A 72,089-nucleotide genomic window follows, 5' to 3' on the forward strand; every position below is an offset into this window, starting at 1 on the left:
ATGCTTAAATTCTGGAAAATTTGGTTCATAGTAGTAAAGACTCACTTCTGAGGGGCTGCCATGCTCCAGACTTGGACCCGTTTGCAACCAGATGATAGATTTCATTTCTCTTCTCTTGGGCTTTCTGATTTTTGTGTTCAACTCAAACATAGAACTTGACATGTATCTCCAGAACATTTCAACATCTGATTTCTCTTCACTATGCTAAGCTATGCAAGCCTTTTTGAATATTGCTTTTCCTATCCAATGTATATTAATTTCTTTGGGGGCATTTGAATACTCTGAGTTCATCTAGGTTACTGATAAAAACGTTGACCAGAACAGAGCCCTATAGCACTCCACTACAGACTTTTTTCCAGGAGTTAATGCAATGGTGCTGCAGTTGGCAGAGAGTGAGGAAAGAGATTACTAACTGCACCAGACCCAGGTTAGGAAGTTACTGTACTGGGGCCCTGTATGTGTAGTAAGGTTCACAGCCTGGGTGATGTCGCAGAAGGAAATTCAACAGTGTATCACAAAGGTTGTGCTTGTTTCCTGAGTGTTGTAAGCTTATCACAGGCCAGCTTCTAGTTGTTCTCTAGAGATATGGTTTAATTACTAAATTTAGAAACAAAAAAACTCAGATATCTAGAAGACCTAGTGCAATTTCTTTATTAAGTTGTGAAAGGAAAATCAATCTCGGACCCTCACTAAGCTAAAAGGAAAAGTCAAGCTGGGAACTAAGTCAGGCAAATCTACTTCCCATTTTATTTCTAAATAAGACAGCTACAAAGCTTCAATTAAAAAAAAAAGCTACATACCTTTCTCATAATTTACCCACAAGGAAATTCTCTGTGGGCCTCAAGGTCTTTACCCTAAAACAGTTATGTTGAATTTCACCTTGGCTAGTAAATTGATGGCTTATCTTCACACGTGCAGTACAAAGGACAGACAGAACTCAAAGTTATGCTTTGTTCACCCCAGATAAATGCACATCTGATTGCTTCTTCTGCCCTATTGTTTATGTAAAAGTGCAGATTCACTGAGCCAGACTAAGGGATAAGTGACTATTCCTCTACTCTCCTCTCACATGTAAACTGTGTATTCGGGGAAAGGCTAATCAGACACTCTAAAGAATGCAACCATTTGTCTCTTATCTACCTATGACCGAGAAGCCCCCACTTTGGCTTGTCCCACCACACCAGACAGAACCAATGTACTTCTTACACATATTGACTGATGTCTCATCTCTCCCTAAAATGTATAAAACCAAGCTGTGCCCCGACCACCTTGGGCACATGTCGTCAGCACCTCCTCAGGCTGTATCATGGGTGTGCCCTTAACCCGGGCAAGATAAACTTTCTAAATTGATTGAAACCTGTCTCCAATATTTTTGGGTTCGCAAAGTAGTATCAATGGCTGGGACAGATAAGAGTTTTGACTTGGGACTATTTTTCTCTCTTTGACAAGGAATGAAACCAACCTATATTCTGATCCTGCTCCTTCCCTGTTCTCTAACAGGTTTCCTTCCCCTCTGCTAGTAGAAGAAAGACAATCTTTTTAGCTGGGCATTCAGCAACCTTTGTAATCTAGCCCCAACTAATCTTTCCAGACTATTCTGTGGATAAGCCCACAGGAGAGCTGGGACTAACCTCTCAGGCCTATGCACCTCCCCTGTCTTCACTGATTCATTCACATCACAGTATTTACAAAGTACCTATGTACCAAGAGGATAAATACTCTTGGGACACACCTTGTTTCTTCTTCCCAGGGAGGAAAAGATCCTGGCTTCAGCACAGTATTCACCCTAGGGAGAGTTTTAGTGTTTTGCAATTTCACACAGATCACAAAGGAAGAGATTACTGCATCAGAAAGCTGACTGTGACCAATTACCATGAGGGGGCCTGGGAACAGGCAGGAGCAGAAGATCAGATTCTGCAAAGGCCATTTCTAGAGCACCAGGAGTGGGACCCATTTAAACTGAAGGCCAACCATGTATAAGAAAGAGCTCTGGGCTGACATACCCAGAAACTTGGGTGCTTGCCCCAGCTCTGCCCTGAAGAGCTGTGTGACCTTGAGTGACTCCTTTCCTACTCTGTGCTGCAGGATGGAAAGTGAATATGGCCCCCAAAGACCCCTTTTTACCTTACTCAGTGCAGGTGTCATCTCTGAAGCTTTCCATGACCTCCCTCACCAACCTATTGCTTCAGGCATACCTCTGAACATTCACTGACTTTTGTATACATTTCTGTTCTCTCCACCTGATAGACGGCTCCTTATTCCAGCACTGTGGCTTGTAATTATTAGGAAATACACATTGAATTCAGAAATAAGGAACATCATCATTTCTAGATCTGTAATTCCAGCATTACCCACAAGGTGGCAATTTCCTATACGTGGTCCCAGCACAAACCTTACATTTGGATAGAAGCCCCAGGAAGGGCCAGGTGCAGTGGCTCATGCCTGTAATCCCAACACTTTGGGAGGCCAAGGCGGGAGGATTGCTTGAGTCCAGAAGTTCAAGGCTCCAGTGAGCTATGATTGCATCACTGCACTCCAGCCTGTGAGACAGAGGAAAGGGGAACCAGAAGGACTTTCCAAAAGGCTCATCCTCTGGCCCCTGGTGGGTACGTGCTGTCCCCTTCCCCTCCACTTGTGAAGTGTCCGTCTGTCAGAAAGCAATACAGGCCTGCTCTACTGTGGCCAAGCCTAGGTTGCACTATTTCCAAGCTTCTCAGCTGGCCAGGAAAGACTGGTGGTCTGGCTCTTACTGACCTCTCAGGCTTCCCCTCCTGTGTCTCCACACCCCACACAGCACTGCAGCTGTGCTGAGCTTGTTCCTGCTCTTGACTGCGCTGTCCTCTCTCTGGTCCTCATGCCTTCCCATACACTGTTCCCTCCATGTGGATTCCCCTTCTCTATCATCCTTCCAGGCCAACACCTACTGGCTCTCTGAGATTTAATTTAGGAAGTGGTCTGTCCAGGAGCTTTCCTTGACTCTCTTTTCCCCGACTACTCTTCAATAGTAACATTCATTGCACTGAAATTGCTTCCCTATCCACCCTACCTGGGCCACCTTCTTGAGCACACAGAGCATGGCTTCTTCAGCTACTCCCCAGTGTCCAGCACAGGCCAGGTGTACAGAGAGCCTTCTGAGAGCTTGCTGGATGGAAGAACAAATGAGCCAATGCATCACTGAATCTACAGATTATGGACGTGACGTGGCAAGATGAACTGAGACCTGTACCCCTCCCCAGTACGGGAGAAATTTGAGAATAAGTGGAGGAAAAAGCTACAGCAGGTCCTTGAATAAAGTTGTCACATTCAATGTGATTTTTTTACAACATTGATGAGAAAAAAGGAAAACACCTCCAGCCAGGACCACTGTCTGTGTGGAGTTCGCACATTATCCTGATGTCTGTGTGGGTTTTCTCCAGCAGATGCCTGGAGATGTGCACCAGTGAGGGGAACTGGCGTGTCTGCATGGTCCCAGTGTGAGTGACTGTGTGTGTGTGTGTGTGAGCGCACCCTGCGATGGTCAGGGTCAGTTCCTGCCTTGTGATCTGAGCCGCTCAGATAGGGTTCAGCTCCCGCAACCCTGAGTAACAATTATCTTGTTCTTATTAATTTTTCTTAAATGTACCTATAGTTCACATTCATTTTAATGTTTATGATTAGAAGTATTTGGGGTTTTTATTTAGAAGTTCGGTAATGTTTTTATAACCAGAAATATGCCATAGGAACTTAACCTCTTGCCTGTATCAATTAGCCTATGTAAAATTGGTTGTTATATGTTGTCTCACTTAAAGTCAGTTTCCAAGAACCTATCCACGGTGTTAAGTAAGGACTTGCCGTGTAATTTTTTGTTGATCTGGATCAGAAAGCAATCAAATGCTCTTAGCACAATAATGGTACATTACTATTTTGAAAGGAAAAAGGCCAAAGGCATGAAAAAGGGGGGCAAGTGCTTTCCTCCTATGAGACTAGGCTGTGCTGCCTTCTAAGAAAGTGAATTCTCCCATTGGCAAGATGAATTCTCTTTCAATTATTTGTGAGGAAACTGGCAGCAGATATTTTACCCTCCTGGTCAGAAAGGAAGTTCCAGGGGCTTCCACTTTGTGTCACAGAGTTGATGCTGGGATTTTGCTGGTTGCCAAGTGCATCTATTCTATTTAGGAAGTGGGGAGGTAACCACAGGATGTGTGCTCGGTGATCTGAACTTGGGCCCTGAGTGCTGTATTCCCCGACTTTGACTGTGGGCTATGGTGGTTCACTCTCGTAAACGGTCAGAGGTCCCTCTGGGGAGGGCTTACGGGATGGTTTATAGGATACATTTGTAAAGAGTCCTTCTTTAAGGGGACCCAGCCGTCCTTTCAAAGAAGAGGCTCTGGGTTAATACTAGGTCTGAAAATGGACAAGAAATTCTGGCTGTCCACTGTGGTGATTGAAATCAGCTTCTAGACACCAGATATGGAGTTTTCCCTGTTACATAGAGCACACAGCATTTTAGTAAGATGCCCATCTCTTTCAGTCCTAGGGACACTGTGACAATTAGCCAATGACAAGATTCCTGTGAGTCAAAACACAGTGATGTCCACCATTTTACTGCCCATTACAGTGTATGTGCCCTGCTCTGCCCTTGGCAGTTGGAGGCTACCACTTGGCCTCTGCTATTCTGGGATCCCATGATTCCCAGTGGATTAAGGAGCCCATCACAGTGGTGTCATCTCTTATTTTCATATGTGGCCAATAGAGGAGAGCCACCACCAAGTCTTCATCGATAGTAGTGGTCCCCTCGCTAATGAATTTCCCAATGTCATAGTGAAGGGAATGTCCTCTGGGCCCCCCTGGAGAATGTAGTGGTTGGTTGGGTGGGTGGATGTGCGAATTGTCTACAACAAATCTATTCCAACATCTCCCTAAGCCTTTTTATCCCATCCCCTACAACACACCAAGGATGTTCTGGCACCTCAGTGTCTTTAAATATAGGTCACCATTGAGTCCCAGTTCCACTCAAACAGCTAAGTAAACTATAGAGCCCCTTCCCCCTGCACAAATCAACACACTGAATCCAGAATCTCTGATCAGTGCACCTGTATCAATAAATTTGACTTGATGCTAAGTTCTATTCTGCCTTCCTTGGTCTAACACCCTAAGAATCTATTCATGCACATATACTCCAGGTTTCTACAATGTAATGTATCAAAATCTTGCCATTTTTTTGGTGTAGAAGCTAAATCTTCCCAGGGTAAACTTTGTATGTGCCCTACTCAAGTACATAGAGTTCTGATGTCAGTTGAGAGTCTAGTGGCCACAAGCCCTAAGTTTTGAGGAGAAAAGGTATCCCTTGCAAGGCAACTGCCTTGGGTGATCTTAACACAGGGTCCTTAAGCAAGGAAAAGAGAGTCTTCTCTTCTCAGACATGACAGGCAAGCTGCTTCCATTGGCAAAGGAAGCTCAGAATGACTCAAGGGTTCAGGATTCTCAGGTTCATCTGAGTCCACCCAGATTTCTCCATTCCAAGTCTCAGGTTCTCATTCCCTAACTTTCACATAAGAGACTGGAAAGCCTGTGAATTCAACTTATAATTATGCAACACACACAATTACATTTTTTGTGTCATTTTCAGCAATATTGACCCTGTAGCTCCAAGAAATGTATTCTTATTTATCATTTAAATAAATAATTTGTATGATTATTGAAGCATATTTATAGTTAAGCTTTCTAGTTCTCTGATTGTGACCCATCTTTGACAGTTGTTTCCTGGGACCACTCCTGGTTCTATTACCTAGATCACTCAGGCCTAGTCAGATGACAAATAGAATTCATTTCTCTTTTTTTCTTTTTCAGGCATGCAACAGCTCTGTTCCCCAGGCTGGAGTGCAGTGGCCTGATCACAGCTCACTGCAGTCTTGAACTTCAAGGCTCAAGTGATCCCCCTACCTCAGCCTCCTGAGTAGCTGGAGGCGTGTACCACCATGCCCAGCAAACTTTACATGTTTTTGCTAGTAGAAAAGAGGTCTCACTCTGTTGCCCAGGCTGTTGAACTCCTGGCACAATCCTTCCCACAAACCTTGGGAGGTACAGGGATTACAGGCATGAGCCACTGTGCCAAGCCTACAAATGGAATGTAATGTAAAGAATTATTGGGCCAGGTATGGTGGCTCACGCCTTAATACCAGCACTTTGGGAGGCCGAGGCACGTGGATCACCTGAGGTCAGGAGTTCGAGACCAGCCTGACCAACATGGCGAAACCCTGTCTCTACTAAAAATACAAAAAATTAGCTGGGCGTGTTGGCGGGCGCCTGTAGTCCCAGCTCCTCGGGAGGCTGAGGCAGGAGAATGGCCTGAACCCGGGAGGCGGAGCTTGCAGTGAGCCGAGATCGCGCCACTGCACTCCAGCCTGGGTGACACAGCAAGACTCCGTCTCAAAAAAAAAAAAAAAAAAAAAAAAAAGACGGAGGCTGCAGAGCCCTCGCTCTCTTTCTTCTTCCGCTTCGGTTCTCCCTCGGACTCCTCCAATAAAGATCTCTTGACTGCAACCGGTGTGGCGTGGTCTGAGTCTGAGCCTACAGAGTCACCCTTTCATTGGTGCCGTGACTCGGATTGGGACTCCCCACCTTTGGTGGGACCCCAATCCCTCTCAGGCTCAGACCAGGCCCCGGTCAGTCTTCGCCCATTTTCCTGTTCGCCACGCTCTTCGCCCACCACCGGCCTCATCTCGGTAAGTTTTCCCCTCCTGGGCCTACCTCTCGGGCAAATCGCCAGGCGGTAGCCACTCCCGTGACAAACACATTTCGCCCGACACCCCTACGGCAGTGGTAGGCCCCTATCATTCGCTTCCCCTCCTCGACCCGCAGGGACCGGAGTTTTCTCCCTCTCCTCCTCGCCCCTCCGGCCTGAGCCTCCGCCCCGCGCCATACTGTTGGCTACATACAAAATCCTGGTACCAGGTGGCTCACGGTCCCTCGGCCATCCTGTTGGCCCTTCAGTCCCTTCGCCTTGGTGATGACCAACCGAAGGCTGTGAACCTGGTTACAGTGTTCAGCTAATTAGGGGACGCCCTCTTAGCCATCACTGCCCCTTCTCCCACTATGGGAGGCTCCGCATCCCTGCCGGCCGACTCCCCCCTAAAATGCCTTCTAGACAATCTGGCTACCCTAGGCTTTGCCGCCGACCTCAAACCTAAACGCTTAATCAAATTCACAACCCCTTAAACAACCAAAATAAATGACCCATTTATGGGCCTCTAAATATTGTGAACGAACAGGAGAATGGGAAGAGATCCCCTATGCCCACAGCCCCGTATAACCCTCAACATCGTATCGCTGCCCTCACCTTCCCCCAATCTTAACTCCATATCACCACCCTCAGCCCCACCCTCCGGCCGCTCCCTGGCCAGCAGCAGCCCCGCCCTTTACCACTTCCCCCAACCTCTCTCTCCTTTCCCCTTCCTCCACAACCCCTCCAGCTCCCTCCCCTCCGCCGCTCAGCCCTCCCACCTCTCATTCCACATCACACCTTTCCGTCCTCGCCCCTCTTACAGAAGTTACACGAACAAAATATATTATTGTTCCTGTCCATGTTCCCTTCTCTGTGACTGTCTTGTCAACACTTAGGCTCATACACTTCTAACTCCACCTCTTACATCAGAATTTCTCTAACCCCCTCCTTCTCAGGAAGCGCAGACCGGTCTAGGAGCAGGCCCGTACTTATGCAGATCAGGTTCACCAAACAACCCCAGCCCTACCCATTGGGGCGCAGGCAGTCCCCGAGCACAACCCTGGCTGGGACTATAACTCCCAGAACGGTGTCTTGGCCCGAGACCACTTTGCCACCTGTTTAATAACAGGTCTCTGCAAGGCAGCCCAAAAGGCAGTCAATTTTGAAAAACTTCACGAAATCATTCAGGAAAAACATGAAAACCCATCCGCCTTCCTCGCCCGCCTTACACAGGCACTCCAACAATACACCAACATAGACCCCTGAAGCCCCCAACGGCAGGCAACTTCTCATGTCCCATTTCTTTGCACAAAGCTTCCCAGACATTCGGGCCAAACTAAAAAAGCTAGACAGAGGTCCCTTTACCCTGCAGACTGAGATCCTCGCCACCGCATTCAAAGTCTACCACAACCGTTGACGAGCAGGCAAGGAGGCAAAAGTGCCAGATGTTAGCTCAGGCCTTCAAGGCCTCAACCCAGCCTATCAGACGCCATGCCTCTATGTCCACCACTCACCGCCAACCCCCTGGACCCTGCTTTAAATGTGGGAATGAAGGTCATTGGGCTCGTGAGTGTCCTAATCCCAGGCCACCCAAAAGACCGTGCCCCAAGTGCCAACAATCCGGCCACTGGGCGACCGACTGCCCCAGCTCCCTCTGGGGAGCTGGGCCAGACCCCCGTCCTGAAGCCGATCTCACTGGGTTAGCGGCCTACGACTGACGGGGCCCTGGGACCTCTTCCCCGACGCAGGAGCCCAGGGTGCCTCTTACAGTGGATGGGCGTCTCGTCATTTTCCTCCTTAATACCGGAGCTACTTTCTCGGTTCTGCAGGAATATTGGGGCGCTGTCTCCACCTCTGGCCCTCCCATAGTCAGGGATCATCAGCTCAGGAATCCCAAGACACCTGTGAACAATTAGAGGACTTGCACCTCCTATTTCAGAAAGAAACATCCCAGACTAAAAGGCTCCTACCACTAATCCTGAGGAACGACCGCTTCCTCCAAAAAACACAGGTGAAAGAACTCATACTAGATAAAATGATCTCGTTTTCCAGAGCACCCTCTTTACCTTCCTATTTGCTCTTTGCCTATATATCCCTCCTACTTCCTTGGATACCTCATACAACCACCCCTCCCCTTCCACTAGCTCCTAATTACCTCTACAAGACTCTCAACTTAACTCACACTCTGTTAAACCAGTCCAATCCTTCCCTGGCAAATGACTGTTGGCTGTGTATCTCTCTATCAACCTCTGGCTATGTTGCCACTCCCATTCCCGCAAAAAACTAGGTCTTCACCAACTTGACCTACCACCCTCGTTATGAAGGAAAAGACCCTTTCCAACTTCTAAACGTGCAGTCATTAGCCGATTTCCCCATCTCTGATATGACCAAAAATACCATGACAGGACGTGGAACCCAACTTTTGCTTTCTTACATTTCCAACATCACTCGTTACACAAACAATAAAAAGCCCATAAGCGGCCGTGTAACCACAAATACTATTTTAACTTTCCAAGCCCCTTTATGCATACAACGCAACCTGTCATCTGGCCTGCCTCTAGGGCACCTACCACCGCATCAGTGTAATTACACCCTACAGCTTCAAGCCCCAACTGATCATAGTAACTTTCAAGTCACCCAAACAGCTCCATTCAAACAGCTTGTCCACTTCTCTGGGCCCCCCCAAAATCATCACCTCCTCCCTACTCAACAAACAGTCCGGGTTCTGTAATGGCAGACATACTCCCTGCATGACCCTTCACCCCTGGACTCCCTGCAGCAGCGCCCCCACCACTAGCGAGTGCCTTCTCATCCCCTCTTTCAATCGCTCTCTCGAATGGCTCCTAGTACACACAAAACGTTTTTTCCTCCAATGGGAAAATAAAACACAGGGAGCCACTCAGTTTACTCCCAACACCCCTTTCCAGCCGCTCACTGGAGCCACCTTAGCAAGTACTCTAGGAGTATGGGAAAATGAAAACAACAAACTCACACACCTTTTTAACATACATAATGAGTTCTGTCTACCCAGCCAAGGCATATTCTTCTTATGTGGAATGTCAACCTATATCTGCCTCCCCACTAACTGGACAGGCACCTGCACCTTAGTCTTTCTAAGCCCCCACATTGACATTGCCCCAAGGAATCAGACCTTATCAGTACCCCTCAAAGCTCAAGTCCGTCAGCAAAGAGCCGTGCAACTAATACCCTTACTCATAGGATTAGAAATAGCCACTGCCACAGGGACTGGAATAGCCGGCTTGTCCACGTCATTATCCTACTACCACATCCTCTCAAAAGATTTCTCAGACAGTTTACAAGAAATAACAAAATCTATCCTTACTTTACAATCTCAAATAGACTCTTTAGCAGCAGTGACTCTCCAAAACCACCGAGGCCTAGACCTCCTCACTGCTGAGAAAGGAGGACTCTGCATCTTCTTAGGGGAAGAGTGTTGTTTTTACACTAATCAGTCAGGGATAGTGCGAGATGCTGCCCAGCGTATACAGGACAAGGCTTCTGAGATCAGACAACGCATCTCAGATTCTCGTTCCTTCTCCTGGGACACTCTAAAAATGCCTCTTTTAGCTTGGGTCCTACCGTTTCTGGGACCCCTCTTAGGCATAGCGGCCTTGTGTATTCTCCTCCCTTGCCTAATAAAGTTCATACAACAACGAACCTCCTTATCTAACCAGACTTTTAACCAGCTTCTCATTAGGCACTACCAACTCCTAGCAACCGAGGAAGACTACCAGGACTCCCGTACCTATGGCCTCCACCTCCAGGACCTGTAATTTCTTAGATTTCCTCCAGGCCCTCCAAGAAGATACGTGGCTCATAGCAGATCCTTCTCTGCCATACGGATAGCTCGCGTCCATAGATGATCTCTACTTACAAGGGACATTTTTAGACTTCACACCCCGGGAAGTGTTCACCTTCAGCGCCGTCTTCTTTAGCCTCCTGCTGTTGCTCTGCCCCTACAGTCCTCCAATATCCCTTCCCCACGACGCCTCCGTTCAGCAGGAAGTAGCCAGACGAACAGCGACGCCCACCTCCCCACTTCTTAAAAAACAAAAAAGGGAGGAATGTTAGGTAACAGGAGCACCCTAATGGCGCTGGTTCCGGGTTCTTCTTCCTCCCCAACACAGGTCTGCCAAAAGGAGCCAATCAGAGGTCACACCTTCCCACCTCAGCCTAGACCCAGCCCCTCAGCCAACCAGCGACCCCCAGTAACATCCCTAGGCATAAAAGACGGAGGCTGCAGAGCCCTCGCTCTCTTTCTTCTTCCGCTTCGACTCTCCCTCGGACTCCTCCAATAAAGATCTCTTGACTGCAACCGGTGTGGCGTGGTCTGAGTCTGAGCCTACAGAGTCACCCTTTCAGTTTAAATTAGCCAGGTGTGGTGGTGCTCACCGGTAGTCCTAGCTACTCAGGAGGCTGAGCGGGGGAGGATGGCTTGAGGCTCAGGAGTTCGAGGCTGCAGTGAGCTGTGATCATGACGTTGCACTCCAACCTGGGCAGCAGAATGAGGTACCATCTCTTTTTTTTTTTTTTTTTTCTTAAAAAAAGGGTTTCCTTCACATCATTAAAACAATCTTAAATTTTTGCATGTTTACACATTCACATATTTACAAATATGCCATCACATTAGATGTGCACTTTTTAACTGCTATTTTACTAAACAATGTATTATAAACATGTTTTCACTTCTATTAACCCATATCTTCTTTCTAATTTTTAATGCCTGCATAATCCTCTATTGTTAGATGTACCATAATTTATTTAATGATTGCCTCTCAGTGGGCATTTAGGTCGTTTCCTTTTTTTTTTTTTGGCTGTAGTAACCAACTCCAGGATGAAATCTTCACACATAGTGATCATTTTTTTAGGAGAGATTCCTGGAAGAGCACAGAGGGGTCAAGGGGTGAGAGCACTTTAAAAGGCCCCTCCTGGTAAAGACAGCAGCCTCCAGGTTGAAAGCCACTGTTGATACGTTCTGAGAGCTGCGCTGAGTGCATTACCAACATTGTTATATTTATTCCTTACCACCACCCCTTCATGGTGCCTGACCACCCCTGCTCTGTGTGGCTGATTGTAAGGTAAGGCCCGGGGTAGACCAGGCAGATGGCCCTCCTCTGACCATCACATAAAGTGGCCTCAGAAGAGGCTCCTTTCTGGGGATAAGAAGACTGCAAACTGGGAAGGAACTGGGCTTGAAAAGCAAAATGAACCCCACCCAAGAATGGTGTAGCTAGTCTTCCCAGGCTGCAAGAGGCTTTCTCTATCTCCAGGAGTTCAGCAAAGAAAAAACAATAGAGCACAAGACAAACGACCGGTGGCCAGTAAAGGCAGGAAAAGTCTCCTATAAAACCTGCTCAGCGAGTCCCTCCCTCCATCCAATGCCTTTACCCAGCAACACATCAAATCCCAGCAGCCAAGACTCTCTTAGGTTTCTCGTCTGGGTGACCTGCCAGAACTCAGGCAGGATGGTGTGCACAGAGCCTGGCCGAGAGAAGGCGCAACAGCGGCATGAATAACTGACTACAAGAAACTGCATCTTTCCAACATGCATTCCCCACTAAGCCACAGGTACACCGACCCTTGTGCACCAAGACTTCATCAAAGCATTATTCATATTAACGAAAGGATGTAAAACAAGTGGTTAAATAACTGCAACTAAACCCTGTGGAAAGGCCACTCTGTATGAACACCAAAATATATCACCATATCTCATCACAACAAAGTCACTGTGGACGGAGATGCACCATGACTTTATGCAGCATTAAGAAACACACAGAGCCAATGAACTATACTCCCATTGATTGTATAGGAAACCCAGTTTCAGAGATGACAAGAGGTGGGGAAACTGTGAAACACTGTAAGTGCAAAAACCAAGCGCAGACTAATGTGTATGGCACGCTACTCTGTGTGTGTGAGGGAGAAACAGAGTGTGTGTGTTTTAAAGGAAGGGGCTTTTTTAGGCACACGTACTTTTTTTTTTTTTTTTTTTTTTTTTTTGAGGCGGAGTCTCACTCTGTCGCCCAGGCTGGAGTGCAGTGGCGCTATCTCGGCTCACTGCACGCTCCACCTACCCGGTTCACATCATTCTCCTGCCTCAGCCTCCCGAGTAGCTGCGACTACAGGAGCCCGCCACCACGCCCGGCTAATTTTTTTTTTGTATTTTTAGTAGAGACGGGGTTTCACGGTGTTAGCCAGGATGGTCTCGATCTCCTGACCTCGTGATCCACCCGCCTCGGCCTCCCAAAGTGCTGGGATTACAGGCGTGAGCCACCGCGCCCGGCAGGCACACGTACTTTTATAGGCATAGAGAAAATTTCTGAAAAGATATACAAAAACCCGATAGCAAGAGTGGCCTCTGGAAGCCGAGTTGGAGGATGGGGATACAAGGTGGTAGGGTAACCCTCTTTTCATCCTTAGACGTATATGTAAAATCTACATTTTAAACCATATATTCTCTTTATAAAATAAAACTTTGAAAACTACTGAATGCAAAATAAAATTAAATAAAATAGCGCATACTTCTGGGAGGATTTACGGGCATACTATCTGGAGCCAGCCTTGGATCCGGAGACCTTACGGTTATCCAATCCTGACTCTGCCATAGCGACCTCGGGCAAGTTCTCGCCCCGACTGGGTCTCGGTTCCCTCAAGAGTCCAATCGGAGGTCGGAGAGCTGCTCTCTGGGCGTCCCTCCAGCTCGGAGCCCCGGGCTGCGGGCACCGCGCGGGTCCCGGGCTGGAGCAGCGGTCTGCGGGCGCCCCGCGGTGCAGGCCTGGCCAATCAGCGGCCGCGGGGCGGGAGCGGTGGCTGCTCGGCGGGCGCGGAGCGGAGCGCGAAGCAGAGGCGCCGCCGCTGTCCCGGAGCAAGCCATGCCGCGCTTGTCTCTGCTGTTGCCGCTGCTGCTTCTGCTGCTGCTGCCGCTGCTGCCGCCGCTGTCCCCGAGCCTCGGAATCCGCGACGTGGGCGGCCCGCTACCCGAGTGTGGTCCGTGCAGGCCAGAGGGCTGCCCGGCGCCTGCGCCCTGCCCGGCGCCCGGGATCTCGGCGCGCGACGAGTGCGGCTGCTGCACTCGCTGCCTGGGAGCCGAGGGCGCGAGCTGCGGGGGCCGCGCAGGCGCGCGCTGTGGCCCCGGCCTGGTGTGCGCGAGCCGGGCCGCGGGGGCGGCGCCCGAGGGCACCGGGCTCTGCGTGTGCGCGCAGCGCGGCACCGTCTGCGGCTCCGACGGTCGCTCGTACCCCAGCGTCTGCGCGCTGCGCCTGCGCGCCCGGCACACGCCCCGCGCGCACCCGGGTCACCTGCACAAGGCGCGCGACGGCCCTTGCGAGTTCGGTGAGTCGGGGTCGGGGATTGGATGGGTAGAGAAGGAAGGATTCCAACCCTCTGGGGTGTGGAGCGAAGGATCCCCCTGCCCAGTGGTGGACGGCGCTGCCTGGCACTCAGTTTCCCCTTAGGGAGCAGTATTTCTTATCTCTCCTCGTGCTCAGAGAGACGGGGGCGAGAATCCTTGGAGACGCCACTCACTGTGCTAGTCGAATTTTTGGTGAGCCTGCTACCCCTTTTGGTACTTAAGTACCTGCTGATGCAGTCACTTATTTGTAGGCATGGTCTGTTTGCCCCGCAGGAGACTGGGAGTTAAGGAGGGGGATCCGAGTTCCCAGGTATCCAGCGCTAGGTGGATTGTTTGAATGGGGAGGAAGGGAAGTTGAGGATGTGGGAGGAGGATGAGTTCCAGACTGGGGAATCAGGAGTCACCAGGCCAGAGCACCAGAGCACCAGGGCCCCAGGTGTGGGATGGGGCTGAGCTGGGATGCTGAGGGAGCTCCATCCAGGAAATGTAAGACCTTTGGAGACGTAAGATCTGAAAAGATTGTGGTGCTATTAGGGGCAGACCCAGGTTTCGTGGGTCTAAAACATATATAATTTGGAGAGTCCTGCCTTAAGTAAAGGAATAGAACTGCTAGGGACTTAGAAACTTATTATGAAATGCTAGGGACTTAGAAGCTTAAGCTTCATTAACATCACAGTAAAATAAACTCTGAGTGCTATAGTTGCCCACCCTCTTTATGTACCTTTTGAAAACCAAACAAAAAGAAACCAGAACGTTAGCACTGCTTTACCGGCTTCCTAAGCATGAGTGTATCCCACCCACGAGGTTTTGAAGTGCCCCTGTGTACTCTGCCTGGAGTGGGCAGTGCAGAGTTTAGGGTGAGTGAGAAGGTGGCCAGCGAGTCCCAAGGAGCCTGGGTTTCGGCCTGGAGTTCAGGCTTCTGGGAAATAATTCTGGCCTGAGCCCAGAGACCAAGTACAGACTTTAGCGCCTAAGTCAGTGTAATGACTTAGCTTCAAGAAAGAAGCTTGGGGTGGGGTGAGACCTTTCCAAGCCTTAAGAAGTATCTAGTAGTCTTTCCTCTCAAGTAGTTCAGGTAGATGTACCCAAGTCCAGGAGACGCAGTGGGTTGTTGGAGATGGGGCAGGAAGCCTCCTGTCCTGGGAAATGTAAAACCAGTGTGTGGCCAGTTGAACACAGGAAAGTCACCATTGACTGTTCCCAGCTGAAGCTCCCCATGGAGGACAGAGCTGGCTGGGGGTGCATCTGTGCTGCCGCTGGCTCCCTGAGTGGCCCTGGACGGGCCCCTTCCCCTCTCTGGCCATATCAGCCCCAGTGGAGTCATTGTTGAGGTCCCTTTCACTCGGAACAGTTAGTTTCCACCTTGTGGCACTTAAACAGTCCTGTCTCTTTCCTTTTGCTAGTTCCTATCACTCGTTTTTATAACTGCTTTCCTCGGCAGTTAATTCACAGGCAATTCTCTTTGTCTCCAGACAGGTAACACTTTAACTCCACATGCAGGAGACATAAGAAATGCTGACCAGGTCCTCAGACTATATAAATGGTGCTGATGATCTCAGATAATTTCTCCCCAGAGTGGCATTCTCTTCCTAAGAGAAAGGCACCTTAAAGACATTCAGACCAAATCTGCTGTTATACAGAGAGAGAGACTGAGACCCAGCAAGGCCAGAGCCCTTGTCCAGGGTGACCAGTAAAGGATGACCAGCTCCCTGGTCCCAACACCCTGTCCAGTGCTCTTTCGGCACAGGACTTGATAGTATTAAGTCAGGCAGATGGTGGTTATCATGGTTACCAGAGTGAGCCCAGATGGCAGATGGAAACTCCATACCCCTAATTCACTGAAAATTACCAAATGACAAGTAAATGTGACAACCCCTTCACTCTGATCTATGGGATCTGAGGCCCACCCCAGGCACAGACCCAGGGAATAAAGATGTTCGTGGGGCCACACGGAAGAAACTCAGAACTGCTTTTCATGATCTCATTACTGACAGGCGTCAGGCCTTCCCGGGGTTCAGCCCTTCTTCCACACCAGCCTTTGTGTCATCCACCACAGAACTGGGCACTGTTTGCCTGTCACTCTCTGTCCTGAAGTGCTAGTGTGGCCTCTGCCCTTGTGTCCGGATAAAGCATGAAGGTTTGGACAGGGGATGTTTCCTAGCCCAGGCAGCAGCTCACTCTGTGCTGCCCTAAAGCCATCTTTTATTCAGAAGACACAGCAGGAGCGTTTTTTAACAATGCCCCTGGGGATCCCGGTTGAAGGAAAACAGACTGTGAGTCAGAGCAGGGCTGTTCTGCTTCAATATTCGCGATAAAATCACCCCTCCTGACTCCTTGGGTACCCAAGCACCGAGATTTCATGGAATGAGGCCTCGGGAAGTATTTATTATGTTGTTCACAGTGTGTGAAGGGCCCTTATACATGCCTCTGAGGAGCCTGGGGAAGCAGTTTTCAGGCTTAAATTCTGCCCTTTCTTCCTATGCCCTAAAACACCCCAAACTGCCACATAATGAGAGTGATCCTTTGATCCGCACACATGTATGGAAGACTCACATATGAATAATTCTTACTGTTGGAAATTGCTTTTGCATCCTTTTTTTTTTTTTTTTTGAGACAGGGTCTCACTGTATCTCCCAGGTGGAGTACAATGGCTTGATCACAGCCCACTGTGATCCTGGGCTTAAGGAATCCTCCTGCCTCAGCCTCCCAAGTAGCTGGGACTATAGGCACATGCCATCATGCCCAGCTAATTTTTAGAATTTTTTGTAGAGACAGGATCTTACTGTGTTTCCCAGGCTGTTCTTGAACTCCTGGCCTCAAGCCCTCCTCCCACCTCAGCCTCCCAAAGTGCTGAAATTACAGAATGAGATACCATCCCTGGGCTGCACCCATCTTTTTACATGATTTTTACAAGTGCCCTGGGGAGGTCTCCTTCCCATTTGATAGAAGGGAAAGCTGAGGCACATGGAAAGAAATTCCCTGGAGCCACCTGGCTGGTCCCTGCTGTGAAAGGGCTCCAGTGTAGGTTTGCCTGGCTGTTTTGTTTTGTTTTGAGACAGAGTCTTGCTCTGTTGCCCAGGCTGGAGTGCAGTGGTGTGATCTTGGCTCACTGCAAGCTCCACCTCCCGGGTTCACGCCATTCTCCTGCCTCAGCCTCCTGAGTAGCTGGGACTACAGGTGCCCACCACCACACCTGGCTAATTTTGTTTTTTTGTATTTTTAGTAGAGACGGGGTTTCACTGTGTTAGTCAAGATAGTCTCGATCACCTACCTCGTGATCTGCCTGCCTCGGCCTCCCAAAGTGCTGGAATTACAGGCGTGCACCACCATGCCTGGCCTGCCTCGCTATTTTCAGATGGGCACTGCATAGCTAGCCGCTAGCAACCTGATCAGTAAGGTGCTGTGCACCTGCCAGCCTTGAATCTTGGGAGTTTCTCAATCTGGGTCCACCTTCCTGTTTTTCCCGAGGTTTGTCACTTGTCCCTCTATTTAGCACTGGGCTATAGCTCATGAGAGAAGCCTTGAAGGATGGGGAGAGAATCCCAATGCTAGCAAGGGGGAGGCACAGCATGAACTGAAGCTCAGAGGTGGGAGCCCTTTGGTGGGTGTGCAAGTAGGCCCATAGGGCCGAGGCCTGGTAGGATGGTTGGGAAAGGAGATGACACCCCAGAGTAGTTTGGGGTAGGCCATTGCAAGCCTTGGGTGCCAGGCCGAAGGGGGAAGCTTTATTCTGCACTTTGGGAGGCTGAGGTGGAAGGATTGCCTGAGGCCAGGAGTTCAAGGATAGCCTGGGCAACACAGCAAGATCCCATCTCTACAAAAAATTCTAAAAATTAGCTGGACATGATGGCATGTGCCTGTAGTCCCAGCTACTTGGGAGGCTGAGGCAGGAGGATTTCTTGAGCCCAGGAGTTCGAGGCTACAGTGAGCTATGATCATGCCACTGTACTCCGCCTAGGAGACAGAGTGAGACCCTGTTTAAAAAAAAGAAGAAGAAGGAGGAGGAAGAGGAAGCGGGGGGAGGAGGAGGAAGAAGAAGGATGCAAAAGCAATTTCCAACAGTAAGAATTATTCGTACGTGGGTCTTCAATACATTCTGAATTATTGGTTCAGCTTCTCACTGGTAAGGTGGTATGGCCTTAGTATTATGATGGTTATTATTGCTCTCATTACTTTAAAGGCTGGATAATTCAGTGTGTGCACCCTATTTGTTAGCATTGGGAGAGGGTTGGGGTCCTACAGACAGCAAGTTAATGTCATGTTTCAAATGATAAATTAGATAGGAACAGGGTCCCGGCCAGCACCCGCCAGGGCATTGAGCCCTGGCAGCTTCAGTGAGCTCCTGAGACCCTGAATCTTAGAAAATTCACCTTGGTTGAAATTCCAGCTCCACTTAGAAACGTAGGTCTGTGCTAGTGTGTGTTACCAGGTAACCAGGAGAGGCAGCGAATGCCACTTCGTGAGAGGGACAAAGAAGGGGGTTTGTGCTCAAAACCCTTTCATGCTGAGGGAGGAGATCCGAGGCAGAGGCTGCAGGGAGCAGGATTAAGCTGTTTCTTGTTCCACATCATAACGTGACTATTAGCATAAATTATCAGGGCTGTTCAGTGTGTTGATTATTAAAATCTTGGTGGTGTGCTTTTTAATACAAGCAGATGGGGTCCTGGGGGATGACTTGATATCCTTTCTTTCCCTAGCACCATTAACTTTAAAGAAATCTCAGAGGGATTTGGGAAGATTTTTTCATTCCAGCCATCAATGATCGATATAATTGACGAGGTAGGGGGACAAATCACCACACACTATAATAATAATATTGATCCCTTTCATTTGTACAGATCCACACAGTTAATAACACAGTCACATCCATTTTCTCCCTTCACCCCAAGGATGCGAGGCTGTGGTCATTATCTGCATTTGCAGATAAAAAGGAAATGATAAGCAACTTGCCCAAGCTCAAGTGGTTTGCAGCCAGACCCCTGGGCATTTGAGTCTCCCTCTGGTACTTTTTGCTCACCCCACAGTACTGCCTCCTGTGACCGTGTGCATCTGGGTGACTGTCTTACCTGCTGGTTAGCCCTTGGATGGTTGGATTTCTGCAATTCTAGGGCTATTGCTGGCACAAGCAGAAGGAAACAAGTATCAGCAAGGAAGAGCTATAGGGGGATGAAGCTTCCACATTCACAGACTGGGCTAGCTAGAAGCCATCCTCCCTCCTGCAAGCCACATCATTCTTGTGAAAGGCAGGCAGAAAGGAAAGCCCTGGTTCCTCTGGCAGTGTGGCGGCTCTGGCAACAGTAAGAGTATGTGCTTGGCTCCCCGCAGTGAGGGCTGTAGTCATGGTCCCTGGTGCCTCTCACCCGAGGCCAGAGGAGGGTCTCATGCACGCAAGGAGCTTTAGAGGAGACTCCCTGGGGACAGCACACCCTGCTGAGTCCTCAAGTCCCTCTGCAGAGGTCTTTTACAGTTTGTAAGGGGTCTTGCAATTGTTCCTCACAACAGCCTTTGGGGAGTGGGCTGGAAAGGGAATAGATTGCTGTGCCCATTTTAAAGAAGAAGAAACTGAGGCCAAGACTGGGACGTGGCAGAGAAAGGATTTGAACCTGGACTCTTCCACCCCTGCCTGCCACGCTGTCCTTCCTGCCTGTAGTGGCAGCCATGACATTGAGCACTCCAGAGCCATGCTGGAATGAGCCCTTGGTGTCAAGGCCACATTGCTCATGTTATGGGTTATCTTCACAAGAGCTGTTCCCTGGGGGTGATGTTTGGGGTGTTTCATTGTTGTATAGAAAAGAGCCAACACGGCAGGCCTGCAACCGTATCCTTAGAAACGCCTGCTGGCAAGGTTGGCCCTGGGCTGGTATCTGGGGACTTAGATTTCAGGGGGGTTCCACTCTTCTCAGAATTGATGAGAGTGGCTCACTGTGCCTGAACTGTACAAACAATGTAGTTTATGCTGAACCCCTGCTTTCCTTCTCGGAGTGTGGAATTTGGGTATTCAGTTAGGCAGAGAGTGCCTCTGTGGCCAGCTCCCAGTAAAAACCCTGGGCGCCAAGTCCCTCTTGAGCTTCTCTGGTAGACAGCATTTCACATGCTTGTGACTCCATGAGGAGGGCTCTTGGAAGCTTGGGCCTGCTTCCCCCACCCTGACTTTTTCCCTTGGCTGATTTTGCCAGATGGGAAAATCCTTTCACTGTAATAAATCACAGCTTGAGTACCACTATATGCTGGGTCCTGTAAGTCCTCCTAGTCCTCCTAGGAAATCACTGAACCGGAGAGTTGTCTTGGGGATCCCCCAACACAATCCCTAAGCAACTCATCTCTTATTCTGGATCGGAGACCGTACAGATAACAAATGTTCCACTTTAGAAACCAGTGTGGGAGGGAATGGAATCATGGTGCCTGGGTTTGAGTCCCTGTTCCTCTGGGCACTTTACCTTTCTGAGTCTTGGTTTTCTCATCTGTAAAATGGGGATGGAAGCAGCTACCTCACAGGGCTGCCATGAGGATTAAAGGGTGATGTACATGGAAGGGTCCTCTAGGGAAAAGGCAGGATGGTGTTAGCACAGTGGTTCAGAAGAGCTTGGGATCTGGAGCCAGATCACTGGGCTCACAGCCTCCTCACTACACCCTTTAATGCTCGGTAACCCAGGGCAGCGCCACCATCTGGCAGCTGGAGAGATTGCTGGAGAGATAAACAGGTTAATACCTGTAGGCAGAGGAGTGCTTAGCACACAGCGAGCGCTGTGCTAGCTGATAGCATAATAACAGTGTTGTTATTATTATTGATCATAAAGAGCTACTATGGATAAAAATATTTTAAATTTAAAATCAGATATGTTAAAATATGTTAAAATTAAAAACAGGGCTGGGAATACAGTGACTCATGCCTGTATTCCCAGAGCTTTGGAAGGCCAAGATGGGAGGATTGTTAGAGGCCAGGAGTTCAAGACCAGCCTGAGCAGCATAGCAAGACCCATCTCTACAGAAAAAAAAATTTTTTTTTAATTATCTGGGCATGGTAGTGCATGCCTGTAGTCCCAGCTACTCAAGAGGCTGAGGCAGGAGGATTGCTTGAGCCCTGGAGTTGGAGACTACAGTGAGCTATGATTGTGCCACTTCATTCCAGTCTGAGTGATAACATGAGACGCTGCCTCAAAAAATAAAAATTAGAACCGGATTATTATGGCATGAGCAACATGAAATTTTTTGAAGTCTTAGAACAACTGTTCTGTATCTTGGCTATAGTGGTAATTACATGACTGTATCCATTTGTCAAAACCTAGAACTGCACACCAGAAAGAACGAATTGTGCTTTGTGTAAATTTAAAAATAAATAAATAAATAAATAAAAATTTAAATGTCCCTTTAATGTGCTTTGACGTCCCTTTAAAAGCAGGGCCTCTTTTGTAAAGGAATTTGTATTTTTTGCCACAAAATCAGTTACAAAGTCAGTATTTGCAAGACAGTCTTTCTTAACTGTAGTTGTTGAAAGAGAGAGAGAGAGACTGAAACATGAGGAGAGAGAGATGAATTGTGATTTACTGGTTTACTCATTTAGGCCTGAAAGGGATTGATGAAATCACATTTAAAATGTATGAGTTTACATGAACAAAAGTAAACCACGCTGATTGAGAGTCCCCTTGGTATCCAGGTCTTTCTGACTGTCACCACAGTGAGCCACTGGAGCACTGGTTTGGGCTCCCCTGGAGGTGGCATCCCAGCGCTTGTGTGGTTGGGGAGGCGCTGGCGGGACAATGTGAATAAATTAGACTGTCTTTGTCATCACAGATGGGGCTCCTGCCGGAGAACTCAGTGTTGTGGCTCTCTGTGGCTGTCAGGCAACGTTAGACATCTACGATCTTGGTTCCAGGGGCTTTGGCTACATTCAGGCACATGGGTTGGGCACCACCCTTCAGAGGGCCCTCAGATGGGCACAGCTGAATGAGTGGGCGGATCAGATAGAGGGGGAAGAAAGCAGCCTGGAATGGGGAGGGCAGTCTATATTCAACTCACTGGTGGGCTCCTGGGACACCCAGGGGCTATGGGGCTCCAGAGGACAGCCCCAGGATCAACAGGTGGGAGTTATAGGCTTTACTAGGTGAGGATGCACTTTCTTACCAGTAGCGCCCTCCAAAGGCAGAATGGCCTGGCTCCGTAGGTGGTGAGTTCTCCATCCCTGAAGGCATGCAAATGGAGGCTGCGTGAGCATGTCATACCTGGTCAGGCACAGAATCACAGGGAATTAGGATGCTAAAGAGCCTCTCTAGTTTGACACTGTGGCTCTAAGGCGATTTTCCAGAGATTTTTTGGCACTGGCTTGACAGGGTCTGCTTCCCAGTCTGTCTGGAGGGGCCAAACTAGTCTCCTTTCTGCACCCTGATCCTCCTGTGCATTGGGGTGTGATGCGACCCTGTCCGTCACCTCCTTCCTCCTGCCTTCTATCTCCTCCCTTTGCTCTCCTTTTGTATTGCAGCCTTATCCGGGTGTAGTCTTGTGGAGAACAACAGGGCTGTCCTTGAGTCACCAGGCAAAGCCCTAGGAGTTCTAGACTCTGCAGTTTGATGGCCTGGAAATGAACATGTTTGTTCCTTGATTTGTCATGTGTTTGTTCATCCAGTCATCCTTTTGCTCCGGGCCCTCACTTGCATATCACATTAACTTACACTTTTCACTCATTCCATGGTTACATCAGCTTGACTGCCCTAGGAAGCAGGGGTGTGATCCCCACCTTATAGATGACAGCTGGGTGGGAGCATTCCCTGGCCAGGACTCCACACTGCACGTTGCCCAACACACTGTGGTGCTGGATGCCGGGCTGGCTGAGTTGCTGTCCAGTGCAGGTGAGAGCAGGTAGAAACGCCTGGCCTTGATTATTCCAGCCCAATGTGAGCAGAGCAGATGCCAGGCACAGGGAGGAAGGCAGTGTGTGGAGTAGGAGTTTGAAACATCTAACACTGGGTCCTGTCCAGAGAGCCCATACCCTCCCTCTCCTCTCTGTCATGTTCTGGCAGTCTAGAACCACATTTCCCTGATTCCCTGATTTGCCCAGGCTTGGGTCAGCTTCTGGGGATGGGGAGGCAGAGGGACTGGGAGAGCCCTGGGGAGTCTTTACTCTGTGCATGCAAATGGGCATCTTGAATGGACCGCAGGGGGTTGAGCTCCAGGGTGTGTGCAGCTGTTCTGCCTGGCATTCTTCTTCCTAACGCCCTCCACGTGGAAGGAGAAAAGCCCATCTGTTAGAACACTCTCCCGTTGGTGGCGTGACACCAGCCCCTCTAGGAGTCGGCTGCTGTGTTTCCTGGTTGAGGTACAGCAGATGGCAACCGGAGCCTGGAACGGACCCTGGGAGGGAGCACTGAGGCCCAAGCTCTGCCACAGACAGCGCTGGGGGAATTTGGGAAGTCGCCCTTCCCCTCTGGACCCCTGCTTCCCCATTGGTAAAACAATCATTGGATCAGGAGATCGGTCGGCAGCGTTCCAGGTCTGAGGAAATCTCTCTTTTAGGATTCCTGCCCAAGCGTGACGTGCCGCTCCCCTCATGTCAGGACATCACAGCGGGCTCTGGGCGGCAGGGGAATTTAGAGGTGGGTTGCTTGGAACCCGGCAGGGTAAAGGTTACGTCTCCTTGTCTCCTCCTTCTAGCTCCTGTGGTTGTCGTTCCTCCCCGAAGTGTTCACAACGTCACCGGGGCGCAGGTGGGCCTGTCCTGTGAAGTGAGGGCTGTGCCTACCCCAGTCATCACGTGGAGAAAGGTATTTCTGTCCAAGAACTCATGCGTCTCGTGTGTGTGTGTGTGTGTGTGTGTGTGTGTGTGTGTGTAAGAGACAGGGAGAAACCAAGACGTGAGTGCTAAAAATGTTTTTCTTTTAAGTGTGTTTATATATATATGCCTTTATAGGTGGGCCAGAGGATGAAGAAAAGATATCATCTGTACCACTCCTCTGCCTCGAAACTTCTACCCCGAAGCTCTCCCCTTAGAAGGGGACATTGCAACCCTTCCTGTGCCATTTACACCCTTGGCCACTTAGGGACCCAGAAAGCTGTGCTTTTACCCAGTCTGCTTCAGCTGCAGTGGCCATGTGTGTGTGTATCCTGCTTCACTTCGGGGCTGTGTTTCAGACAGACCTGGCTGGTGGCAGAAGACTCAGTCCTATTCCAAAACCAAACCTTCTAAAGACCAGTTTTTGAGAGACCGGCAAGGATCACAGTGAATGTTGTCCCCTTAATGTCAACAGCCCTGAGACGGGCGTTGAAATTCTGAATCTTTCTGTGGGATAGTGGTGATGCTCGGGTCTTTGCTGTCCGGCAGAGCGTGCTGTCTATATGTACAAGTAGGTTTAAAAAATGACTGATGTCATTTGCGTCGGCATGAGCAGTGCTAGGGTTTCTGTTTTTGAGTCAGTGGGAGGAGGAGGAAGGAGGAGGGCAAGGAAGCCTATGGGATGGTCTTTATCCAGAATTGCTTTTTCTAAGCCCCCTCCTGGCATTCCTGTCCCCTGTAGGTCACAAAGTCCCCTGAGGGCACCCAAGCACTGGAGGAGCTGCCTGGGGACCATGTCAATGTAGCTGTCCAAGTGCGAGGGGGCCCTTCTGACCATGAGGCCACGGCCTGGATTTTGGTGAGTGTTTAGGATTATTGGATATTATTGACTGACCATTATAAACCATCCTTTATATTTCTACAACACATTACATGTTTCGAAGCTGTTCTTACCCATTTCTCACTGGCCCCTCCAGTAACTGTGAGGCAGGCAGGGCAGGTTTCAGATCTGCTGGGAACATACGTGTTCTGCTGCCAGGGGCAGAGTGATGGCCCCACAGTGATGTCCACGTCCTCACCCCCAGAACCGTACGATGTTACATGGCAAGGTGGTGGGAGGGAGGTTGTGGTTGCTAAACAGCTGAGATAAGGAGATTTAAGATGAGGAGATTAGCCTGGATTATCCGGGTGGGCCAGTTTAAAGGTGGGTCTTTAAGTGTGGAAGAGGGAAACAGAAGAGTCAGAGGCAGACCGAAGTGATTCGATGTGAGGAGGACTTGACCCACCGTTTCTGGCTTTGATGATGTTGGAAAGGGCCACAGCCAAGGAGTGCCAGCATCCACCAGGAACTGGAGAAGGCAAGAAAAGGAGTCTCCTGAGAGCCTTCAGGAAGAATGCAGCCCTGCCGGCACCTTGATTTTAGCCCACTGATTTTAGCCCCCTTTGGGCTTCTGACCTCCAAAACTGTAGATAATAAATGTGTTTGTTTTAAGGCACTCAGCTTGTGGCGATTGGAACTAGTACACCTGCCTAAGGTCACCTGCTGGTAAAGGCGGAAGGTGGCACATTCGAGTCCTCCTACAGAGCTCTTTCCTGCCTTACAGCACTTTTACGAAGATGAAGAATGCCACGTTTGAAAGAGTGATGGAATGAAGAGATAGGGCTCCATGTTGCGTCAGTCACTGTACTTTTCTGAGCCTCCATTTCCACTGTTGTTAAAAGAGGGCTTCAAACTGAAAGACCTCTGAGGGCCTTTGTGGCCCTGGCAGTCTGTGATTTACCTGTGAGTCTCCTATAAAAAGAAGACCATAATGCTCACCCTTCCCCCACGACTGGCATGAGTTTAAAACAAGCTGATGTGCATACCCCAGCGCGTGGTCCGTAGGATGATTTGTAATTGATGGAAGCGGTTGGTTGTAACAAGAGAAAGCAAAAGAGAAGCGAGCTGGTTATGGACCTGGCTGTGAACGTCCTTGGGGTGCTCCCTAAGGACAGCCTCCTCATTCCACCCACAGCTCTGGGAGGCTTGGTGACTCTTCTCCACCCAGCTGAGAGATTGGGAATGCAATTGGCTGTGTGGTTTTTTCAAATCAAGCACATTCCTCTGTTTTCTTAGGAGAAAAAACAGGGAAAAGAGGTTATGTCTGGTGGTATTTTGTAGAGGCTGCCCCTATAGGGAATAGTTTGTGGATCATTCTTTGGTCAGTAGATTTTTGTTCTTCTTTTCACTTGAGGTATTTTCCAAATAACCTATACCTTGCACCTGTAATACAAAAGACCAGGTAGCTCACAGTAAAAGGCAGGTATGCGGAGGAATCATTCAGATGAGAGCCACAATAGGGAGCGTGCCTTTCAAGAGGGTCCCTGGGAAGGAAATTTACCTGCGTGCTCCTTGGCAGCCAAGGCAAGGAGAGAAATAGAGCAAGTTTTACCTTATTCTGAAAAGGAGGAAGTGTGCAGACTTATCATTAAGAACTAACTAAGGAAGTCATTTTGCTGTACCTTGTATTACTATAAACTTGCCTGTTGTGTTTCTAGATCAACCCCCTGCGAAAGGAGGATGAGGGTGTGTACCAGTGCCATGCAGCCAACATGGTGGGAGAGGCTGAGTCCCACAGCACGGTGACGGTTCTAGATCTGAGTAAATACAGGAGCTTCCGCTTCCCAGCTCCCAATGACCGCATGTGATGGAGAAATGTACGTGTTCTAAGTCATTTTCAGTATTTTACACCCATGTTATGAGATATTTGAGGTGGCTTATAAGACCTGCAATAAAAAAGAAGAAAAATACGTAAATGGAGGGAACCAGGGAGAGAGCGAAAGAAGAGTAGGGACATACTTAGATGAGCAGTAGAATCCCTGGTATATTCTGCACACATCTCCCTCTGAGCTTCTTAGCATGCAAAGGCAAGAGCTGTGAACATGATATGTGTCCATGAGATGAAAAGACCAGTTGTGTTTTGGGGCTGGAGGGACTATTTCCTCTGTATTCTTCTAGAAAGAGACTGAGCGAGGTAGCAGACAGTGTCATTGTGACAGCGTCCATGTGAAAATATTCCCGTGAAGAAGATGCCTGAGCTTCCTTTGTGTATTCCTGGAGCTCTTCCTTGTTCAGGACGCCCGAGCTTCCTTCCTGGGGCTCAGGCCTTGCCTTCCTGTCCTCAACACTGTATGCTGCTTTGCAACACATCTCCTTGTGGGTGGGGGCAGAGAGAATCTCTGCATCCCCTCTGGCCAGGGCCTCCTAGTCTGTGGTCACACAGGTGACAGCTGGGGTTGCATCTGTTTCCTGCCTACAGGTGAACTGGGAATTCGGGAAAGGAATCACTTTATAAGCCAGCTTTTGCTCTATAAAAATCTCAAAATCTTGCTGGTTCACAGCCACAGACGTTGATCACTTGCTCATGTTCCATGTTATAGCTGTGAGCTGGCTGTGGCCCTGCCCCATGTGTCCCCTCATTCAGGACCCAGCTGGAAGAACAGCTCCAGTGTGGACCATGTCCGTTCTGTGGCCAAGCTGCACACACCATTGCATTTAAAGTTTCTGCTCAGATGTGATGTGTGCCCCGCCCACTTACAGACCACTCAATAGGTCTGGGATGGGGAGGAGGGGTGGTCCCAGTGGGGATGGTGTGAGAGGATGTGTGCTTCACTTGCCAGAGGCAAAAGGGCAGGGATTGCATGATCCTCTTTTTTTTTTTTTTTTTTGAGACAGAGTCTCACTCAGTCACCCAGGCTGGAGTGCAGTGGTGCGATCTCTGCTCACTGCAAGCTCTGCCTCCTGGGTTCACGCCACTCTGCTGCCTCAGCCTCCCGAGTAGCTGGGACTACAGGCGCCTGCCACCACACCTGGCTAATTTTTTGTATTGTTAGTAGAGACGGGGTTTCACCGTATTAGCCAGGATGGTCTCGACCTCCCGACCTCATGATCCGCCCGCCTCGGCCTCCCGAAATGCTGGGATTACAGGTGTGAGCCACCGCGCCTGGCCTGCATGATCCTCTTACAGGAATGGGGGAGCAGTGGTGAACAGGCACCATTACCAAGGCTGATCAACAGGTGCTTAATAGAACAGGAAAAATTAGAAACAAGTCTGATAGAGTTTCTCAAAAGCAGGGGGATTTTGCCATGGTTTTAGTTATATTATTCTTTTAGCCACTACTGTTGCACACCTTCTGTGTGCAAGGCCTTACTTCTGGTCTGTAGGGGATCAGAGAAAAACAAAAAGTGGACATAATTATAATACAAAGAGTGTGATGTAAGGGAATGGGAGAAGATATTAAGGCATGAAAAGCAGCTTAGAACTGGGGAAAATGAAGGAAGAACCATCAAGAAGGTGGCATTAGGGTTGAAGGATGGGTGTACGTGAGTAGTTAGAGGCCCTAGAAATGGGGAGAAAAATATGAAAATGTAAATCTGTGAAATAGGAATTCAACAAAGAGTTAGGAGATTGGGTCTTAAAATGGTGTTGATGATGATATGTGACTTGTTTTATATAGATATGTTTCCAGTTGTAAATATATATATCTATAATTTTCAAATACACATATATTTTGAGGCAGAAATTATTCTGGGGTGTGAATATATCAAAAGGATACCATGAAAAATTGTGGAATTTTAAGACCATCACTGCTGCCTTGATTCCCTCCGTGACACACAGTATTGCCAGCTCTGGCTTGCATACCTCCAGGGATACAGAGCTCACTACCACTGAGAGCCATCTGTGGATTTTCCAATGGTTGAAAGGTCTTCTTATTAAGCTGGAGTCTACCACTCTGAAACGTCCACCTTTTGGTCTTAAAAGTACTTCTCGGGGCTCCACAGGGCCCTTCACTCTCCACTGGCACCATTTCCTGCTGGGGAGAGGTTTGAAGTGAAGGATCATTTCCCCCACCTTCCATGGAACACATAGTTGATTGTAACAGCAGGCTTACGTTCTCTAATTCTTTTTCTCCTTTTCTTCCTAGGGTCTTAGAAACATTGATCATGGGATGATGGAAAAGTCAAATAATGGATCTTTGTGCTTCGTGAAGAGTGGGAAAACCTGTGTGTGTAGATGACCCCTTTTGTATGTTTTTAAAAATTAGATGCAAACTAGATTTGTATACAGATGTAGTTTTTAGCAGGGCAGACAGTGAGAAACAGATTTGCATGTGGCTTTTTTATACTTTTGAAATGAATTGTTCCATGAGAAGTCTTTTTTTAATTACTCTCTTCCAGGGAGATCACAGAATGGCATGTTTGCAATTTCTAAAGGGCTCGTGTCAGCTGTGACTCTTTACCTCATTTGTCTATGACCTATTAGTGGTGCTCTGTGACTTAGTGTGTGCTGTAGAAGGAGGGATGAGGGTCCCAGCTGTCCTCTGCCTGACTGTAACTTGCTGTGTGACCTGAACAGGTCCCTTCCCCTCTCTGGGCCCTGGTCCCTTCATCTGTGAGTATGGCATTTTAACTGGATGTTTTCAATGTCCCTGTTAGCCCTGCCATCCTGGAGTAAGATGCCTTTTGGGAAAATTACAGGAGGTGTGGTCTTAGAGTTCTTTCTAAAATGGTATTCCCTCAGAAACAAATTCCATTGCTTTACCCCAGGGTGTGGACAGCTGGCTGTAGCTCTTTTATTCCTACCTTTTTCCCTTTTAAGGAGATTTAGTTTTAGGTGGGATGCTTTACCAGACTCAGGAGCACCTTGGCTGGGTCTTTGGAGACCAGAGCATCCATTTGTTAGCCTAGCATTCTCTTTTTTAAAATTTTATTTTGAGACAGGGTCTCGCTCTATCACCCAGGCTGGAGTGCAGTGGTGTGATCATGGCTCACTGCAACCTCCACTTTCTGGGCTCAAGTGATCCTTCCACCTCAGCCTCCCAAGTAGCTGGGACCACAGGCATGCCCCACCACACCCAGCTATTTTTTTTTTTTTTTTTTTTTTTTTTTTGTGGAGACAGGGTCTCCCTATGTTGCCCAGGCTGGTCTCAAACTCCTGTGCTCAAGTGATCCTCCTGCCTTGGCCTCCCAAAGTGCTGGGATTACAGGCATCAGCCACTGTGCCTGGCCTAGCCTAGCATCTTCTAAACGGGTGGTTAGAAGCAGTGGAGACCAGGCTTCTGATGATCAAATTGTAAAAAAAAAAAGGGGTCAGGTGTTATCTCCAGACTGTGGAATTAGATTGTAGTAGAATATATTTTACCTACAAACATTTTGACCTCACCCAAGAGTAAGGCTCTCTCTTTTTTCTTTTTTAATGAAAAAAGAAAGGAGAATATTTGCTATCTTATCTTAAAAAAATAGATCCTTAGGTGATTACAATTTTAAAATAAGAATTGAGATCCCTTACTATGCACAGTCCTTTAAGTTCGTAAAGCTTGATCCCAACTCTGGGAGATGGGGCAGGACAGGTGTTAATGTCCCTGCCTTTTGCAGATGAAGAAACCAGGCTCTGAGAGGAGAAGCTGCTTGCCCAAGGTCTGAAGGCCTCTGAAAGAGGAGCAGAGCTCAGGGCACCTGGCCCTCCTTGGTCCCCTCCCTACTCCACGGTGCTGCTACTCAGGGTCATGTCAAAACTATGTAAAGGCAGATGTTGCCAATCCACAGGCTTCAGGGACTCTTACCAAGACTCATCCCAACTTTGAAGGCACACTTTCATACCACTCACATTGTGCATTACATTTTGGAGTCCTTGTTGGAAGTGAACTTTCTGCCTGTAAGCCTGCCATTCCATATCTGAAATATTGGGATGGCATCACCTTCTGTACTGTGCAGCAGAAGGAGACTGGCCTGGGATTCTGGAAACATGAGATCTATTTGCATATTAATCCCTGGCTTGCTGTGTGACCCTGAGCAAGTCTCCTTCACTTTCTGTGCCTCAGCATCCTTATTTGAGTAAAAAGGGAATAAAACTAGATGAGTGGTTTTCAAACTTTAAAACACTGGAAGCTCTCTTTGAAAACAAAAGATGAGAATTGAAATGGATGGCACTGGAAGCTGTTCTTGTCTACTGGGGTTTGGAGCTGCCAGGGGACCTGCTCACATCCACTCCTCACTCAGCACCTCCCGCCCTCCCTTCTCCACGCACTGTGACTTACTTCCATGTGTGAGGGCCTGCAGCTAATTCTCCTGTGTCTTGAATGGTTGGGAGATGATTTGGTCAGACCCTTAGTGAAATGAGGTGGGAAGGAACAGGGATGCTGTGGCTCTGAAGAAGGCAGTAGAACATCCCACACCTGCTAATAAGCACATTTTGCAAACTCAGTTGACTCACCTCAGATTTGCCTAGTGAAAATTGAAGGGCTGGATGTAGACCCAGAGAGCAGGGTGGACAGATCCCATGCTGGAATTACTGAGCATCAAGACTGCATGGGGCTGGCTTTAGCATCATCATTCTGTGCAAAGACAAATAAAAAATTAATGTCACACTGTCTGAAATTTTCACCAAAACCAAAAAGGTGCATTAACATGATTGTTCCAACCTCATGGTTTTTCAAGTGTGAGTGCCCAGAGACCTCTTCAGAGGCTAAGAGAGCATGCGTTGCCACAGCTGTTAGCATTTGGAGACGTAATTACAACACCCTCCCCTCCATGCACCAAACCTGGGTTTTTCTACTGTTTTTGTAGATGTCATGATGTCACGACCTCTGCACCCTGAAAATAAATGTTTTTAAGGACAGTCTTTGTGGTGTCTTTGTTGTAGGAATGCTGTATAGGTGGGTGCAGGTCCCACTGGTATTCCTTTGTCATCCCTCATGCATCCTGTCCTTTCTTCTGCAGGCCCACTTCAGCTACTTAGTCTAGACCCTCCTTACCTCTCACGCCTGGGCTACGATCACAGCCCTACCGTTCACCTTGCCCACAATTTTTAACCAGCCCTAATCATCTTACACTACTACCCTTGACTATGTGTGTCCTGCCGTGTAAGCATTCTAGTACTTATTTCACTTGCTGAGATATCTGCTCTGTCCCCTCCCACACACACTGAGTAGCACTCTCCAGGTGCCAGACGGGTAGAAGACCCTGCAAATCATATGTTTGGAATCATCTGGATTCCTCCCATATGAAAGTAGGTAGAATCAGGTCCTGAACGCAGGCTCCAGTGGAGGCATGGGTGGGATGAGGTCACTATCCCTGGCAGCATATGGTTTCTGCTTTGTGGTTAGAGCAGAGGGAGATCAAGGAAGACTTCCCAGAAGAGGAGGCAGGCATTGGAACTGGCAGGAGTGGGTGTGGGGGATTCCAGGCTAAGGAAACAGCACGCAGAAAGGAAGTCAGGGTAGAGAAATGCAGTGTAGTTTGTGAACAGGGAGGAATGGCCAGTTGCTGCTGCTCAGAGCTGTGGTGGTGGGTGGGTAGTAGTTTGGGGCAACACCCCTAAATGCAGACAGAGGAGGTTGAACTTGTTGCCGTAAGCAGTGGACAGCCTGAATCTCTGTCTTCTGTTGTCAGCTGGGCTTGAGGAAAACAATTCCACAGCCCATGTTCAATCCCAAATGTATCTGCTTTCCCCCTTAAACACAAATAAGGCTAATTTTAGTTAAGGTGGATTTTTTTTCTTTCAGGTTTTATGGTGAAATTAATTCCAACATCTTTAGAAACACTGTCCTGCCCTCTCCTCCAGGGATGGATGGTGCAGGAGAAATGAATAAGAACGGCAGATCCAGCGAAGTAAAAGTCTCCGCTAATGAATTTCCTCCTTCCCAGCGTTTACCAGGGCTTCTTGAACATTAAATCAGACAATGATTATTCCATGACATTTTAATTAATTAAGGGAAAGCCAAGTGCTCTGGTGTCGCAGTTTAATGAATTCAGAACGTGGAAGCCCAGCGCCCAGGGCCGAGTTGGACACCAACACTTGCCCACGCTCTGGCTCTCTGGGGCTGACCTGTCTCCTGGAACGTGAACTCCTTTACGGCCAGGGCTCCTTTTGAGTTCAGCCTCGATTGCATCCAGCAGTGAGAAGTGTGTGGGTCCAAGGAGGCAGACTTCCCTGTGTTGGCTTTCACTGTGGCTCTCTTCCTCGTGCCTACATCTCCCCTCCTATATTAGGGAACGGTTGATTCTCGAGGGAAGAGTAAAAATCCTGAGTACTAGGGAGTGGGGGAACAGTCTCCCCTCTTCTCTCCATGCATAAACCCACCCATCACACACATTTGCAGAGCTCCTCCAGTGCACCAGGCATCGCCAGGTAGCAAAGGGCCTACAATTGCTCACAGAACTCGGAGTCTCAGCTCCGGCACAGAAGGCTGCTTGTGGTGCCAGGCGGCATGCCTGTCTCTCTGCTGTTGAAGGTATATGCAGCTCTTGCTTGGGCGGAAAGGGCACTAGCTTTAGAGTTGGAAGACCCAGAACCAAGGTCAAGCCCTGTCAGAGACTGCAAGGCTGGGTCACTTCCATCACCTCTTAGAGGCTCCATTTCCTCTTCAATCCAGGAAGGGTGACATCCCTGCCCTGGCCTGTTGCTCTGAGAGCCCCATGTGTGAATGGCCGTGCAGTCTGTTCTGCACAGATCTTGGAGGGCTGTGTGCCGGTGGGAGAGGGCTGGGAGAGAAATCAAACATGCTCAGAGTATGTGAGACATAGTCTAGCAGGACAAAAACATTAGACCCGTTTCAACCAATGAGAGCTGCCTCAGTACAAGACTAAACGAAGGGTGCCCAGAGACCTCTTCAGAGGCTGAGAGCATGTGCTGCCACAGCTGTTAGCGCAAAAGGTTAGCGCAAAGGGTGAGATTGCTTAAATGAGAAGTTCAGAGGAACTGTCCTGGAGGGGGTGGCCCTTAAGTAGGGCTCCAAGAGAAAGGAACAGCGTGAGCACGGCTGGATGGCAGGCAGCAAATGGCCCAGGAGAGCATCAAACTCAAGAAACGTCCGTGTGAGAAGCAGTCTCCTGTTGGCATATCTCCATGGACATGCCATGGGCGGCAGAGCTGGGGCGAGCTGCCAGCAAAACCCAGGGTCTTCCACAGTGTTGAACTGTCCTGTCACAGACTATACTTCCCGTCTCCTCTTGCACCTAGGTTGGGTCATGTAGCTAGTGAAATGTGAATAGAGGTGATGTGTTCCATGCGGAGCCCAGGGCTTTCAAGAAGTCGCTGTGCCTTTTCTGCACTTTCTTCCCCGTTTACCAGCTGACACGGAGATCTCTGAGGCCCCAGACAGGGGTTTTCACTTGGATCTCTGGACTGCTTGGGATTCTATAGGTAGATTCACAGATTCTGTGAACTCCTTGAAAGTGTGCAAACTGTGTGCATGTGCGTGTGTACATCCTTTTCATGGTGAAAAGGTCTATTGCTTTGATTAGCTTTTCAAAGGAATGCAAAACATAAAAATGGTTAAGAACAGGCCAGGTGTGGTGGCTCATGCCTGTAATCCCAGCACTTTGGGAGGCCGAGGCGGGCAGATCACCTGAGGTCAGGAGTTCGAGACCAGCCTGGCCAACATGGTGAAACCCCGTCTCTACTAAAAATACAAAAATTAGTCGGGCATGGTGGTGGGCACCTGTAATCCCAGCTACTCGGGAGGCTGAGGCAGGGAGAATTGCTTGAACCCAGGAAGCAGAGGTTGCAGTGAACCGAGATCACACCACTGTACTCCAGCCTGGGCAACAGAGCAAAGGCTCCATCTCAAAAAAAAAAAAAAGGTTAAGAACCATTGTAGGTGGTGGAACCACAAGACGAAAGGAACCTGTGTCCCTGAATCTCCACGCGGAAGGAAAATGCCAATTTGCCAGGTACCTGCATTAGATTGTTACATAAGCAAAACTAAATAGTCATTGTATTGAACCCTCAAATTTGGGGGGTTATTCGTTGTGGCGGCTAACATTATGCCAATACACATGGGAAGAACGCTTGGCTGGGAGCAACTTGTCCAAGTTGCTCTGTCCACATTTCTGGCTAAGTGAGGTGGGATGCACCAGAGGCTCTCAAAGGGCCTCATACCAGGACTTCCTGTTTTCCCTTGAGGGTCTTCCTAACTCCAGGACTAATGTACAGATCACTGGGGCTTGGGAGGATTAAGTGACACTCTCAACCCAGGCTGTCTGGCTTCTGTGCCCAACTCCACCAACTGCTCTTACCAAGGCCTACAGGGAGTCCTGGTGGCTGCAGCCAGGGACATTGCTCAGCGCTCCTCCTACTTGACCTCTTGGGAGCCTCAGGCTTTGCTGGGGGCTCCCTCCCCCGGAAAGTACCCCGCCTTCCTTGGCTTCTTGCCTTATCTCTCCTGGGTCTTCCTCCTGCTCCTCCTCATTCTCTGCTCACTCCTTGTTAGCATTCTTAAGGTCAAATGATTTTGCTCCCCTTACAATCTGTTCTCAACCTAGCAGCCCCAGAGATCCTTTTAAAACAAGTTATAGCATGTTGCTGCTGTGCTCAAAAGCCTCTGGTGGCTCCTTCCTCAGAGGAAAGGCCCCCGTCAGTCCATCCACACGGTGACCTCCAAACACTAGCCCCCTGCCCCCATTCAGGCTGTGACTTCTCTGTCCTATTTCCCCACCTGGCTTGCTCTATGCCAGCCACCTGGCCTTCTCCTGTGTTCCCGGAGCCTCCGGGCATGCTCCAGTCTCTTTCAGTTCCTTTGTCATCTCTTTGGTGAGACGACCTCTGAGCACCTTACTGAAAATTACAATGTCTACTCCATCCCACCCACTTCCCTATTCCCTTCCCAGCACTGTTGTTCTCTATGATACCCTTCACCTCCTGACAGACTAACGATTTCACCTATTTTGCCTATGGTCTGCCTCTTCTATCAGAAAGGATGTTCAGGATTTTTTTTTTAGTTTCCTGCTGTATCCTCTGCCCCTAGAATAGTTCCTAGCACATAGTCAACATTCCATAAAATGTGTTAAACAAAAGAATAAATAAGTAAGAGTCCCACCGTGTCCCTAAACGTGCAACCTTCAGGGTGGTTGCAGTGGCTGGCACTACCTCCCAACGTGGTTACCGCAGCCAGAAACATGAGGTTACCCAACTTTCTCTCCTCTCTTGTGCCAAGTTGTCCATCTGTCATCATGCCCTGAAGCCTGCCTTCTGGCTGTCCAGGCTCTGCCCCCACCCCACACCCTGGTGCGCCAGCATCACTTTGGGCGCAAGCAACAATGTCCTGAGAGGTGCTGACTCCAGGTCAACTCCCTCAATCTATCTTCCACATTGATGCAGAGCCAGCTTCAGAAACCGAATGTGATCCTATCACTTTCCTTTAAAAGCCCTCATGGGCAGCCAGACACGGTGGCTCACACCTGTAATCTCAGCACTTTGGGTGGCTGAGGCAGGAGGATTGTTTGAGGCCAGGAGTTCAAGACCAGCCTGGGCTACATAGCGAGATGTCCCCCCTCTCTACAAAATGTTAAAAAATTAACCCAGCATGGTGGCACACACCTGTAGGCCCAGTTACTTGGGAGGCTCAGGTGGGAGGCTCAGGTGGGAGGATCGCTTGAGCCCAGGAGTTTGAAGCTATAGTGAGCTATGATCAAGCAACTGTGCTCCAGCCTGTGTGGCAGAGGGAGACCCTGTTTAAAAAACAAAAGCAAAACCAAAAAGCATCCTCCCATTGCTAGACCAAGTGTGAGCTTTCTGAAAGGATGCACAATCCCCTTCACAGTCCAGCCCCTGCCTGCCCCCTGCCCCCATGCTTTTCCTCCCTGCCTCTTTCCTCCTCATGGAAAAACTTGCCCTTCCTCCAACCCTCCATATTTCTCAGACTCCAGGAGCATCCTTCCCTTATCTCTCTGGTCCCCTGCTAGTCATTTAGCAGGACCCCATGCCCACTCCCACTGGGCCTGTGCCTGAGCTGAGCAGGGAGCCCTGGGAGGCAGCGGTGTCTGGCAGAGTCAGAGGACCTGAGCTTGAGCCTGGCTCCACTCACTGCTGAACACCTCCCAGGTTCGATGTCTATCAAGTGCAGAAGAATAATACTGATGGCCCTGATGGCAGTTAGAAAGCGAAACCCTGTCTCTACTAAAACTACAAAAATTAGCCGGACGTGGTGGTGTGCACTTGTAATCCCAGCTACTCAGGAGGCACCCAGGAGGCAGAGGTTGCAGTGAGCCGAGATTGCGCCACTGCACTCCAGCCTGGTAGACAGAGCGAGACTCCATCTCAAAATTAAAAAAAAGAAAGAAGCATGAAGGGAGGTGGCCCACCGTGTGTGCTTGATACAGATGCTTGCTTTCCGCTCATGATCTCATGGCCTCTGTACTTCTCACTGCACTTTCCACCTGGCTCTGTAATTGTCTCCCCTGCCCAGCTGTGAGCTCCTGCAGGGAAGGGACTGTCTTACTCAATTCTCTTTCCCCCAACAATAGGCCTAGAGCAGGACCATCACCCCACAACCCCTTTGTTTTTTCTTAAACCAAAGTTACTTGTGTGAATTAATGAATCAGGTGGCCACCAGAGGTCAGCCTCACACCCAGAATGGAGCCAACCCAAATGAACGTTCCTAAATGGCTCCGGGTCTGAGGAGAACCCGTGGGACTGAGCAGCAGCTCTGATGCATCCAGCACAGGGGCTGGCTGGGTGTGTAGGGTTTGCTGCGCTTTGCCGTGGGTTCTCCAGGCTTGGAGGGTTGGTTCCATGTGTTTGCCGGTATGCCCTGCTCTCTGGTCCCTCGTGCATGCTCATGGGGAACTGATTCCAGAAGAGTTCCCTATTAAACCTCTCCACTTCCTTTTCCTCACCTGAAAGAAAGTGGGGAGGTAACTCCACTACTCCACTACCTGCTTTATAGGACGGCTGTGAGGCTTCCGTAGCATGGCAAGCTGCCTGGCATAGTGTTTATGGAGGAAGATCTTGGTGAGAGTTTGCTGAGTGGATGGAAGCCCCAGAATTGCAACATCTCCCAAGTGTGTGTCTGGTGGGCAGTGTCTGGCCTGAATGAGGACACCCAGTTAAACCTCCCTGCTCACAAGTCTGTGCATTCAGCACAGTGATAAAATGAGTGGAGGGGACTGGGCTTGGTGGCCAACGCCTATAATCCCAGCACTTTGGGAGGCCAAGGTGGGCAGATCGTTTGAACTCAGGACTTCAAGACCAGCCTGGGCTATGAGGCAAAACCCTGCCTCTCCAAAAAATACACAAATCAGCCAGGCATCATGACATATGCCTGTAGTCCCAGCTGCTCAGGAGGCTGAGGTGTGAGGATTGCTTGAGCCCAAGAGGTGGAGGCTGCAGTGCGCCATGATCGTGCCACTGCACTCCACCCTGGACAACAGAATGAGACCCTATCTCAATGAATGAATGAATGAATGAATGAATGAATGAATGAATAAATAAATAAATAATTTTTAAAGGAATTTAAAAATGGGTGGAGGAGCTGTGATAGCTGAGCTTATTAACAATCTGACTTACGGGCTCCTCACTCTCAGAATTTCAGGGCTCAAAACAAGGGACCATGAAGATTGTCTTTTCCAATCCCATTCCATACTGGAACACTGTCTACAGAGCTCCTCTTTGGTTAAGGAGTATTGAAACAAATAAGGAATGGATTTGTTAAAATATTGTGATGTTGCACATTAATCATTAGAAACAACCACCCACCCACTTCCATGTCCCAGTGCGTTTGTTTATAAGAAATTTTCACTGCTGTGCAACAGAGGTGCCAACAGCCTCCCAGAGAAATCTGTAGAAGGTGCACTATGGGGGAGTGTCAGGGTCACCTTAGCTGTAGACAAATGGTGTAGAAAGGAGGTCCTAGGAAGGGAGGTGAGGGAACCAGACTCTGAACCCTCAAGCAGCAGTGTCCAGCCAAACCCAAGTTATGATAATAAACAAAATCATCATGTTGCCTATAGGATGCTTAAGAGTTGACTGGGGCCAGGCATGGTGGCTCACGCCTGTAATTCCGGCACTTTGGGAGGCCGTGGCAGGAGGGTTGCTTGAGACCAGGAGTTTGAGACCAGCCTGGGAAATATGGTGAAACCTCATCTCTATAAAAAATACCAAAAAAAAAAAAAAAAAAAATTAGCCAGGCATGGTGGTGAGCGCCTGTAGTCCCAGCTACTTGGAAGGCTCAGGTGGGAGGACTGCTTGAGCCTGGGAGGCAGAGATGACTGGGGTGTGCTTTTAAAGGAATGGGGGGACTTGAATGTAAGGTGACTTGTAAGCAGCACGGTCTAGAAAGATGGACCAAGATGGGGAGGCTCAGCATTCTGCTTCTGTATTGTGGCCTGGCTGGCTTGGATTTGCCTTCACTCCCATCAGTTGGGGAATGAATGTAGCAAGACTAACAATAAACATTATGAACTCTGAGGTTTGAAACTCTGGAAATCCCCAGCATGTCACAGTGGCCCCCATGCTAGGCTTGGCTTGAAGGGTGGTATGGTTTGGAAGGGGTGGGGGGCTGTGGAAATGAGTCCAACAAGATGGGCCCACTCTGAGCAGGAACTGGAGTTTTTCTCTATGGGTCTTACAGTTGCACTTTGTCACCCATCCAAGAGAAAACAAAAACAGAAACATTGGGGAGGGGACTTTTGCACCTGACTGGGGGTTGACTAGATCACCTGGGTCCCTTCCATCCCCCACACTCTATAAAATGTTCAGCAGCAGGACTCCCTAGTGATTCTGGAAGAAATTTTGAGACGTGCCATTCTAGACCATTTTAAACCTACAGCCCATTTCTCATCCACTCCGGCCTGGGTGGGCCACCTCTGTAGGATGTGAGCCTCCCTTAAGCCAGGCAGATGTCCCTCACAGCTTCTCTTTGTCGTGCTGATGTTTTGATGCCTGTTGCCACTTTCTTAGTCAGATTTCCACAGCGGCTGACTAGAGGCTTCAATTTTGCTGAACTCTGCTTTAGGTGACTTTACATCCTGCATCAACTCATACTCGCTTTGACTTTTAGTTTCCAAACTTCATGGTTTCTATTACCAGGTCCAGATATAGCTGAGACTCCCCACTCTGCCCCCGCTCCCCTCCACATGTAATTTCCTATCATAACCCATTAGACCTCCTGGGCCCTGCCAGCCACTCTGCCCAAGGTTTCCAAAGGCCCCAACCTAAACTTTTCCTCGCATCCACAGTTCTTCCTAAAACACTGTGACAAAAATCAAGATGAATGGAAACTTTGAAGAAAAATCCACTTCTTTATCAGTTATAAAATTGACTTTTTAAATTTCACTGGATGCTGGTTTAAGGAACTGAAATATCTGAGTTCTCAGGCTTCATTAAGCAGTGTCCCTGTCATGTCCAGGGAAAAATCCCAAGGCTCTTTTGCTTCCTGGGCTGTGACACTTTTTATCTTCGTCCCCTCCATGAACCCCACTAAATTTGTTTTCTTATCTGCTTTCCCCAGGAACATAAGCAAGCTAGATCTGGCATGGTTAACCAATATCAAGATGGTCCCAGCAGCACTCCATTCTTAGGCATTTATTCTCAGGGCCCAGTCAATGTCATAAGTGACATGATCTGATCTAAGTCATCATGTCTGGGCTACAGGATGCTAAGACATTCTGCCAATTATCATATGGGGATAATAAATGAGAGTCTCCAACTTGCAAAAAATTGGTTTGTATTGTTCCCAGAAACAAGCTGAAATGTGCACAGAAGCCAGAAGGATAAGATAAATGTGTCAATTTGGTAGATCTAAGAAAATAAGACTTAGTATGGATTGTAGGGAAATGAGAGTAAATCTCACCAAAAGGTATTCAGATTAGAGAAAAAACTGTGCTAGAAGTTCCTACAAAATAAAGTCTGCTGACATGCCATCCTGCCATATTCATCTACATCCTTAAAAAATATATTTGATATGTTTTTAGCTAGGAATTTTAGTTAGATTCTAGATTAAGCTACAAATGAAAAGACTTTAAAATTCAGTGGCTCAAATATGACAGACATTTATTTTTATAACAGACTAGAAGTAGGTGGACAGTCCAGGGCTGTAGGCAGCTCTGCTCCATGAGTACTCTCAGGTATCAAAGCTGGTGGTACAGCTCAACCATCCTCCACACAGCCTTCCACCTGTATCAGGGTTTGTTCCAGCTGCCAAAGGCAGGAGAAAGGCATGTCCCAGAAGTTGTACACAACACTTCCACCTAATTACCTGGGCTGTACTGGAATACTATTAAACCCCATGGAGGGAGTTGTAATACTAACAGACACAAAGGAGTAATAGATACTGAGGGGTGGCAACAACTTCTGCCGTCCTAAGTTTTTGAGTAAAAGCCAAGTGAATCCCTGGGACTTGCTGGCAAGATGGCTGAATAGAGCAGCTCCGGTCTGCAGCTCCCAGCGAGATTGATAGAGAAGGTGGGTGATTTCTGCATTTCCAGCTGAGGAACCCTGTTCATCTCATTGGGACTGGTTGGACAGTGGGTGCAGCCCACAGAAGGCAAGCTGAAGCAGGGTGCAATGTCACCTCACCTGGGAAGTGCAAGGGGCTGGGGAATTTCCCATTCCTAGCCAAGGGAAGCCATGAGAGACTGTACCAGGAAGAACAATGCACTCTGGCCCAGATACTGCGCTTTTCTCATGGTCTTTGCAACTAGCAGACCAGGAAATTCTGTCCGGTGCCTGGCTCGGTGGGTCTCACCCCAATGGAGCCCAGCAAGCTAAGATCCACTGGCTTGAAATTCTCGCTGCTAGCACAGCAGTCTGAGGTCAACCTGGGATGCTCAAGCTTGGTGGGAGGAGTCGGTGGTTTTACCCTCACAGTGTAAACAAAGCCGCCAGGAAGTTCTAACTGGGCAGAGCCCACTGCAGCTCAGCAAGGCTGCTGCAGCCAGAGTGCCTGCCTAGGCAGGGCATCTCTGAAAAAAAGGCAGCAGCCCCAGTCAGGGAATTACAGATAAAACCCTCATCTCCCTGGGACAGAGTGCCTGGGTGAAGGGGCAGCTGTGGGCGCAGCTTCAGCAGACTTAAATATCTCTGCCCAACAGCTCTCAAGAGAGCATGGATCTCCCAGCACAGTGTTCACGCTCTGATTAGGGACAGGCCGCCTCCTTAAGCGGGTCCGACTCCCAGGTATCCTGACTAGGAAATATCTCCCAGTAGGGGCCGACAGACACCTCATACAGGAGAGCTCTGGCTGGCATCTGTTGGGTGCCCTTCTGGGACAAAGCTAGGAACAGGCAGCAATCTTTGCTGTTCTGCAGCCTCTGCTGGTGATACCCAGGCAAAAAGGGTCTGGAGTGGGCCTCCAGCAAACTCCAGTGGACCTGCAGAAGAGGCGCCTGACTGTCAGAGGAAAAACTAACAAACAGAAAGGAATAGTAGCAACATCAACAAAAAGGACGTCCACTCAGAGACCCTATCCAAAGGTCAGCAACATCAAAGACCAAAGGTAGATAAATCCATGAAGATGAGGAGAAAACAGCACAAAAAGGCTGAAAACTCCAAAAAACAAAATGTCTCTTCTCCTCCAAAGGATCACAACTCCTTGCCAGAAAGGGAACAAAACTGGACAGAGAATGAGTTTGATGAATTGACAGAAGTAGGCTTCAGAAGGTGGGTAATAACGAACTCCTCCGAGCTAAAGGAGCATGTTCTAACCCAATGCAAGGAAGCTAAGAACCTTGAAAAAAGGTTAGATGAATTGCTTACTAGAATAACCAGTTTACAGAAGAACATAAATGACCTCATGGAGCTGAAAAACACAGCATAAGAACTTCGTGAAGCATAAACAAGTATCAATAGCCAAATCGATCAAGTGGAAGAAAGGATATCAGAGACTGAAGATCAACTCAATGAAATAAAGCGAGAAGACAAGATTAGAGAAAAAAGAGTGAAAAGAAACGAACAAATCCTCCAAGAAATATGGGGCTATGTGAAAAGACCAAATCTACATTTGATTGGTGTACCTGAAAGTGACGGGGTGAATGGAACCAAGTTGGAAAACCTAAGTCTATCTCCAGTTAAAAAGGCATTTATTGATAAATCAATTCTGAATCAATCAGCTTTTGATCTTTGGCATTTAATTTTAACTCCATGTGAATGAAGAGAACTACTCACAGATTCACCTGAGCACCAGGAAAGACAAGAATAATGAAAGGAAGGCTGGATGGTAATGAGCCTTAAGAGCCTCATTTGATAGGTGTAATAAAAGCAATCGATTACACTTATTACTAGTACATAACACACTGTGACAATAACTGCACAACAAAGGGTGCAATTTGAGGCAAATGGAAGGGGCAGAAATCTTATTCTTTATTATTTAAGCACTTATTCTTGCTGTTTTTAACCCATCTTATGATACAAACCTAATGGAAATACATAAACCACAGAAGGCAAAAAATTAGACCTCAATAAGAAATTTTTTAAAACAACGGCATGGTATAATGATATAGAGACAAAAGTGACTCCATCTTGGATGCTGATTCATTATGTTGCCTTCTCATTAGCCCCAGTCCCAAGCATGCCTCCTGATTCCTACTTTATTTACTGTCCTTAGTATAAGAACATGTCAACCTTGATGTTATGGCATGAATCATAGTCTGTGATGCACACAGCATTCTTGCCTGTTCTGAAGGGTCACCTTTAATTGTCCCTAAGAGAGCACATCCCCCTTTCCCTACAGCATATATAAGCCCTGGGTCTGGGGAGTAACAGCACCAGGGTCTACTTGTCTTGCTGCTCATGAACTTCCATCCGTAAGTTCCCCAAATAAATGACCCTTTAGTGACAAACTGGATTTCTCTGCCTCATCCTTTGTTTCTCAGCTCCTTTGGCATTTGGGAGCCACTTTGCCACTTTCACGGAACAGATGGGTTTAAGAATGAACTGGCACAACTTTGATAGTGAGTTTTAGTTGGTGGCTGTGGTTTAGTTGGTTCTTGTGGTTCCTAGACCACAGGAAAGACTGGACTGGCTACAAAATCACAGCATTCCTAAGATTCTTTTTATTGATTTCTATTCCCTGGATTTACCTCCCCGGACATGTCTTGCATTTTCATGTACCCATGATTATCCATGATGTTGTTGCTGCCTGCAGAACCTCTGCTATACCTACCTCCTTACCATAAGCTTCCATGTCCCAGGCCTGGTGGTTACTTCTGGGGTTTTCCCAGATTTTCCCCAGCAGTTAGTCACATTTTCCTCCTTGTTCCCATAGTCATACTTACAGTAGATAGGATCCAAACTTATGCTGGATTCCATTGATTTTGTGTATTCCCTTCAACAGTGTCCACTCATTAAGGGCAAGGGCTATGTTTCCTTCACTCACCTCAGTTTTTCCCTCTTCCTAGGATAGTGCCCCATACATAGCAGGTGTTTAACAGTGTTACCAAGTTTGCAAACAGAAGTTTACATTTCTAGCTGCCCACTCTACTGAAAAATGTTCCTAGCTGCCCATTCTAACCCATCATCCACTGAACTTCCCATACCTACGCAGGGAGCCAGGTATAAGGAGGTTCACTGCAGCATTGCTTATTGTTGTGAAAAGCTAACAAAACTTAATTTGTCTATTACAAAGTTCATGTTGATATAGACTGTTTACTTCATTCCCTAGGATACTCTATAGCAGTTAAAATGAATAAATTGATCTGCATTTATCAATTAACAAGAATAAATCTCAAAAAACCATTAAATTTTAAAAATCAAGTTCTTGAACAATATGTAAGTATGATACCATTTGTGTAAATTACATGCATTATCTTTTCAATAAAAACAGGTATTTTTTCAAAAATAAATTTTAAAAATAAGAACATTTCCCTCAATACCATTTTCCCTCCAGCTTCTGTGCTTTTTACAACTCACACCAGTATGAAGTTCAGGAATTGGAAGCAAAATTCCATAAGAAAGAGAGACCAGAGCCCAGGAGGCTCTGTCCCATACAATTCTTTTTTTTTTTTTTTTTGAGACAGAGTCTCGCTCTGTCACCCAGGCTGGAGTGCAGTGGCACAATCTCAGCTCACTGCAAGCTCCACCTCCCGGGTTCACGCCATTCTCCTGCCTCAGCCTCTCCGAGTAGCTGGGACTACAGGCGCCCGCCACCATGCCCGGCTAATTTTTTGTATTTTTAGTAGAGACGGGGTTTCACCGTGGTCTCGATCTCCTGACCTCGTGAACCACCTGCCTCGGCCTCCCAAAGTGCTGGGATTATGGGGAAGTTCAAATCTTAATTTAGATACCCCCAAGGAATCTCTAAGTAATTCTTCTTTGACTACATGTGAGATGAAGAAAAAAAAACTGAGAAGGATACTAATAGGCTTTGGCCTCCAAAGAAAATTTAGAGTAGTCAAAGAAATGAAATTTAAATGTATAGATTTTAAAACCTTGGCCATTAACCAAGGATGCATCCATTGGTTAGTGGGCAAGAATCCCCATGCCAGGAAAGAAGGCTAGAAAATCTCTGCTCCTAAGAGGGAGGGCTCAATGTCTGCTTCCCTTTGGTGCAGGAGGAGATCTGGATTTATAACTATTCTCCATTTGCCCCCACCTCCAAATCCATTCTCTCCTCTGTTCCAAGTTTGGGGAGGCTAGGTTCTATGTACTATTTCACCCAGTATCCTCCCTGCAGCCTGGCTTCTAGTTGAGTTTGTTCAGTGGGGCCTATTAGCAAGAGATAGAGGGTGGAAAGAGAAATTGGGGTGTCTCTTCCTCCTGTTCTACCCACTTTGGTGTCATAGTTCTGGTAGTGGCTGTGTCCCTGTGCAGCTAAGGTCAGGCTGGGCTGCTCCTGAGACCTGGAATCTTTTGCTATGTCTACCTGATACACCATATAGGCATTCCTTTCTCAACACATTGCCAGGAAGAGAGGCACAGGGCCTTCCTCCTAAAGGATTCAGACCCCTCTGCTCTCATCTGCTCCAGGCAGGTACGATTATCTTCTGGAGGGAAGAAATCCTTCTCCCTCCATGTTTCTGACCAAGATACATGATCCATGCCCTGAACCTCTCCCCACTTCATGGCTTAGTCTTTGAAAACAAAAGCCAGAATTTCTGCTTTCTGCCTTGCCACATGCCCCCACTGAGTTAATGAGCACAGGGTCAGATTCCTGCTTGAAATGAGGAAGAAAAGAGGTAGGGGCAGAGAGGGCAGCAAGGACACAGATCACTCGCTCAAAGCATCAGAGCACTGCCGGTCAGACCCTCCACAGCTCATTTGGACCCTGTCTACCCTGCTCACTTCCATCCACATTTTAGCCAGTCTCAACCTCCCGACCTTGCCTCCACCATTCCACAGCTTTACAACGGGTGCATACATGGTCTTTGCACAGGTCACTTAACAAGACAGAAGCACTGTTTACTAGGTTGCATGGCATTTCCAACATGCACCCCATTCCCAACTGGCACTCTGCTGGGCCCCAGACTGTGGGGGCCTCTCTAAGCCTCCTACACAGTCCTCTCTTAGACAGGCTGGAGGTGCCCATGGAGGACAGACAGCGGGGGTGGGGGGCGGGTCTTGCACGGAGTTTGGATCAAGAGCATAAGCTTTTCTGCAGGCAAGCCCTGCATCCAAACTCCAACTCTGCCAACCAGGAAAAGTGTGATTTTGGTCCTCTGTTCCCTCAAATATAAAATGGGCATAACAATAGTGCTCACATCATAGGATTACTGCCAGCATACATGAGAATGTACATAAAGCACCATGCCAGAACTTGGGAAGGGCTCAGTAGGGGAATCTATGCCTTCATTATTGTTAAGACTATCCACTGCATATGTCCCAAACTCCCTGGCTCTTCTGGAGCTCTCCTGGCCACTTTCTGCGTCTGCGAATCTGAAAAGACAGGGAGATTACTTGTGAAAGGGACAAAGTAGGCAATATGGTTACCGTAGTGCAATCTAAGGAACCATGACCCCCACACTGTGGTCTTCCAATGGCATACTGGGTGACGGGCCATTTGGCAAGCTGGTATGAGTGCCCACTACATGCCAGTCATTGCATTAGATGCTAGGGACACAAGGACAGTGGTCTGTCCTCTTGAGGCATTAACATCTCATGGAGAAACAGACCTAAGACAAATCCTCCATTTTAAAAAAAAAACCATAATTCTCAGCAAACTATCGCAAGGACAAAAAACCAAACACTGCATGTTCTCACTCATAGGTGGGAATTGAACAATGAGAACTCATGGACACGAAGGGGAACATCACACACCAGGGCCTATTGTGGGGTTGGGGGAGCGGGGAGGGATAGCATTAGGAGATATACCTAATATTAAATGATGAGCTAATGGGTGCAGCACACCAACATGGCACATGTATACATATGTAACAAACCTACACATTGTGCACATGTACCCTAAAACTTAAAGTATATAAAAAAAACAAACTTCGGCTTTTAAATTAAAGTCAAGGGCAATAATACGGGACACAGTATTAAATATATTCCCATTTATCATTAAAATAGATTCTGGGACAAACTCTCCATATTATATGATGAGGCCTTTGACAGAGGTGAGCTCCAAGCACAGACATGACAGAAACATTTCTAACCCCAACCCAGAGGGTCATAGAAAGACCTCAGAAAATGTAACACCTGAAAAGAGTCTGGAAGAAGGAGTTGAAGGTCACCAGGTGGGCTGGGAGTAAGGGAGGAGAGCAGGGAAGATGTGAACAGTTACAGCTGAGCTCAGGAAGCAGAAAGTGAAAATGGAAAAATGAGTAAACAGCAGGGCCTAAGAGTCCCTTAGATCACAATAAAAACTTTAGGCTTTATTCTGAATCTCCTAAAAATGTAAGTAGAGAAGTAAAATGGTTAAATTTTGATTAAAAAAAAATTCTGATGGTAGTGTGAGAAATGGATAGGAAGCAGGAAGCCTGGTGATAGGGAAGACATTCAGGAGGTGACTGCAATAATCCAGGTCAGAGATGAGGACGGCCCAAACTAAGGCAGTGGTGGTGACAAGGGAGGATGCATAAAAATAATTGTTCTGATAGTGTTTATAATTCCACATGTTATAAGCAAAATTATGCTATGAATGTCAAGATTCCATATATATACCAATGTATATTATAAATTTACAATATACCTATATATTATAAACATATACATTTATAATTGTATGCATTATTGCAAAATTATTATAATTTACAAAAAATATATAAGTAGAATCATGTTTATAATTGTTATTGAGTGTTTTCTTTGTACTGGGCACTGTTCTAAGACCTCTATATGGGTTAGGTCTTCTAAACTTCACAACAGTCACTTTGTGGCAGGCACCATTATTATTCCCATCTTCAGATGAGGAAACTGACACAGAATCACATGGATAGTAAACTTGTAGAACCAAGATTCAAACTCAGGCAATTCTCACTCATTGCTGTGTGCTTCCAAGAGATTTTTAGAAAAAAAATATCAAATTGGTTATGGGGCTTTAGGGGGAGAAATGAAGGATTTCTTCTAGATGGTTAACTGGTGGGTAGTAGAGGGAAAGATTTTCAGAGGATGATGAGCTTGTTTTGGACAAGCTGACTCTGGTACACCCATTGAACACCCAAGGAGAGATGATGTCTAGCGGGCACACTGGCAGCTAGAGAGACGCTGTCTTACTCACCTTTGAGATCTCAGCATCTAGCCTCTTAGAAGATTTTTAATAAGTGTGTGTTCAATGGTTGCAAATTTGGAAGTCATTAACAGAAGCTACAAGAGTAGATGTGATCATGCAAGGAAAGAGAGTAATATAAGAAGAGAAGTCAGTCAATGATGGAATCTTAGAACCAACGTACAAAGAGTAGGCAGAGGAAGATCAGCCACAGAGGTGCTAAGTCAACATATGTTAAGTCCTCCATGTATGCAATACTTCTCCCTTTTTATGACATGGTGCTGAGGTGGGAAGGGTGACGGACTGCAAAATAGAAAACTATAAACTTTGATCAATGTTAGCAATACCTAGTTATAATATGTAACTAACCTGTTATGAGAAAATGCTCAGCAAGACCTCTAAATCAAAGGATAACATGGACGATGAGGAACGTGGATGAGAAAGAAGGAAATGGTCTGGCTGGCCAATGTAAGCCCTGACCAGGTACTGCTTACCAGACTAGCATGGCTTTCACCTCACTCTTGGCAATGGACAATGTTGATATTCATACCAGAACTTGTATTGTTTTAAGAAATTTAAAAAGTATCCATGTGTCTTTCCACCTCTCCATGAGTTCTGTCAGCAATAACTACTGATTATCTTATTTTACTAACAAGGCAAAAAGCCAACCCCTACATCATGGAAAGATACTGGTGTTGGAACCTAGTCACATAGCTCTGCTTGGTGATTAGCTGTTTTGCTGTTTATGAAAGCCTCAAGGCTTTCTGTGCCAACTTGTACATCTTCACTGAACATAAAAAGATAAATTGAAAAAAGCCTGGCATTTATCCCCTTTTTGGGTGGAGGTATCAGGTGCTAATTAGTTCCTAATGCTTTGAATAGGAAAACGTTAAAAATGACTTTTCTCCTCCATTTTTTTATTTCATATGGTTTCCTCTATTGCCTGTCCTTAAGATTTTACCAGACCTGTGAAGTCAACTGTCATTCTCAAATATTTTCCAGGATGGTCCCAGTGCCTCAGTTCTTATTGGCTAATAAAACAATTCATCCTTACGCCTGCTGTTGACTATTTGCCAACACTATGTGTACATTACGGTTAGAATTAAACCTAAGTATGATTGTAACTTTTCATTCATATAATATGAACATTTTGTAATGCACATAGGACAGAAAATTCAAATATGCAAGGTACAGAACAAAGACTCCTAACACTTTAAAGAAAAAAACAAAAATACATTATTTTATCAAAAATATAAAAGAGAATAAATGTTTATTGACGTTTAAGTTCAGTTTTCTAAGCTCAGACAACAGTTAGGTTGATAACTTTGATACTGATGAAAGAGGAGAACATGTTTTCTCTTCTCCCTGGAGAGGAAAATGCATTATCTTCTCTTCACAGCTTTCATGCACCTGACAGCTAAACTTAGCCTTGGGCCAGTGAACAACTCACCTGTTCAGTTAATGCCACAGCAATGAAGGAATCTTTTGCCATATCACTTGCAAGTTTTTGTCAAGACATTAGACATTAGACAAGATTCCCAGTTTAGAAATGTCTATGGACAGTGTCCCTCTCAGGAACACAGCTCCGAGTCCTGGGGCTCTGTAGTGGCTCTCACGTGCCCTTCTCAGAGAGCATGAGGAGGAGCCAGAGTGAGGCTCCAGGATCCAAGGTTCCTGGGCCAGGCTGGGAAGAGCTTCCCCTGGAAGTAGCCATGGCTCCCCAGAACATTCACGCAAGTGGGAGGGGCTGTGGTATGACCAGAACTGGGGAGACCAGGGCATAAAGTCTTACTTAGGCGTCAACTTTATTAATTACACAGTTTCAATCACATCACTCAACCTTTCTGAGCCTCCCTTCTTTACCCTCAAGTGGAAATGAGGATTCTGAACCACCACCTCTCAGCTGCGTTGAGAAGTAAGTAATATCAACAAAGAATGTTCAGGAGGACATGAAATGACAGCTGAGATCACCACCCATTTGAACTTTTCAGCCCTGCTTTTCCCCTGCCATTCTGGTCCTAAGGCCACTTCACATCCACAGCACAGCTTGCTCTAGAAGACTCTTCTCCCAGAAAAATTTCTGGGAACACACTGAGGTCAGGTAAAAGAGGAAGTGAGACATTTAGAATATATATTAATGTATGCTAATGTAGATACATAAATATGGGTTTTTGTTTTGCCTTCTTTTCTTACTTCTTGCTTTTTGTTTCTTCCTGATATGATCTTGAATAGGTGATTTTTCACCCTTTTTGGTTTCTGATTCTATATTGGTAACATAAGGAATGTCCACTTGAATGCCTAATGGGATTCTCAAGCTTAATTGTCTGGAACCAAGTTCCCCAGTACAGCTCCTACCAATGTCAACAGCAATTCCATTCCCTTGTGGCTTAGCCAGTCACTTGAAGTCACCCTTGACTCGGCTCTCTTACATTTTACATCCAATCCATTAGCAAATTCTGTTGGCTGTACCTCCAAAATGCCTCCAATCTAACCATACCCTGCAGTCTCACAGCCTTCTCTAGGCTCAGCGGCTATCAGCTCTCCCTGGTGAACTGAATCAGGGCTAACTGTTCTTTCTGCTTCCTTCTACTTGCTCTTCGCCCCCATCCTCAGTCTATTATCTGTCCAGCAGCCAGAGAGATTCTCCTGAAGCCTGTGCATGTCTGCCTAGGGTCCCTGAGGGCAAAGTCCTCATGTCTGCCTAGGGCCCATGAGACAAAGGCTTCTGTATGCACATTTTATTTGACATTGTGGTCGCAGGGAGCAGGAATGAGGGGCAGGCACTGAAACAGGAAAGAGGTGGGGTCAATACAAGAAAGTGTAACTTAAGCAAGTGATGCTTTGTCCCCAAGGGACCTCTTGATGAGCATTATTAATATGTCTCAGAGACATGCACCTGAGGGAAGAGAAGGGGAGCATTAGCTTCTATCCCCCAGTGATCAAGGATTGCTTCAAAAGCCTGTTGTACCTGTGTGAGTCTAAGGGGATGTCTCTTACTACATACAGGTTCAGAGGAGCTTCCAGGACAAGGCACTAGGCCAGTGGCACAAGCCTGCAGTGAAGCACATGTGAAATTCAAGGTGGAAAATGGTTGCAGCAATTGTGGCTGGAAAAAGAGGTAGGGCCAAGGCTAAGAGGATCATTCCATACCCCTACTCTGCTCTCAACCACCTCACAGCTTCCCATCTCCCCCATGATAAAATCCAAAGCCTTCACCACTACCCACACCAGCCTCCTCACTGTGCCTTGAAGACCCACCAAACATGCCCCATCTCAAGGTTTCTGCTGTCACTCCCTTCTTGCCCCCACTTAAAATGTTCTGTTCAGATGCCACCTTATCAGTGAGGCCTTCCCTGACATAATCTTGTATAGAAAATCCTGAGGAATCTATTCAAAAACTATTAAACAAGTTCAGGGTACAAGACCTATATTCATAAATCATTTGTATTTCTATACACTAGCAATGCACCATTAAAAACTAAATTTAAAAAAAAATCTCATGTACAATAACATCAAAACCAGTTAACATATTTAAGAATAAGTTTAACAAAAGAAATGCAAGATCTGTACACTGAAAACTATGAAACATCATTGAAAAAAATGACAAAATGCTGAAATAAATGGAAAGCTATCCAATATTTATGGATTGGAAGACTTTATATTGTTAATCGATCTAAAGATTTAAGACAATTTTATCAAAATCCCAGTTGCTCTATTGTTTTGCAAACATTGACAAGTTGATCCTGATATTCACATGGAACTGCAAGGGACCCAGAATAACCAAAATAATCTTAGAAAAAAATGAACAAAATTGGAATACCTGTAATTCCCAGTTTCAAAACTTACTACAAGGCTATAGTAATCAAGACAGTGTGGTACTAGCATTCGGATAGAGATATAGCTCAATTAAATAGAACTGAGAACCAAAACCAAACTCACTATGACCAATTGATTTTTTACAAGATTGCCAAGAAAATTCAATGAGGAAAGAGTAGTCTTTGCAACAAATGGTGCTGGAACAACTAGATATCCACATTTTAAAAAAATGAAATTGGGCCCCTACATCACACCATACATTAAAAATTAACTCAAAATGTAACAGCAAAACTTTTGAAACCCTTATAAGAAAACATAGAAATAAATCTTTATGATGTAGGATTAAGCAATGGTTTCTTAGACAGTACCAAAAGCACTGGCAAAAGAAGAAAAAATTGGTAAATCTGAGTTTATGAAAATTAAAACTTTAGTGCTTCCAAATACACTATCAATAAAATGAAAAAAAGAGCTGATAGAATGGGAGATGATGTTTGCAAATAATATGTCTGATAAGGAACTTGTATTCTGAATATATAAATAACACTTATAAATCAACAATAGAAAGACACATAACCCAATTTTTAAATGTGCCAAAGATTTAAATTGACATTTCTCCAAGAAGATAGACAAATGAGCAAAAAGCACATGAAAAAACTGTTCAACATCATTAGTCATTAGGGTAGTCAAATAAAACCACAATGAGATATCACTTCACACCCACTAGGATAGCTATAATTTTTTAAAAACAGACAACAACAAATGTTGGCAAGGGCACAGAGAAACTGAAACCTTCATGCATTGCTGGGAGAAATATAGAAACAATACAGCACTTTGGAAGAGTTTAAAAGTTCCTCAAAATGCTAATCACAGAGGTGCCATATGATCCATCAATTTCACTCCTAGGTATATACCAAAGAGTCATGAAAACACATCCACACAAAAATTTGTGCACACATGTTCTTAAAACTTGTACACAAATGTTTTTGGCATTATTCATGATTACCAAAAGTGGAAACAACCCAAGTATCCATCATCAGATGAACTGATAAACAAAATGTGGTATAAACACACAATAGAGTGTTATTCAGATTTAAAGAGGAATGAAGTACTGAGACAGGCTATGGATGAACCTTGAAAATATCATGCTAAGTGAAAGAAGCCAGACAAAAAGGCTGTATTGTATAATTCCGTTTACAGAAAATATTCAGACTAGAAACATCCATAAGAACAGAAGGATTAGTGGTTGCCCTGGGCTGGGAGGGGGATAAGGGATGGAAAATGACTGCTAATGGGTAAAGGTCACTTTTATTTTTTTGGAAGTGATGAAACTTCTAATATTAAATAGCAGTAATGCTTGCACGACTCTGTGAATGTACTAAAAGCCACGGAATTGTACACTTTAAAAGGGTGAATTTTACACTGCATAAATTGTATTTCAGTAAAGCTGTTATTTTTTTTTAAATGACAATAGCAAATACTTGCAAGGATACACAGAAACTGGGTCTCTCCTATATTGCTGATGGGAATGTAAAACGCTACAGCTACCCTGAAAAAAAAAATGGGTAGTTTCTTTGAAAAATAAACATACTCTTATTATGCCATCCAACGATCACCCACCTAAGCATTTATACCACAGAATGAAAATATATGCCCATACACAGACCCATATATAATTGTTTATAGCAGCTTTATTTGTAATAACCATAAATTGGAAACAGCTAAAATGTCCTATAAGGGATGAACAGTTAAACAAACTGTAGTATATACATACCACAAAGTACTACTGAACAATAAAAAGGAATGAATTATTGATACACGCAACAATTTGCATGAATCTTAATGGCATTATGCTGAGTGAAAGAAAAGAAGCAGTTTCAAAAGGTCATATACTAAATATCCCAATTACCTTGATGTGATTGTTATACATTGCATGCAAGTATCAAAACATCATATGTACCCCCAAAAATGCATCACTTTTTTTTTTTTCGAGACGGAGCCTTGTTCTGTCACCCAGGCTGGAGTGTAGTGGCGCGATCTCAGCTCACTGCAAGCTCCGCCTCCTGGGTTCACACCATTCTCCTGCCTCAGCCTCCCAAGCAGCTGGGACTACAGGCGCCTGCCACCACGCCCGGCTAATTTTTTGTATTTTTAGTAGAGATGGGGTTTCACTGTGTTAGCCAGGATGGTCTCGATCTTCTGACCTCGTGATTCACCCGCCTCGGCCTCCCAAAGTGCTGGGATTACAGGCGTGAGCCATCACGCCCAGCCAAAAGTGCACCACTATTTTATAATTTTTAAATGTAAAAAACTTTATATACTATATAATACCAATTCTAGTGCATTCCTTTAAAGAAAATTACTGTTATATGTTTAGGGAGTGCAAGTGCAGATTTCTTATGTGCATATATTGTACAGTGGTGAAGTCTGGGTATACAGCACATTCTTGAGATGACAAACTGGTAGAGACAGAGAACAAATCAGTGGTAGCCAGTGGTTATGGATTGGGGGTGCGGAGGCATTTAAGGAGGTGGGTGTGGCAATAAAGGGGTAGCAACAGGAAGAGCTTTGTGGTGATGAAATAGTTCTGTATCTTGAATAAGGTAGTTACATAAATCTACACGTGTGATAAATTGACACAGAATTTTATGCACACATCATACCAATATCAATATTCTGGTTACGATATTGTACTAAAGTTATGAAAGAAGTAACCATTGGGGGAAACCAGGTCAACCATGGGAACTCTGTACTAGCCTTACAACTTCTTGTGAATCTATAATTATTTCAAAATAAAAGCTTAAAATAATAACAAAAATTTACAAAACACTGTTCTTTGTAAATTCTTTGTAGAATCTTTGTAAAGTCCTTTCAAGCTCTATAATCGTTTTGGTGAAAAGAAAACCGATGTCCCATAAAATGAAAAATGGATAAATTGGACTTCAACAAAGTTAAAATCTTTGTTTCCACAAAAGATCCTGCTAAGAGATACAGACTGGGAGATAATATTTGCAAACCACGTATCCAACAAAGGATTAATATCTACCATATGTAAAAAACTACCAAAATTCAGCAAACAATCCAATTAGAAAATGGGCAAAAGATATGCAGAAAAAATTCATCAAAGAGGATATACATATGGCAAATAAGCACATGAAAAGATAGTCAACATCATCAGCCATTAGAGAAATGCAAATTAAAACTACAATGACATATCACTACACACCTATCAGAATAACTAAAAAAAAAGTAGTGATAACACCAAATACTAGCAAGATGTGGAAAAACTGTATTACTCATACATTGCTGGTGGAAATGTAAAATAGTAAAGCCAGGCTGGAAAACAGTTTGGCAATTTCCTTTCAAAACTAAAAATAGACTTACCATGCAAATCAGAAATTATACTCTTTAGTATATCTCCCAGCAAAATCAAAACTTATTTTTTACACAGAAACTCATACATGAACCTTCACAGGAGCTTTATTCATAATATCCAAAACGTGGAAACTGTTCAATGCCTTTCAATGCATGAGTGATTAAGTACACTGTGGTACATACATACCATGTAAAACAATTCAACAATAAAAAGGAACAAACTATTGACAACATGCAGCAATTTGAATGAAAGTCAAGAAAATTATGAGTGAAAAAAGTCCATCTCAAAAGGATACAAAGTGCATGATTACATTTATATAACACTCATGAAATAACATAATTATAGTGAGGGAGTACAGGTGAGTGGTTACCAGGGTTAGGGTTTCAGGAGGCAGGGTGTGAAGGTAGCTACACAAGGAGATCACAAGTGAGTCTTTTTGTTTGTTTGTTTGTTTGAGAACCCAGGCTGGAGTGCAGTGGCGTGATCTTGGCTCACTGCAAGCTCCGCATCCTGGGTTCACGCCATTCTCCTGCCTCAGCCTCCCAAGTAGCTGGGACTACAGGTGCCCACCACCACGCCCGGCTAATTTTTTGTATTTTTAGTAGAGACGGGGTTTCACCATGTTAGCCAGGATGGGCTCCATCTCCTGACCTTGTAATCTGCCCGCCTCAGCCTCCCAAAGTGCTGGGATTACAGGTGTGAGTCACCACACCCAGCCACAAGTGAGTCTTATAATGATGGGACAGTCAATAATCTTGAGTGTGTGGTCAGGAAGATGGCCAACTAGAGTTACCTAGTGCTTGTCCCTCCCACAAAAAGGGACTTATATTTCAACTAAGAGTGACCGAAGAAGTAAAGAGCACCAGGGGAATGGCAAAAACTCTGTGAAGCACTGAAACCCAGGATAGCACCATAGAGAGGGGAGTGAGGCATCCTCCCTCTGCCACACTCTCTTTTCCTTCAGGGTCAGCTTGGATCCAGGGGGAACTTCTTCCTATGAGGAAAAGGTAAGTTAGAGAACCCCAGCAGTCCCCACTGCTACCACAAATGCCAGCAATCCTTGCTATAAGAGATCACCTCAGTCATCACAGATCCCCAATTTAGTATGGAGAGTAGCTAGGAGTCCATGCAGCTATATTGCCTCATAGTAACAACCCACCTTGGCCCACCCCCATGGCCAAAGCTGCTACTGCTCAGTGCCATCTTGAAACTGGACCTACTACTAGAATGCATCTTGCCCTGGGGGCCAATAGCAACTGACTCTCTCCATCTCTGAACCCTTGCCATCATTCCACCACTCTCACACAAGTGCCTGTGGCACTACAACCCCAACTGCTTGGAGCCTAGACCAGACAGAATGACTGAGAACTTAATATTTGAATCCACACAGCAACCATCTCCTTGGTATGGGGAGCAGACCTGCACAGCAGGGAAGCTACCAAACATCCTGTTGGCTGCCATGCCTGTCTGCTGAGCCTGCAAGCACTTACACTTGGCCTGAACAGCTGGTCCTGCTGTGTCCCTACCCTTAGGACAGGCTTCTGCCTGCCTAGCCCTACCATGCGTACATGCACCTGTGTGTAGCCTGACAGCCAGCCCTGCAGTGTTCCCAGTTGTACCTCCATGGAGTCACCCAAGGCCATTGCACCCATGAAAGCCCATGCACAGACTGACAGCAAGTCCTGTGGCAACCCTGTCTCCTTAGACCGGCCTCTACAGAGCTGCCCAGCTTCACCATACCCACTAGCAAACGTACCCAGCCTCTGAAAGCTAGCCTGGCAGAAATTTCCTGCAAAGCCTGCCAGACACCTTGTCAGCCCTCTATGGCTGCACTTGATTAGTCCAACATCCAACCTGACACCCCCACTCCCAGCGAAAACACACTACTGCCATTAAAAATACCCAAAGCCTAGACCACTGAGGTAATCAACACAGCATTGACAAGGATTACAGCTGAAGAAACTACATAAAGACCAGACCACTGAGTCTACCCAGGAACAAAGTCAATGCTTCACACCCAACTGACTCCCTAGGACCTACCTAAAAGGAAAAGCCTCTCCCTAGGGAAGCTACCCCATAAAATTGGAAAGAGCAACTATTATACTAGATGCACATATAGCAACATAAGGACACACATACCCACGCACACACACACAAACACACACAAAACCATAAAAAAGCAAAGAAACATGATACCCACAAAGGAACACTAAGTCTCTAGTAACAAATTTCTTAAAAAAGGAAATCCCTGTAATCTCTGAAAAGGAATTCAAAATAACAATCTTAGGGGAATTCAGTGAGATACAAAAGAACAGAAACAATTCAATAAAATCACAAAAACCATTCTGATCTCACTAAGAAATTCAATAAAGACATAGATACCTTTAAAAAGAACCAGACAGAAATCTTGCATCTGAAGAATTCAATGAATGAAATAAAAAATATAATTGAGAGCTTCAACAAAAGACTAGATCAAGAATAAGAATATCTAAACTTCAAGTCTTTTGAAATATCTCCATCAGAAGGGAAAAAAACAAATAAAAATTTTAAAGAATGAAAAAAGCCTACAGGACTTATAGGATGGTATTAAGTGAATAAATTTCACTTACAGAAGTGTCAGAGGAAGTAGAGATGGAGCAAAGCATAGAAAACCTATTTAATAAAATTATAACTGACAACTTCCCAAGTATTAGGAGAGGTAGGAACATCCAGATTCAGGAAGCTCAAAGGTCTCCATTAGATTCCACCCAAAAAGATCCTCTCTGAGGCATATTATAATCAAACTGTCAAAGTCAAAGAAAAAAGAGAATTTTTAAAGCTGCAAGAGAAAAGTGCCCCTAATATAAAGGAATTCTCATGAGACTATTGCCAGATTTCTCAGCAGAAACATTGCAGACCAGCAGGGAAGGGGATGATATACTTGAAGTGGTAAAAGGAAACAAAAAACTGTCAGCCAAGATATTATAATCAGCAAATGTATCCTTCAGAAATGAAGCAGAAAATAAAGAACTTCTGAGATAAGCAAAAGCTGAGGGAATTTATCACCACTAAACTGGCCTTACAAGAGATGCTTAAGAGAGTGCTACAGCTGGAAATAAAAGAATAATAATTACTATCATGAAAAGACATGAAAGTATAAAACATACCAATAGAGGTAAATTTTATAAATCAAACTCAGAATGCTTCACTGATGTAATGGTGCCATGTGAATATCTCAACCCTCTAGTATACAAGTTTAAAGTCAAAATGGCAAAAAAAAAAATCTTAGCCATAATTAGTGGCTAAGGAACATATAACAATAAATAAGTAACTTAAGGTGACAAAAATATAAATTGTGAGGGTGAGGGGGAAGCCTAGGGTATTTCTATATGAACAAAGTTAAGTTACTATCAGCTTAAAATATACCTATAAAACTCTCTTAGCCCAATGGTAACCACAAAGAAAAAAATTACACCAGATACACAAATGAAAAGAGAAAGGTAACAAAGTTTAGCAACACAGAAAACCATGAAAGCACAGTGGTAAACAAAAAGAGAGGAAGAAAGTAACAAAGAACAATCTATAAAACAACCAGAAAACAATAAACAAAATGGCAGGAGTAAGTCTTTATTTATCAATAATAACCTTCAATGTAAATCGATTCCATTCTCCAATGAAAAGATATAGTGGCTGAATGGCTAAAAGGAAAACAAGGCCCAACTATATGCTGTCTACTTGAGCTGCACCTCACTGTTAAAGACAAACATAGATTGAAAGTGAAGGGACAGGAAAAGATATCCCATGCAAGCAGAAACCAAAGTGACAGGAATAGCCATATTTATATCAGATAAAATAGACATTAAGTCAAATCTATAAAAAGAGACAAAGAAGGTCATTATGTAAAGATAAAGATATTAAAGATATCACCTTGACAAGAAGACATAACAATTGTACATACATATATACTCAACATTTTGAAACACCCAAATACATAAAAGAAATATTATTAGATCTAAAGAGAAAGATAGACTGCAATGGAAGAATCATAGAGAGCTTCAACACTCCACCCTCAACAGTAGACATATTATCTAGACAGAAAATCAACAAAGGAACATCAGACTTAAACTACACCATACTGCAAATGGACCTGATATTTTCAGAATATTTCATTTCATAGCTGCAGAATACACATTATTTTCAACTGCACATGAAACATTCTCCAGGATAGATCATATGTTAGGCCAAAAACCAAGTCTTACCAAGTGTAAAAAGCTAGAAATCATATCAAGAATCTTTTCAGATTACAATTGTGTAAAACCAGAAATCAACAAGAAAAACTTCAGAAAACTCACAAATACATGGAAATTAAATAATATGTTCCTAAATAACTAACAGATCATGAAGAAATTAAAAGATAAATATAAAAATATTTTGTCTTGAGACAAACAAGGAATATATCATACCAAAATCTATGAGACACAACAACAAAAGTTCTGAGAGGGAAGTTCATAGCCATAAATGCCTACACCAAAAAAGAAGAAAGATTTCTAATAAACAACTCAACCAAGAACCTAAAAGAACAAACTAAACATAAAACTGGTAGAAGGAAAGAAATAATAAAACTCAGAGCAGAAATAAATGAAATAGAGATTTTTAAAAATTCAAAAGATAACAAAACGAAAAGTTTTTAAAAACAAAAACATACAAAAATAAATACCAAACATTTAGCTAGACAGAATCAAAATTAAAACACTCTTCAGCAAATGAAAAAGAACAGAAATTATAACAAACAATCTCTTGGACCACAGCATAATCAAATTAGAAATCAAAACTAAGAAATTCACTGAAAACTGTACGGTTACATAGAAATTGAATAACCTGATACTGAATGACTTTTGGGTAAATAATGAAATTAAAGCAGAAATCAGGAAGTTCTTTGAAATTAATACAAACAAAGATATAACATATCAGAATCTCTGGGACACAGCTAAGGCAGTGTTAAGAGGGAAATTTACAGCACTAAATGCCCACATCAAAAAGAAAGATCTCAAGTTAACAATCTAACTTTACAACTAAAAGAACTAAAGAACCAAGTGCAAACAAATCCCAAAGCTAGCAGAGGACACAAAATAACCAAAATCAGAGCTGACCTGAAGGAGACTGAGACATGAAAAACTATTCAAAAGATCAACAAATCCAGGAATTGGGTTTTTGAAAAAAATTAATAAAATAGACCACTGGCTAGAGTAATAAAGAAGAAAAGAGGGAAGATCCAGATAACACAATAAGAAACGACAAGGGGGATATTACCACTGACCCCACAGAAATACAAACAACCATCAGAGATTATGAACATCTATATGCACATAAACTAGAAAATCTAGAAGAAATGGATAAATTTCTGGACACATATACCCTCCCAAGACTGAAACTGGAAGAAACTGAATCCTTGAACAGACCAATAATGATCTCTGAAATTGAGTCAGTAATAAAATAGCCTACCAACCAAAACAAAGCCCAAGACCAGATGGATTCACAGCTGAATTCTACCATATGTACAAAGAAGAGCTGGTACCATTCCTGCTGAAACTATTCCAAGAAATTGAAGAGGTGGGACTCCTCTCTAACTCATCCTATGAGTCCAGCATCATCCTGATCCCAAACCTGTCAAAGATACAACAAAAAAAAGAAAACTTTAAGCCAATATCCTTGATAAGCATAGCTCCAAAAACCCTTGACAAAATACTTGGCAAACTGAATCCAGCAGCCATCAAAAAGCGTATCCACCACAATCAAGTAGGCTTTATCCCTGGAATGCAAGATTGGTTCAACATAAGCAAATCAATAAATAGGATTCATCGTATAAACAGAATTAAAGACAAAAACTACATGATTATCTCAATAGATACAGAAAAGGCCTTCAATAAAATTCAACACCCCTTCATGTTAAAAAAAAACCATCAATAAAGTAGGTATTAAAGAAACAAGTATACTTCAAAATAATAAGAGCCATTAATACAAACACACAGCCAACATCATACTGAATGAGCAAAAGCTGGAAGCATTCCCCTTGAAAACCGGCAGAAGACAAGGATGCCTTCTCTCACCACTCCTATTCAACATAGTGTTGGAAGTTTTGACCAGGGCAATCAGGCAAGAGAAAGAAATAAAGGGCATCCAAATCAGAACAGAGGAAGTCAAACTATCCCTGTTTGCAGATGACATGATCCTACATCTAGGAAACCCCATAGTCTTGGCCCAAAAGCTTCTTAAGCTGATAAACAACTTCAGCAAAGTCTCAGGATGCAAAATCAATGTACAAAAATCATTAGCATTCCTATACACCAACAACAGTCAAACCAAGAGCCAAATCAGAAAGGCAATCCCATTCACAATTGTTATGAAAAGAATAAAATACTTGGGAATACAGCTAACTAGGGAGGTGAAAGGTCTCTACAAGGAGAACTACAAAATACTTCTCAAAGAAATCAGAGATGACACAAACAAATGGAAAAACATTCTATGCTCATGGACAGGAAGAATCAATGTTGTAAAAATGGCCATACTGCCCAAAGCAAGTCATAGATTCAATGCTATTTCTATCAAACTACTGTTGAGATTCTTCACAGAACTAGAAAAAAACTATTTTAAAACTCATATAGAACCAAAAAAGGTCCTGAATAGTGAAGGCAATCCTAAGATAAAACAAAGCTGGAAGCATCGTGCTACCTGACTTCAAACTATGCTATAGGGCTACAGTAACCAAAACAGCATGGTACTGGTACAAAAACAGACACAGAGACCAATGGAACAGAAATAAGGCCACATACCTACAACCATCTGATCTTCCATAAACCTGACAAAAACAAGCAATGGGGAAAGGATTCCCTATTCAACAAATGGTGCTGGGATAACTGGCTATCCACATGCAGAAGATTAAAACTTGACCCCTTCTTTATACCATATATAAAAATTAACTCAAGATGAATTAAAGACTTAAATGTGAAACCCAAAACTATAAAAACCCTGGAAGACAACCTAGGCAATACCATTCAGGATCTAGGCATGGGCAAAGATTTCGTGACAAAGACACCAAAAGCAATTGCAACAAAAGCAAAAATTGACAAATGGAATCTAATTAAAGAGCTTTCTGCATACAGCAAAAGAAACTATCAACAGAGTGAGAAGACAACCTAGAGAATGGGAGAAAATATTTGCAAACTATGCATCTGATAAAGGTTTAATATCCAGGATCTATAAGCAACTTAAACAAATTTATAAGCAAAAAACAACACCATTAAAAAGTTGGCCAAGCACATAAATAGACACTTTTCAGAAGAAGACATACATATGGCCAACAATCATATGAAAAAAAGCTGAATATCACTGATCATTTGAGAAATGCAAATCAAAACCACAATGAGATGCCATCTCTCACCATTCAGAATGCATATTATTAAAAAGTCAAAAAAAAAACAGATGCTGGCAAAGTTGTGGAGAAAAAAGAATGCTTATACACTGTTAGTGGAAGTGTAAATTAGTTCAACCACTGTGGAAGACAGTGTGGCAATTCTTCAAAGACCTAAAAACAGAACTATCATTTGATCCAGCAATCCCATTACTGGGCATATACCGAAAAGAATATAAATCATTCTACTATAAAGACACATGCACACATATGTTTGTTGCAGCACTATTCACAATAGCAAAGACACAGTGTCAACCTAAATCCCCATCAGTGATAGACTGGATAAAGAAAATGTGGTACATATCTACCATGGAATACTATGTAGCCATAAAAAGGAATGAGATCATGTCCTTTGCAGGGACATGGATGGAGTTAGAGGCCATTATCCTTAGCAAACTAATGCAGGAACAGAAAACCAAATACCACATGTTCTCACTTACAAGTGGGAGCTAAATGGTGAGAACACATTGACACAAAAAGGGGAACAACACACACTGGGGCCTACCAAAGGGTGCAGAATGGGAGAAAGGAGAGAAGGATCAGGAAAAATAACTAATCGGTACTGGGCTTAATACCTGTGTGATGAAATAATCTGTACAACAAACCCCCATGACAGAAGTTTACCTATGTAACAAACCCACACATATACCCTTGAACTTAAAATAAAAAGTTAAAAAAAGAAAACCCTAAAAATGCCACCAAAAAACAGAACTATAAATGAATTCAGTAAAGCTGAAGGATACAAAATCAACATACAAAACTCAGTAGCATTTGTGTATACTAATAGCAAACCATTTGAAAAAGAAATCAAGAAAACAATTTCACACAAAAAATAAGATACTTAGGTATAAACTTAACCAAGAAGGTGAAAGATCTCTACACTGAAAACTATAAAACGTTAATGAAAACTGAATAAGACACAAATAAATGAAAGGATATCATGTATTCCTGAATTAGAACAACTTATGTTGCTAAAATGGCTATACTACCCAAAGTGATCATCAGATTTAATGCAATCTGTATCAAAATACCAATGACAGCTGGGCGCCGTGGCTCATGCCTGTAATCCCAGCACTTTGGGAGGCCGAGGTGGTGGATCACTAGGTTAGGAGATCAAGATCATCCTGGCTAATATGGTGAAACCCCGTCTCTACTAAAAATACAAAAAAATTTAGCCGGGTGTGGTGGTGGGTGCCTATAGACCAAACTACTTGGGAGGCTGAGGCAGGAGAATGGCGTGAACTCAGGAGGTGGAATTTGCAGTGAGATGATATCACGCTACTGCACTCCAGCCTGGGCAACAGAGTGAGACTCTGTCTCAAAAACAAACAAACAAACAAAAAACCAATGACATTATTCACAGGAATAGAAAGAACAATTCCAAAAGTCACATGGAACCACAAACAACCCTGAACAGCCAGAGCAAAACAACAAAGCTGGAGGCATCACACTTTCTGACTTCAAAATATGCTACAAATCTATAGTAACCAAAACAGCATGATACTAACATAAAAACAGACACATAGACCAATGGAATATTATAGAGAGCCCAGAAATAAACTCATGCACCCACAACCAACTGACTTTCATCAAAGGTGTCAAGAACAAACATTGGGGAACAAAAATAGTCTCTTCAATAAATGGTACATAGTAAATTGGGTATCCACATGCAGAAGAATGAGACTAGACCACTACCTCTCACCATCACAAAAAAAAACTCAAAATGGATTAAAGGCTTCAATGTAAAACGCAAAACTATGAAATTACTAGAAGAAAACATGAGAGAAATGCTTTATAACATTGAGCTGGGGCCGGGCGCGGTGGCTCACGCTTGTAATCCCAGCACTTTGGGAGGCCGAGGCGGGCGGATCACGAGGTCAGGAGATCGAGACCACGGTGAAACCCCGTCTCTACTAAAAATACAAAAAATTAGCTGGGCGTGGTGGTGGGCGCCTGTAGTCCCAGCTACTCGGAGAGGCTGAGGCAGGAGAATGGCGTGAACCCGGGAGGCGGAGCTTGCAGTGAGCCGAGACTGCGCCACTGCACTCCAGCCTGGGCGACAGAGCGAGACTCCGTCTCAAAAAAAAAAAAAAAAAAAAAAAAAAAAAAAAAAAAAAACATTGAGCTGGGCAAGGATTTTTAAAGTAAGACCTTAAAAGCACAGACAACAAAACCAAAAAATAGACAAATGGGACTACATCAAACTAAAATGACTTTGTACAGCAAAGGAAACAATTAGCAGAGTTAAGAGACAACTTACACAATGGGATCTGCAAACCATACATCTGACAAGGGCTTAATACCAAGAACATAGAAACTGAAATAACTCAACAGCAAAAAACAAAAACAACAACAAAAATCTCAATTTAAATATTGGCAAAAGACGTTAATAGACATTTCCCAAAAGAAGAAATTCAAATGGCCAAGAGGTACATGGAAAAAATGCTCAACATCACTATTTATCAGGGTAATGCAAATAAAAACCACAATGAGATACTACCTATCTCTAGAGTGGCCATTATTAAAAAGACAAAAGAAAACAAGTGTTGGCAAAGATGTGGAGAAAGGGGAACACTTACACACAGTGGATGGGATTGCAAATTAGTACAGCCACTATGGAAAACTCTATAGAATTTCCTCAAAAAATTAAAAACAGAACTTTCATAGTATTCAGCAATCTCACTACTGGGTATAAAGGAAATGAAGTCAATATGTCAAAGAGATATTTTCACTCTCATGTTTATTGCAACACTATTTACAATAGCCAAAATATGGAATCAACCAAAGTGTTCAAAACTGGATGAATGGAAAATAAAATGTGATATATATATAATGGAATATTATTCAGCCATGATTTGATCATTATACAATATATATGTATCAAAACATCAAATTGTGCCCCATAAATATGTACGATTACAATGTGTTGATTTAAAAATATTAAATAGGCCAGCTGCGGTGGCTCATGCCTGTAATCCAAGCACTTTGGGAGGCCAAGGTGGGCAGATCACTTGAGGTCAGGAGTTTGAGACCAGCCTGGCCAACATGGTGAAACACTGTCTCTACTAAAAATGCAAAATTTAGCAGGGCATGGTGGCACACGCCTGTAACCCCTGCTCTTTGGGAGGCTGAGGCACGAGAATCACTTGAACCCGGGAGGCGGAGGTTGCACTGAGTCAAGATCACACCACTGCACCCCAGCTTGGGTGACAGAGCAAGACTCCATCTCAAAAAAATTTTTTTAATAATAGAGAATATAAAAATAAAATTAACAAATAAATGAAAATATATCTTTCCTAGTTACATGGAACTACATGTGTAATAAAATTGCACAGATACTCACACCCAAAAATGAATACTTGTATAACTAGTGAAATCAGAATAAGCTCTACAGATTCTGCCAATGTCAATTTCTTGATATTGATATTATACAATAGTTATATTAAATGTTGACACTGGAGGAGCATGGATGAGGAACCATCCATTTCTTCTAACTTCTTGTAAATCTATAATTATTTAAAAATAAAAGTTAAGAAAAAAAAAGAAAACCAGTTTCCCTCCTCAACCTCATCTGTGTTCCCCATCCTTCCCTCTCACAGAAAAGAAATTGAAGGTAACTTCTTCAGTTTAAATTTTAAATATCAAACAAAACAGGCCTTTTTTTTTCTTTCTCATAGGCTTCTATTTAAATTATATATTAAGTGAAAACAGTCTATTAATATAACCATGGCGGAAATAAATTAGGTCTATAAAATCATGTGGCCCAAATTAAACTGCCTATAATTTACACACTCAAAGAAAACCAAGCACAACAAAAAACTGTTAGACAAATTAAAGTTTCTAATAGTTAAAAAAAAAATTGCATGGCAATCAACTGCTTCATTAGCTCTGATATTGCATACATTTAAATATGTGCATATAATTTCCTAGTTTAATTTAAACCAATTGTCTACAATTCAAATATACTTTCTCTGAATTCAAAAACTCTACAAATGGAAAGACCATTTTCCCCCAATAATACACACAGTGAATTAGCTAAGATGTTAGAAAAATGTTCTCCTTAGGACAAACATGCCAAGATCACAGGGAACTCTTCAAAAGTGGATACTTAACTCTGAGAAGAGAACTAGTGAGAAGGATAGGAAAAAAGTCTGAGCTGCAAAGTAACTAAGGATGATGCGATACATATGAAAATGTTCAGGTTCCAAGAGTGAATTATAAGCATAAATATAGAGTTCTCTAAAAGGGCTATGAAAATGAATTATAAAAACAAGACTATTTGGAAGCATTACTATTTGTAAATATCCCCTTGGTTTTTTAATTTCCTTCACATAAACATTAGCATAGATCTTCATAAATTAGGAGTCTCTGTTCTCATTATTTATTCAGCACAATTAATGTCATTCCATCTTCTCAAGCTGTCATTTCCTGATTAAGTTTTCCTATTCTTTGGTTTTGATTCCTTTTCCTTAAACTAAGGGTTTTAAACCACCACCATTATATTCCCTGAGTGGAGAGAAAACCCTTTCACAGGTTTTTAAAGAAAGGCAATTCTCAACACAAACCTAATCACAGGGTCTTTGTACCCCGTCTTGTTTCAGTCCAGATGACTAAAGCTCCAGAGATCATAATTTCATGTTACAGCTCCTCCCAAGACAGAGCAGGCCCCAGGAACATGGAACTGGAACTCGCTTTCAAATCTTCACCACAAAGGTGAAGAACACAGCCACCTTTCTTCCCCAGGAAATTACCTTTCTTTCCATTAAATTTCTTTCAAGAAAATTAAGGCTCCTTCCCCTGCTCCTGTCTTGTCAGGGTAGTCACTCTTAGTAAATGCTAGGTAAGTTTCTGTTCCTACCTTTACTGTAACAATGAAAGAAATAGAGATTAATTTATGACAGCCCCTCCGACCCCCAGTAAAGTTCCCTCAAAGCTTGTGTGAAGACCTTCATGTAAAAAATATTCATAGCACTATTTCCCCCTTATACATGTCACACAACTTTAGTATCCACTGAGCATCAAAATACACAATGACCATTGGCCTACGAGGGACATACCTCAATGTAATAAATGCTATCCACGAAAAACCAATATAATACATGACAACCAACATAATGCTGGAGTGGGAAAAGTTGAAAGTATTCCCTCTGAGAACTGGAACAAGACAAGGATGCCCACTATCACCACTCTTCTTCAACACAGTACTGGAAGTCCTAGCCAGAGCAATCAGACAACAGAAGGAAATAAAGGGCATCCAAACTGGTAAAGAGGAAGTCAAACTGTCACTGTTTGCTGACCACATGATCGTTTACCTTGAAAACCCTGAAGACTCCTCCAAAAAGCTCCTAGAACTGACAAAAGAATTCAGCAAAGTTTCTGGATACAAAATTAATGTACATAAATCAGTAGCTCTTCTATACACCAACAGTGATGAAATGGAGAATCAAATCAAGAACTCAACCCCTTTTACAATAGCTGCAAAAAAAAAAAAAATACTTAGGAATGTACCTAATCAAGGAGTCAAAGACCTCTACAAGGAAAACTACAAAATACTGCTGAAAGAAATCATAGATGATATAAACAAATGGAAACACATCCCATGCTCATGGATGGGTAAAATCAATATCGTGAAAATGACCATACTGCCAAAAGCAATCTACAAATTCAGTGCAATCCCCATGAAAATACCACCATCATTCTTCACAGAATTAGAAAAAAAAATTCTAAAATTCATACAGAACTAAAAAAGAGCCCACATAGCCAGAACAAGACTAAGGAAAAAAAAAATCTGGAGGCATCACACTACGTGAATTCAAACTATACTATAAGGCCATAGTCACCAAAACACCATGATACTGGTACAAAAATAGGCCATGGACCAATGGAACAGAACAGAGAACCCAGAAATAAACCCAAATACTTAAAGCCAACTGATATTTGACAAAGCAAACAAAAACGTAAAATGGGGGAAAGGACACCCTTTTCAACAAATAGTGCTGGGATAATTGGCTAGCCACATGTAGGAGAATGAAACTGGATCTTCATCTCTCACCTATACAAAAATCAACTCAAGATGGATTAAGATCTTAAATCTAAGACCTGAAACTATAAAAATTCTAGAAGATGACATTGGAAAAAGCCTTCTAGACATTGGCTTAGGCAAGGATTTCATGACCAAGAACCCAAAAGCAAATGCAATAAAAACAAAGATAAACAGCTGGGACTTAATTAAACTAAAGAGCTTTTGCAAGGCAAAAGGAATAATCAGCAGAGTAAAAAGACAACCCACAGAGTGGGAGAAAATCTTCACAATCTATACATCTGACAAAGGACTAATATCCAGAATCTACAATGAATTCAAACAAATCAGCAAGAAAAAAAAAGCAATTCCATCAAAAAGTGGGCTAAGGACATGAATAGACAATTCTCAAAAGAAGATATACAAATAGCCAACAAACATATGAAAAAACGTTCAACATCACTAACGATCAGGGAAATGCAAATGAAAACCACAATATGATACCACCTTACTCCTGCAAAAGTGGCCATAATCAAAAAATAGTAGATGTTGGCATGGATGCAGTGAACAGGGGACGCTTCTACACTGCTGGTGGGAATGTAAACTAGCACAGCCACTATGGAAAACAGTGTGGAGATTCCTTAAGGAGCTAAAAGTAGAACTACCATTTGATCCAGCAATCCCACTACTGAGTATCTCCCCAGAGGAAAAGAAGTCCTTATACAAAAAAGATACTTGCATACGCATGTTTATAGCAGCACAATTCGCAATTCCAAAAATGTGGAACCAGCACAAATGCCCATCAATCAATGAGTGGATAAAGAAATTGTGGTATATAGATATGCCCCACAGCCAGAAGGCATTATACATATATATATATATATATATATATATATATATATATATATATATATATTACATATAATATATCTAATAGTATATATTGTATATATTATACAATAATATATATTATATATAATATTATACAATAGTATATATTATAGTATATTATATATATATAATATTATATATATATGAGATGGAATACTATTCAGCCATAAAAGGAATGAATTAATGGCATTCACAGCTACCTGGATGAGATTGGAGACTATTAAATTGTAAGCGAAGTAACTCAGGAGTGGAAAACCACACATTGCATGTTCTCATTGATATGTGGGAGCTAAGCTATGAGGATGCAAACGCATATGAATGATACAGCGGACTTCGGAGATACGGGGGAAAGGGGGTGAGGGATAAAAGACTACAAATAGGGTATGGTGTATACTCCTTGGGTGATGGGTGCACCAAAATCTCACTAATCATCACTAAAGAACTTACTCATATAACCAAACACCACCTGTTCCCCAATAAGCTATGGAAATAAATTTTTTAAAAAAGACTGAACTGGTTTTTGTAAGTTGATATTTGGTTTTATACAAATGCATGTGTGCACATAACACACAGTCCACCAAGATATTTTTCCAGTCTATGTAGGCAGTATAATTTATGTTCATTTAATTGGATAATAATTCCAACTCACACAAAAATGTGAAAATTCAAGGTTAATATTTTGAAAGTTAACATTTAAATGATGCATAAGATTTAGAAGTAAAAAATGCAGAGTTCATATCCATTGATATTAGACTATTTGAATGAAAAACATCAACCCCCAAAAAGTTTACATACCTTACAAAAGGTTTCAATTCCTGACAGCCTCATCTGGAATATGAGAAAATAAGAATGGAGTTCTTAAGGGGAGGAAGTAGGGAAGAGAGGAAAGATAAATAAAAACCAGAAAATCATAAACTTAACTTTGGCTTAAGTTTAAGTTAACCATTGTTTTAAGAGTAATAAAAAACACTTAACAACATATAATGTCATTTGTGACTTTGTGTAAAAAGTGTCTGAATTTACTAGATTATTTAAAAAAACAAAACAAAACAAAATACCCACTGGATAGTCATTAAGTTTTCTCCTGGCAGAGCATTTCACTTAACTAAGAATGAAATAAAAGGAGAAATGTGGGGAAAAAAAAGAGTATGTCCTGCTTTCTACTGGAATATAATTGGAAAAATCAAATTTATAACAACAGTCATGCCATAAATGTCACATGGAAAAACAAATCTCATTTAATTGGATATGATAAGCCTATGACTAAGGAACAGGAACTGTACGTCATATGTGAAAATGATGCCTATAAATTTTCTACAGAAAAATCTGGGCTGGCACATGCTTTGTAGCTTATGAAATCCTAGCCTTATAGATGGTAAAAAAAAAAAAAATGCCATATTCTGCCTGGCCAGAAGCTGTGGGAAGCTGTAGGAAGCCCCTACAGTTATAGCTACTGGCAGTGAAACCTGGGAGAGGAGAATTGGACAGGTCTTGGTTCCTGGTCTCAGTAGACAAGTTAATAAGAGCAATAAAAATACTTCCAGCACATAGAATGAATAAAAATTCAACCCTAGAGGCTTTATAAAGCTTTCAGACAGAAACTAGCTCCCAAGCCTTAGTATCCTTTGACTCTAGTTTTATTAACCACATCACAGTAAGGTATTTGTACATTAATCAACATCCCTTTTTATACCTAGGTTAGTAAAACCAGCCAAATAAAAGAAAGCAGCCAATTAATGATATGAATCATAAAATTGCTAAGCAAACTGATATGATCAAGTCAACACCTTTGCAGGGGATTAAGGACTAGGTGTGTCTGCAAAAGCAAAACTGACACCTTGCTGTGCCTCCTTTATGAGTAACTGCAAACCATGCCCCACGGCCAGAAGGCACTTTGTACCCGAGATCAACAATATCAACAAAACAAGAAACAAAACCAGGATTACCCTGTCAGGATTACTCTGGTTCTCAAAATAAATGAGAACTTGAGCCATTCGGTCATGGACTCCCTAAAAAATATCAACAGAAAACTTTCTTCCTAACTTCCGAAGTCTTGATGTTTCCAGATACATGATCACCTTTTTTTTTTTTGAGACAGAGTCTTGCTCTGTCACCCAGGCTGGAGTGCAGTGGAGCAATCTCGGCTCACTGCAAGCTCCACCTCCCAGGTTCATACCATTCTCCTGCCTCAGCCTCCCGAGTAGCTGGGACTACAGGCGCCCGCCACTACGCCCGGCTAATTTTTTGTATTTTTAGTAGAGACAGAGTTTCACTGTGTTAGCCAGGATGGTCTCGATCTCCTGACCTCGTGA

The 72,089-nt window shown here is 44.5% G+C and overlaps 1 protein-coding gene across 3 annotated transcripts; it reads left to right on the top strand.

Annotated features, from left to right (window-relative positions):
• Positions 1-13,504: 13,504 nt before the first annotated feature.
• Positions 13,505-32,566, top strand: LOC129479388 (insulin-like growth factor-binding protein-like 1). Of its 3 annotated transcripts, none has more exons than XR_010120247.1 (6): positions 13,505-14,053; positions 23,718-23,827; positions 24,578-24,694; positions 26,374-26,532; positions 28,801-28,881; positions 32,380-32,566. XR_010120247.1 is itself a non-coding variant. In XM_055272411.1 (5 exons), the coding sequence occupies exons 1-4, from the start codon at positions 13,594-13,596 to the stop codon at positions 26,521-26,523; spliced, it is 837 nt and encodes a 278-aa protein (XP_055128386.1). In that variant the 5' UTR covers positions 13,505-13,593; the 3' UTR covers positions 26,524-26,532; positions 28,801-31,493. The 3 variants fall into 3 exon arrangements, 1 of the variants encoding a protein (XP_055128386.1); XR_010120246.1 differs by lacking the exon at positions 32,380-32,566 and adding an exon at positions 30,251-31,493; XM_055272411.1 differs by lacking the exon at positions 32,380-32,566 and having other exon boundaries at positions 28,801-31,493.
• Positions 32,567-72,089: the final 39,523 nt, after the last annotated feature.

Source organism: Symphalangus syndactylus, chromosome 3 (assembly GCF_028878055.3).
Source record: "Symphalangus syndactylus isolate Jambi chromosome 3, NHGRI_mSymSyn1-v2.1_pri, whole genome shotgun sequence".
Lineage (NCBI taxonomy): Eukaryota > Metazoa > Chordata > Mammalia > Primates > Hylobatidae > Symphalangus > Symphalangus syndactylus.

Coding starts and splice junctions, on each gene's coding strand:
- LOC129479388 (XM_055272411.1), top strand. CDS start 13,594: ATGCCGCGCTTGTCTCTGCTGTTGCCGCTGCTGCTTCTGCTGCTGCTG. Junction 14,054..23,717: donor CGACGGCCCTTGCGAGTTCG/GTGAGTCGGGGT, acceptor TCCTCCTTCTAG/CTCCTGTGGTTGTCGTTCCT. Junction 23,828..24,577: donor CAGTCATCACGTGGAGAAAG/GTATTTCTGTCC, acceptor TGTCCCCTGTAG/GTCACAAAGTCCCCTGAGGG.